The sequence below is a fragment of the Phalacrocorax carbo genome, chromosome 20 (assembly GCF_963921805.1).
Source record: "Phalacrocorax carbo chromosome 20, bPhaCar2.1, whole genome shotgun sequence".
Lineage (NCBI taxonomy): Eukaryota > Metazoa > Chordata > Aves > Suliformes > Phalacrocoracidae > Phalacrocorax > Phalacrocorax carbo.
The window spans coordinates 3,062,313-3,126,348 of record NC_087532.1 but is presented as its reverse complement, the minus strand read 5'-3'; the positions used below and the strand labels follow the sequence as shown (position 1 = coordinate 3,126,348).

The window sequence follows — 64,036 nt, the reverse complement described above, 5'->3', positions numbered from 1 at the left end:
AAATTGCACATTGTTTACGTCCCCAGAATGTCACAGCAGCTGCAGCGTGCCACCAAAGCCCTCCCCATGCGCAGAACACTGCAGTGTAGTGCTGAGGGTTTGTGCTGTACGATAGACGTGTGACCGCGTCTGAGTCTCAGCAACAGCACAATCAAAATACGGTAGGTTGGTTGGTGCTGGTGTTCGCTTGGGTTTTTTGTTTTTCTTTTTACAATTATTAATTGTTCCTGAGCTGATCTGTGACTTGGTGTGGTAAGAAGGTCATCATCCTGAGTGAATTTCAGTCAAGACGATGACAGATGGAGAACATGAGCTTAGCAGTGATAGGGAGCTAAGCCTAAACTAAGATCTGCAGCCAGATTCTGATCACATTGAACCAGGACCTAATCTGGTAGTGCTGGCTTCAGGGTGCAGGATACAACCAGGAAAGAACCAGCATGTGTGTGCACCCGTCTTACTGGAAACAGGATCTGTCAATTACAGTAAAGTTTAAAAATAAAGCGAAATTGTGTCAGATCTAATTATTTTCCAGGCTGTTTTTTCCTGCTTCCACCTATCTCAGCAGGACTTGCATGGAGATAAAGGCTGAAATCTCTCCAGGCTGTAGGGTGTGAGACTGAATGGCATTTACATTGATAAACTGACAAAAAAGGGAATAATTCTAAGATGACCAACACTTCCGTGGAAAGATTTTCTTGGGAAATGAGTAATGGAAGGAAATCATCCCCATATACAGAATCCCAGCCTGGTGGGGGCTGGAAGGGCCCTCTGGAGCTCACCCCGTCCCACCCCTGCTGGAGCAGGCACCCCCAGAGCAGGGGCACAGGGCCGCGTCCAGGCGGGGGGTGAATGTCTCCAGGGAAGGGACCCCACAGCCTCTCTGGGCAGCCTGTGCCCCTGCTCTGGCACCCGCACAGGGAAGGGGTTTGTCCTCATGTTCAGGGGGAACTTCCCGTGTTCCAGCTTGTGCCCGTGGCCCCTTGGCCTGGCGTTGGGCACCACTGAAAAGAGCCCAGTCCCATCCTCCTGACACCCACCCTTTAGATATTGATAAGCATTGATGAGATCCCCCTCAGCCTTCTCTTCTCCAGGCTGAAGAAACCCAGGTCCCTCAGCCTTTCCTCATAAGGGAGATGCTCCAGCCCCTGAGCATCATGGTGGCTCTCTGCTGGACTCTTTCCAGTAGTTCACCATCTTTCTTGAACTGGGGAGCCCAGAACTGGACATGGTTCTCCACCCCACTGTACCCACCAGCCCTAGCCAAGGGGCTCTGAACATGTGTCCGGGAGCCCTGGGAACCAGACCCATAGTGTTTCTAGCCCACTGTCTTTGCAGTCATTTTTTTCTGAACAGGTCAGGGGGCAGGAGGAGCATAGAACAGGAGCAGAGGGATGTCTCGGTTAGTCGATGAGAAGCAGATGGTTTGCAATGGGGTAACACTTGCTTCGTCTAGCACATCCCAGGTTCAGAATATAACCAGTGTGAGAATAGCAAGGAAGACGTACTTACCAGCAGAGAACAAGGATGCAGCTGAAGAAGTACTTCACCCAACAGTGGTTTGGAAAGCCTTCTGCCTTCTTGGCTGCCATCATGGTCAATACATCAGCAACTGAACTCAGTGTGACTCTGTGCAATGAGAATCAATGAGTTTGCTCAGATTGGTGAATTAGGCCATGGTATCATTTGCTTTGCTGTGTGATTATGGGTTTTTTTCCTTCCCCCCTCTGGAAGCTTGCTTGCCAAATGAGACTGCAGACTGACAGCTTCACGGCTGGAATACCTGTACTTCCTACTGACTTCACCCTGAGTGTTGTTAAATAAGCACAGCTCTGACAGGGGCAGGCCCAAACCGTGCTGAGTCAGAGGAAAAAGTCTGCTCTTGATTTCAAGAGGCAGTGATCAAGCCCACTGTGCCTGTGGTCAGATGTAACTCAGCAGCTAATATTCAGGCTTATTTTGTGGGCTGTAACATTAAGAAACTCTGCTCTGTGTGTCAGGGAAACCAGCTAGCAACAGTGTGCGGTCACTGTAGCTATTGCACCAGGATCCAAATGCCATCTTTGAGGGGATCTCACGGGTTCCCCCAGTTCTCATACCAAACGCATGTATCTCACTCTCATGTATCTCACTACGTGGGATCATGCTTATTGCAGCCTGCGTGAATCAGAGGGCGAGGCTGTCGCTCACGTAGGGTTGTGCTACACGGCACTGAGGTATCGTACACCCTGACACTGCAAAGCTCCTTCATGATGTGGCTGGGCACCAAACTGGGAGGGGAAACAAGCAAGTGCCCAGGAAGTTTAACTAGCTGACTGAATCCACAGTTTCTCAATTGGATCTGATTTCTTGGGCCTGTTCTGACTTTCCATTTGGTTGATGATGTAGGATACAACTTTTTTTCCCACCCTGCACAGCTCCTTGTTTCCTAACTTCTGTTTACTTTTTTGCAGTTCCAAGGAGAGAGAAGCCCAAATTGGAAGAAATATTGCTCACCAGTTTCAGAAATCCCACAGGATTCTAAACATTCCTCCTTTGCTACTTTTTAGCCTGTCTAATCGGTCCCACCCCACATTAAGGAAGATGATGATTGATTGATTGGTTTCCTCATGATTGGGTGTAACTTTCCAGCTTTTCTCTGCCAGTAACATCTTGGATCTGTCCAGAAGAAGCACATGTTAAAACCTAAAGTGAAAAAAGGGGAAAGGACTATTGCCACATCTACCTGATGAGTAGCAGCCAGAAGCAGATGCACGGACAGCCATGAGGAGGGAAACTAGGTTGGGTCTGGTTTTTGTTCTGGCAAAAGTCTCCTGCACAGCGGGGAAACAGAGAGGCTGTGTGCCAGTGAAGGTTGAACCAGGGGTCTTTGTATGTTCTCTGCCAAACTCTTCCACCCCTCCATCCAGTAAGATGTTCGCACAGATTTATTTTCAGGCATGTGAGTCGCCTTTGACTCAGAAATCACAGACTTGAGAACGTATTTAACACCTCACTGAAGGGAGATAATCAGTAGGCATGTAGCAGGCTGTTGCATGTACCAGCTGCACCGGAGACTATTGCTTCGTGCCCTTTCCTACAGGGCTGATGCTCCCCGCCTTGGCAGCGGCTGCTTCCCGCAGGCTCTGCATTTCTTTGACTTCTGCACCAGGTCTTGTCCAGGGTGAAGCAGCGGGGCATGGCGTGTGTTCGTACCTCTCGTGGGTGGCCCCGGGGCAGCAGAGGGGAAGGGGCATCCGCTGCTTAGCGCTAGGACCTGGGGGAACGCTCAGCCTGCCTCCTCCCAGAAGATTAGCCAATATTCCCAGGGCAGGGCATGCTCTCCAGCCTTTCTACTTTTTCTTTCCTCTACATCCGTGTTTTTCCTTCTAGTTCATTCCAGAGCAGAGCAGTTTTGGATTTTTTTTTATGAGCTTTCTTTTTTTTCCTCTCCCTCCTCCTGGTAGCTGGACCGCTGCCAGGGCCAAAGTTTTATCTATAGGGATCTATTTTTCAAACCAGCCCAGCTGCACGCAGACAGCCTGCGATTGAATCCACACTCCTGGGGCAAGTTTAACTCGGGAGAGGAAGAGCAGCAGGAGTGCTGTTTGTGCCTCTCCTTCAGCTATTCCTGTCAAGATGGATTTATGACTTTAAAAGGCGGGGGGGGGGGGGAAGGAAAATTGCCTACAGGAGCCAAAGCTTACACCACAGCCCAGCAAAACACACATAAAGAAGCAGTCGGATCTCAAGGCATGAGCAGCATAAAAGTGGCACCCTGAGATCTGGCGGATCCTTGCACATAATATGACTGATCTTAAGCCTTTCATCTGCCTTCACAGAGCCGAGCTTTTGGATTTAAGGTAGTTTGCCCAGGACCAGACTTTGCTATGTTGGCCAAGACAGTGCTTTCTCTTGGTCTGTGGCTGCAGTTTGCTGTGGGACAGAACACACCTGAGAGAGGTGAGTGTCTGAAAAGGCAAGGCGTTCCCTTACTGCTTTCCCCTATTTAGTACCTCCTGGTCCTTAGAGCTTCTCATAAAACCGTTTCAGAATAAAAGCTGAAGTTATATTGCTGCTTTAGGTGTATAGTTATACTTGTATGTTACTTTGCTGGCACAAGGACAAAACAGACAAAAAACCTTTCTAATATAGCAATTTTAGAAAGAAATTTTATCTTGCTTGTTTGCAGTAGTGGAAAAGAAGCTGTTTTAGAAACTTGCAGAGTTTAGTGTAATAATATGGAAAAAGTCCTGACTCCTCACTATTACTTATGTACCGAGGCACATCGCTTAAGAGAAGTAAAAAGTGTTTTACACTATACCTGTCCTGTTATTCTCGTGCTAATCTCTGTAATTCAGTTGTTATATTTCCTCTTTAAATGCTTTCTCTTGTATATCGTTGAGGGAAGATGATTACGGGTCAGTCTTGCAGAACTGACAGCAGACGAAGGGACTCGGAGGAGATGAATATCTCGTTTCTGGTTCCTGCACTGTAGTGCTGGGCAGCAGGCTTAGCCCACGTCGTGATGGCTAAGCTGATGCGATTACTTTTGTTCTGCCTTGTGTTCATAAGTAGAAAAAGGTTCTGTTCTTTGACTGGAGGGCTACTGCTGGCTGCCTCTGGTTTTCACTGCACCTGGGAAACGTAATCCAGTGTGAAAGAAGTGAACCTCTTGTTTACCTGGTCAGGAGGTCCTTAGGCTCAGACAGCAGCCCAGACTGCTGGGGTCTGATTCTGCTTCTGGTACGCAGAGCGGACTAGTGCTCGGATCCCCTTACAGGTCCTGGATTCTGTCCCGCAGTGACACAGGCTGCTGCAGGAATGGTACTGCTGCCCCTGGCATTGTCACAATGTCCACACAGGCAGCAGTTATTCCTGTCATCATGTACGGGAGTGTATGTGGTGGTTCTCCAGCCCAGACAAAACACAACGCTCAGACCTTCAGAGTATGTGAAAAAGCAAGGCATGGCTTTCCAGGAGGATTGTGCCTCGCTCCAGAGGCGAAGCTGTGCATGTTGTGCTATTGATGTGCTGACTTTATCTCGCACGCTGCCAAGTACCCTTAGAAGAGATGAACCTACTGGTCAGCAAGGTGCTCGTTCCCCAACAGCTTTGGTGCGGGGGCCTCCTAGGCTCCTCCCAGGTGCTCCCTAAAGCCACCTTGAGCAAACAGCCGGGCTGGCAGGGCTGCTGGGCATGGGCTAGCTCTTGTCTGGAGGTGCGATGGTGGTGTGCCATGATCGCACAATGAGAGGAACTGTTGGAGAGGTGGGGATGCATGTTTGTAACTGTTTCCTAGGGACTTGACTGAATGTGAATGGTTGTGGCTTTATTCTCCACTGCAGTGGACAAGGTGGGGAAGCTACCGGGTGGCCAGTGGTGCTTCTACGTGCTCAGGAAGGATCAGCTTTTTCAGGGCAGTGGCTATTGCCTTAGTGCACCGAGGCACAAAGTCAAGGCAGAGCATCCCATGACCAGTTCCACCGCTTCCCTCTTTGGGTCCAGATCCAGATCTCTGTTGCATCGGTGTAAAGTGCGACCATTTCATAGTTTGGCCTTTGATAAATGAAAACTAGGTTGTCGTTACCTGGTTACTCTGGACTAGCGTAAGCAGAAAAGGATGGGGATGCTGCCGTCCCTGTGGGTGCAGCAAGTGAAAAATAAAGACACGGTCCTTCCATATGCCCTTTGTAGGGGTCCTTTTCTTCCTGAAGCACAGCTCAGTACCTGGCATAATTCTATGATTTCAGGACTCTTGAAGCTCTAAATAAAATATCAGAGACAATGAAACTCCTGAAAAGATCATAAGAGATGGCAACCCAGCTTCTTTCCTGCCAGAGGAATTTGTCTCAAGGGCCATTTCTCAGCCTACAGCCTGTAATCTGTGGCATGGACGAGCTGGAACCTGCATAGGCAGTTTGGGCTTTTAGTCACACAAGTATATTTTGCTTGGTGGGGCTCAGCTCCTTAAATAGGCAGGCAATCTAGCTGCCTCCCATGGCACAGGTCTTTCTCTGACGTGGTTTTAAGTGTGAAACACCTTCTGGCTGGCTTGGCGGGACACCTCTTTCTGGGAGAGGCGGCGCCTTTCTCCTCCTGCCTCTCACTGTGATCCCAAGGGGCCACAGGGAAGCACAGATTGCTTTCTTCAGCCTCCAAACCTGGCTCCACTCATAGTAGAACTTTTTTTCTTTCCATGGCCAAGCAGTGAGAAGGCAAGATAAACATGGAATTTCAAACATAGTTGACCAAGACAGGACATGATCTTTTTTGGCCATTAAATCCTTTATGCTCTACAAGTTCCAAGTTCCATGTAAATCAGGCCCATGGCATGTGTTCAGGTCCCAGCTGAGAGTGCAGGGAACTCTTGAAGCGGATGTCTCCTGTCAGCATCTCAGTGTAAGACAGGGAAGTCCGACCAGCTGTTTTTCTCCTGGAAAAGCCAAGTGTTTAAATAGGCAGCACTATGACTCCACGGTGACATTTCGCTCCCGTATTGATCCCTTCAAAACACTTCTTTGCATGATTGATCTGTGTCTAGTGACCACGTATCAGCTAGAGGGTGACAGCAGGACACTGCTGCGTGTTCTCTGTTGTTCCCTAGACTTCAGCAGAGCACAGGAGCAGCGATGATATGAGGTCTGCGGAGTTATTCCTCAGCTCTTCAGAAGCAAAGGCCTGACAGCTCCGGAGGCGGGGAGGTGCTAATGGATGCCTCTTCTCGCAGGATCCCACAGAAAGTGAGAAATCGTCACTTGGCATCTTGCCAAACAGCCGATCTCCTTTTGCTGTAAAGCAAGGAAACGGCCTGAAAGCAGCAGCGGCGGCTTGCGTAATGCAGGGATTTGCTGGTAACAAATGTCCACAGCCCCACCTCTGGCAGGGATGGCATGTTTATGTTGGATGAAGGACAAAGGACAGGAAGAAAGATGAGGGAACTGAAAACCTAAACCTGAATGGGTCGACGGGGTGTCCAGTCACTTCATAACCTTTGCCATGCTCCAGATGTAGTGAGATCCTTTGTCTAGATTTATTTTTTAAGGAATCCTTTCTGCTGACGAAATCTAAATGGGGGGATTTTGTTTCCATCTTATGCAGGGCTGAGGCTTAAGTAGAGGTAACTGCGATGGTATTTGCCTGTATGAAGGATTAGTCTTCGGCTCCACCCAGAGACAGTCTCTTTAGCTCCAAAATATATACCTGCTCACCAGTGTAACTGTTGCTCTTGTTAACCAATTGTTGTCAAACAATGCTTTCTACCCTCCAGGCAGAACACTGCGGTGTCAAGCTGTAGCTCTTCCTGCAGAGCCTTCTAATTAGCGCAGCTATTTCCAGCGATGTATGATGGGCCAAACCAGTGTGTAAAGGATGCTGACATTATGCCCAGCTCTCTTGGTGCCCCAGAGCTGCAGGGTACAGTCAAGAGAGCTATTTGACGAGGGCATGGCCCTTGAGTCGCCTTTGGTGTTCTCTTTCGAGCAGGTGTTCCACGCTGGTTTTCACCCGTGTGTTCCCCCATGCAGGTAGTTCTGGCAGTCGCGGGACTTTGCTTGCATCTGCTCCCCCGTGGTGAATTCCGAATTCCTCCCCGCGAGTGTTAGTGCATGTGACCTTGTTTACCACTTGTGAGCAACGTCCTTTGGCCACTGATACTTGCCCTGCTTGGGACAGAAGCTTTCAGAGCTCTTTGTTGCAGTATTAGGGAAGCGAGTGACCCTCAGACTGGTGAGGAGCAGGGGGGACAAACAAGGTTTCCTCCTGGGAGGCAGCAGTTATGCTGCCAAGATCTCTCTCTATGGCTTGCCAGCCAAGGAAGTGCCTTGTACTTCTTCCAGCGGAGGGTAAAACACAGAGCCATGGCTACATGTGTTTGATGTGCTTCGTGCAGCCAGAAGCTCTAAACAAAGCCCTTGTTGCTCTGCCCTGCTGGAATGCCATTAGGAGGAAGGGAGCTCCAGGGACCTGTAGGTCACAGGATCGGCTCTACTGGGTGATGTGGTGATGAAATTGCATGTTGCTGTGGGCAAGCAGGAAAGCTTACTGAACTTCGCTTTTATTTTCTGCTCAGCTCCGAACGCCAAGTTTCTGTGTGTGTGTGTGTCTGCAGCACAGGGCTGAATTGTGCTGGGTCACGCAGAATTGGCTGTAATCCACATAGACTGCAGGTCCTACTCCTGCCTCCTCTTAGAGTCTCTTGCTTAGTCACCTCCAAATAACTTTACTGTTCTCCGTTTCTGAAGGCTCCATCTGATTTCTCCTGTCTCAGGAGATCTGGTATGCCTCTGCCACCTCAGCCAGCACCTACGACAGAAGAGTGGTTCCTGTGCTGCCTTGGTCTCTGTAGCAGCACAGTGACTTGCAGGCAGCATGTTTATTTGCACATTTATAGACCACGTGTGCAAGCACTCCGGCTTTTTTCCAGTTCACGCCTATAGAATAGCACGTGCAATAAGTACGGTCCTCCTGACTCATACATGTCACTTCTGTCCCCCATCCTGTGGGCATTCCCAGCGCACCTGGCCCTTTCTCCAGTGTACTTCCCCCTGGCATTCCTGAGCACCCAGACACGGACGCTCCTGCCCTGGGACAGACCCAGGCACTCGTGCCCTAGCTGCACAGGCAGGCATCTGAACGGTACCCAGTGAGGGAAATAAATAGCAGAGTAAAGTCTGTCCAAATAAAGACTGGGCAAAGAGGATCAAGTCCTCTACGGCTCAAGCCTGAACCACTTCCCCACCTTCTGTTTTTCCCTTTGAGCCCCTTGCGCTGTACCCTGAATGGCTGTTCTTTTGCTGGTTCATGATCTTCTCTGTGCTCAGGTCATTAGGTTTCACTGTCAGGACATGTAATAGACCCCTTGTGCCCACTCACTGTCCCCCTGCCCCAGTCCTTTCCCCCCTCTTGATTTTGCCATCTCATATCTGCTTCTTGGAGTAGTGCCCCAGTGAGGGCTTAGCAACCCCCTGCTCATCTCTGCCAGGCTCGTTGCGGTCTCTGGGCCTGCCTTGACATGGCTTTCTGCAGGGGGAGAATTGTTTGCATGAGCTGTCTCCGTGGAGCAATTAATTTTACAGGAGCCTTTCCATTCAACTGTCTACTGCCTTGTGGGTTTTGGCTCTCATACATGGCTCCAGCACTCAACTGTGTGCTGCACCAAGTACTTCTGTGCTCCAGAGCCCAGACTTCTTGGCCACCCCACGTTCCTGATCCCTTCGCTGACAGAGGAGCCCAAATGAGCAGGAAGGAATCCCTGGTCCAAGGCTTTTTCTCCCTTCTTGCACCTCAACAGCTGTCAGAAAGCAGGGTGGTGGTTAAAAGAATTCCAAATTCATTACTGATATTCCAGCTAGCGTAAATCTCCCAAGCTTTAAGAGTGGTAGAAGGAGGAGTCCCCTATGTGTTTGTGCTTCCCACACAGCAGTTTAATTGAAATGGTAAGAAAATGGGTCAAACTGAGTGGGACTCCAGGCCACACCCTCAGAAGCATGTTCTTCCTGACATATTGCATTCCTGGGCAGAAATGGGTCTGTGCAGCCCTTCTGCCAGACGTCGTGTCCAGAGACCCTTTGAGGTGCTGCTCTTAAGACTATCTGGGAATGGAGGTCAATATGTGTTCAGAAGAGCAAGAAAAGCTCAAATTATCCCAGCTTTTTAAAAGTGATCTAGGGAGGAGTCCCTCCACTCCAGACTTTCCTGCCAACAGTGGTATAAATCAGAGAGCTTTCTGCCAGCCTGATGTGGACTGTAGCCGTTGAACCGAGAGGCAGCCTGTCTGAAGCAGCCACCTCTCCTGGGAGAGAAGAGCCAGCAGTTTTTCTCATCTCTCATTCTTTATCATTTCATTCTTTTCCAGATACAGCTCATTTTTTCTTCCAGGCACTGCCGTTGTCATAAGATGGGATAAACCTTTAAGTTGTTTTAGGCCCAAAGGTTGCTTCTGACCTTGACGATGCTTTCGGTCTGGCAATCAGAAGTTTGCTTCTTTCTCTGGGATGGCAGTGTGTTAGCCCAGAGCGGCAGCTCTGAACGGCAGAGGCTACTCCCTGGCACGGGGCACGACTGACCTGCTGGCTCAGGCTTGGTGAGGATTGTTCCCAGCTCCTGGAACCACGTCCATCTCCGGCCGGGAGCAGAAAGTGCTCAGGATCAGCCTGGTGTGGTGTAACAAGAGGTGCCAGTGCAAGCTGAGGTAGCTCAGAGGCATTATTCCTGCAGCAGTGAGAGCAGGATCCAGGACTTGCAGGCTGTACGTTTAGCTCTACCCCGATCGCTGTGCCTGAGCTCCTGCCTCTTTCCACTGTCCTGACCTTTCAGTTTATCTGTAATGGGTTAATAACATGTGCCTGGAAAGACTGTCATGAGGTTTTGTAAGGCTGTGGAGTGCTTGCAGATCCCGCATGGGTGTAGTGTGGAGGGTGCTGGGTGTGCTCAGGAGCCTGAGCTCCCACTGCCCCTGCAGGGTCAGGTCTGGGGCATCTCTTCCACCCTGGCTCCCTGCTCTCTTCCAGCCCTTGTCCTTGCGCAGGACCTAAGAATGAGGAGGTGAGATTAGTGTCCCAGGAAGTTATTTCCCTTCACTGCTGCTATGGCATTTTCTGCTCCCACCTGGTGTGCATCTTGACCGAATTTGGACCAGAGGAATATCAGGTGTTCATCCTGCCCTCATTCGATAAGAGGCTGCATTTTCTCAGGAGTCAGGCACTAGGCTAAATTCAGGTATATTTCATCCCAGTTTTTCACTCTTATGGTCTGCCTCTCCTCTCCCGTGACTGGCCTTTTTCCTCTGAGACACACGGGGCCTGTTCTGGCCATCCAAGCAGCTCCTTGAGCAGTAGGGATCATGCATGTGAATGGAAAGGAGGAGGAAAAAGTAACTATTGCTCCTCCTCACTGACTTTATCTTTGCAAATGTGTAAAACGTGACTTAAAAACAAGCTTAGCAACAAAGCCTGGAGAGCAAGGAGCCGATGCAGGCAGAGGGAGCTCCTCCCCCTGCTCCTGGAGAGCTCACCACAGCAGCTAGGTGGGATGCATCTTCAGCCTTACCTCTGTTGAACGGTGGTTGATCTAGGTGAGGTGCAGAACATGTAAAAGGAGTGAGCTCCAAAAGGCCAAACTTCCCTGCAGCGCTGGCCTTTGCCAAGAGCCGGAGGGCAAGCTGCACGCAGCAGGGCTGAGACGTGCCCGTTCTGTTGACTGTGGGTCTCTGTCTCAGCCGACCGAAGTACCTGCAGTGTGGCAGCTGCTACACTTGTGTGCTTGGATGTTGTGCCATTGCTCACAGCGACAGACCAAGCACACCACCAGTGCTCAGGGCTGCTGCTGTATTGCTGAGATGCTCCAACGGTTCCTTTGCGTGTCTCTCACCCTCTTGGCCAACGTGAAACCCTGTGGGGGGTGTTTTTGAAGTGTGCTGCTGAGAGGGTCCCATGGCTGGGCAGATCAGCACGGGGCTGCTGTCCTGCAGCATCTCCAAGAGCTCCTTCCAGCTTCACTGCAGTGCTTTGGCTTCTCCCCTTGCAGTGACCCTCTTGGGCAGGGCTTAAATCAGGCTGAGCAGCTGTGGTGTCCCAAAGTGAGGCTGAACCCAAAGAAAGCAGTGGGAGATAAATAGTCCAAAGCAGGTCTCAATGCTGCTGTTCAGTGGGGTGGTGGGGGTCTCATGGACTTTTTTTCTCTTGCTCTTTGTGATCCTGTAACTAATTCAGGTTTTTGGACCTCAGAGGACTGAGGAACCAGTTTTCTGTTCACAATAGAGACTGCTTTTTTGGCAATGTACTTTAAAACAAAGGCGCTAAAAAAAACTTAGTTTGTGAACAATGACAGGAAGACCTCTGGCTAATACTTCAGTGTTAGCATCTCAAAGTGTTAGCAAAGAACAGTTGTGATCAAACAGATGAGTCTAAGCAAAGCTGTCCAATGAGGGAAGATGGGGCGAGAAGTTCCTGGACAGTTGACAGCAGGACTGAGAAAAAGCCAGGAGCCCTCACACTAGATGTAAATAATAATAATAAAAAGGTGCAAATCCTGAGGTCTCTACCTGGATAAATTCTCACTGAATTCTGAGATTTGGCACAAGATAACCAAACTTTCCGAGCAGATGGTGGTGCAGGTGTGGGTTCACATCATTCCACTAACGCACTTCTCTCTCTCCTCCCCTGCTAGGTCCCCAGCTGCCTATTTCCAATTCAGAGGGGGACCTCCTCTTCTTGCTGGACAGCTCTGGCAGCGTCTCCTACTATGAGTTTTCCAGGGTTAAGGAGTTCATGTGGGACCTTGTGCAGCCTTTCACCTTTGGCCCCAGAGATGTCCAGACCAGCATCATCCACATCAGCACTACGCCCACCATGGAGTTCCCTTTCAACCGGTACCTGTCTAGCGGGACTCTGCAACAAGCCATCCGGAACACTCGACAGCTCATGGGTGACACTAACACAGGCAAAGCGCTCTCCTATGCCAAGGAGTTGTTCTTCAGTGATGAAGCTGGAGCCCGGCCAGATGTGCCCAAAGTGCTGGTTTGGGTGACAGATGGTTTCTCCACTGATGATATCTCTGAACCCATGCAGCTCCTGAAGGACATGGGAGTAACAGTCTTCATTGTCAGCACGGGACGGGGGAGTTACCTGGAACTCTCTGCTGCCGCCAGCCAGCCTCCTGAGAAGCACCTGCACTTTGTGGATGTTGATGACCTACCCATCATCACAAAGGAGCTTCGAGATGCTATCCTAGGTACGGTGGGGTTGGCTTGTGGTCACTGGGAGTTTGCAACAGGGCTGAACACGAGTCGTGCCTGGCTCTGCAGGGGACACAGTGTGAGAATCCACGAAAATCAATGGTCCTCCTGACCCACGCTGCCGCCCTTGAGCGCTGAGGTGCTTTGTCCGCAGTGCTATGGGTCCAAGTATAAACCATGGCTTTTAGGAGGCCTGGGACAAATACTTCTATTCCCCTTGGAAGGCCCCATGACTGGCTGGGACAAATTCCCTTCTGCGGACCTGTAGTGAGATGAACTTGTGTTTGTAATGAGTTGTTCAGTTAATAAAGGAAGGAGGCTCAGGTAGAATATTATCTGGATTCCTTAAAAACCCACAAGACTCTGAAATGAATCATGCAGGTCACAGTCATCTGTACAATTCAAGTGTAGCATGAAAACGCCCCCACCTGCACAGGTTAATTTTTAACCAAAGGCTTCACAAACAGGCAACGATTTAATAACAGTAAGAGGCTGCTGACTGTGGGAACAAGGTGCCAAAGCCTCTAGAACTCGATGTGAAAATGCAGGGTGATTTTTTTTTCTCTAAAATGCTGTCTGGCTCTGTGCCATCTGATGGAGGCGGAGGACACAAATGTATTGAACACACTGTGTACACAAAATGGGATGTATTGTCCCTGTGAAGGATTTGGTCCTGTCAGCACCCTCAAACTCTTGTCTAGGGTAGATCTGACTTCCTATATATACCATCATGTGCGGGCGCAGTGGCTGGCACACACTGAGATATCTAACTCCTGCCTACGAGCGGCTGGCAGTTGCTGTTCTCTTGCAAAGAGCAATCGAGGATGGTGCTTGCTATCAGCATTAAAACTGTAGGAGAGGAATGTTTTTTTTCCATAAATCCCCTGTTGTACCGTGTTCCACATCCGCCAGATCTATAGCCCGACTTGGCTAGCAGAGCCCTTGGAAGAAAATCTCAGCCCGAACTTGTTAGGCTTAGCAGGCCAACTGCTACCTCTCTGTTGCTGGCGTGGTTGTGGCGGTTGCCGTGCAGAGCACAGGAACAGGCAGCAGATTTGATTTTTCAGCAGTCCTGTTTTTTAAAGCATCCAGGAAACGGTCTGAAGAGACCCAAAGCCATAATCTGGGCCAGAAGACAGGCATTTGGAAGCCAAGAGGAATATCTCATGCTAATCTGCAGGCTGCGCTGCACGATGCATGTTCTTTTTGCAGCTCTTGAGTGCCATCAGCGTGGGAGTGCCTGTGATTGCAAAGCAGGGGTTTTGCCTCAGCCTCCCAGACGTCTCTGGATTTGTTTGGAAAGCTGATTAGTTACTACAACTTTGCAGACTTTCCATTCATTTTCTGGAGGTTCTCTCTCCATTGGAAATCCTGTTTTAATTCCTTACTTGGCTTCTGCTATGCGAGTTGGTTAGAACTGGCTTTGGAGTGTCCAAGTAACCCTTTCCACAGAATCCTCTGTATGTAACAATTTCTATTTCCAACCGTGATCATTTAACGAATCACACACAGGGACGATGTTCTCCAGTCGTCCACCTCTCTCCTGTGTGAGCATGGGGCAGTACCAGCAGTCCTTCTACTGTACCAGATGCCACGCAGAACCCGCAGATGTTTTGTTTCAAGTGGCTGTTTCAGCTTCTAGTGCATCCTGAATCCAGGTGGTATAAAATAGCATCCCAAAGTGAGAAATCACCTGCATATCCTCGCAGCACAAGATTGTCTTGGAGATCGTAAGATCTGCAAAGGTAATCAATGCTCTGTTGTGCCTGAGGGCAGTATTCTGTGCATCCACCAGGTCTAAAAGTCACTAGTCTGTGATTTTAATGGAAGGTGAGATTCCCACATGAATCCAGGGGCTGGTGCTTTAAGTGAAATACCAGATGTTGGTAACATCAACTGAATTAGCTTTAATAAAGCCCTCTATGTCCACTCTTCCCTGCCTGGAGGAGGCAGTCCTCATCATCACCCTTCCTGCTCCTGGCCCCTGGGACAGCAGGGACAGACAGAATCCTTGGCAGGCAGAAATTAGGCCTTTCCAACTCTGGAACGGCCCAGACTGGTTTTACTATCACAGCTATCTTACATTCATCTCTGGCTACTCTTTTTTTAAAAGCCTTTTGTAGATGCACAAACAAGCTTTGTCAAGAGTTGCTCTCCTCCCTCTGCCCCCCATCCAGGAACAGGGTGGTTCATGCCTGCTCCACAGATACTCCAACACAATGGTCCTTGGCTCCACATTGCTATTGTCTCAGGTAGGCTGGCAGCCCTCCATGGAACAGTTCAATCTCCGCAGCTGTACCTTGCTGTACAAAGGTAGGCACCTTTACGTAGGGGTTGCTCAGTTCAGAAACATTTTCTTTGCCTTCAGAAATTTGATCAGAGATCTGAGCAGACAAATAATATAAGGAATTGTCTGGGCTGAGTCTGAAGTTCACAGCAAGGGTTTTCAGTCTTAGACAGCAAGACAGCCACTACTTGGACAGGGAGATAAAAGGAAGGTGCCTTTCCCTTCCAAAGTATGTTTCTGTCCCGCTACAGGCTCTGCGGAGGCCAAGGGATGTGACGTCTCTGCCTCAGTTCCCTTTCTGAAAAACCTGTGTCACAGAAGAGAGAAGGGCTGCTTCTTAGACACGGTGGACCTGAAATAGTTCCAGTAATGCTACTACGCAGAAGGGAGCAAGACAGGGACCGTGGATGGATGTGTGTGTTCACTCCCACTCTTTTTCCTTGGCACATAGTCCTGATACAACGAGTCTGCAGAATGCAGCAGACTACGGTTCCCAGCCAGCCTGGCTACGGCCACAGCCGGCTCCTGGCAAATACCTCTGCCTTTCCTAGTGTGAAGGAAAGGAGACTCTAGCTCAGGCTTCTTCCATTGCGTCTTATATATTATGTACCCAATATATGGCATTTGGTGCTCTCCTCCTGGGGAAGGGCCTTCAAATATTGTGAAACCAAGGCTTCCTTTGAGATGACATCAGGTTCTGTGCTGGCATCCACTTGAACTGACAACTGCTGACTTGTTTCACCCTTTGGCACCACCTTCTGAGCCAAGCTCTGCAGGAGCCCACCTGCCCAGCAGTCACAAAACATCAGCCACTTCCCATGGACATTCAGGGCAACACATTTCTGGTCTGAAACAAGGTCCTGGATAACTTCTTCTGCAGTGAAGACTTTGAGCCTAGAGTCCTCTGACATTCTCATTTAGCACTGAATATAAGCAGGTGACCAGAGGGAGTGATCTCTGACCTTGAGTGTCCACCATGGGAATGGAGAAGTGTTTTCCCCTCCTCCCAGAATCAGAACCCTCCCCCTGACCCATATCAAAGTAGGGAAATAGAGCTATGAAGCAGATGTGACTTGTCCCAAGCCCTAGCTGAAGCTTCTGCAGAGAGGGGAATTATGTACCCAGGGCTAGAACAGGTTCTGCTGCTGCCTGGATGCATTTCTTATGCACATCATGAAAGTAGCAGCATTTCTGCAAGTCTAATCTTGACCTTGCCAGCATTCACGAGATGTCAGCAAGCTTGTGGCTGCAAAATGGTATTTCAAGTCACCAAGAGGCAGGAGGTGGAAGGCAAGTGTGTCACAAGCTGTCTCCGAGTGTTGCTAGGAAGGCACTGCCGGGGTCTAATACAAGAGATTAACTTGCTGCTTCCCTCTGGCAACAAGGAGGTGCTGTGAAGCATATCATGGGCATCTGTTTTCTGGGGTTTATTGTCCTCTTTATACACTCAAGGCACCTGTAATCTAGCAACAAGGGGCAGAGCTATTTGTTGTGGGCTTCCTGCAGCACATCCTTCAGGTGTTGCACCCTGTCACTTTAATCTGCCCCACTTACTTACAGTGCCCCTGGCTCCAAGCTCACTTATTTCCATTCCCTGAGCTTTTGGCAGGACTTCTGGTGCTGAGGCCCTGTTCCTTTGTGGCTTGGCCACTGGTAGTCGTGGGGCTCCCAGAAGGGTGCAGTGCCCCAGCTCCCGTGGTGCTGCCCCCCGCCCTCTGCCCCCTCCAAGCTCCGACGGGGTGGAGTGCCGCTGGCTGGCAGCGTGTGTGGATGGGAGCGGGCAGGGCACGGAGAAGCGAAATGTTCCTGCCTGGGAGAGCCAAAGAACAGCTCAGAGGAAAAACTGAGGCTGCTTTATTTGGTATGGGGAAGTTGGCAGGGGCTCGGAGCAGCTCAGAGGAGGAAAGCTGATCTTCTCCCAGCTAAAGGACAAGTCTGAGAGCGCAAGGCTACCCCATATCGTCGTGCAGGTCTGTGCAGGGTTTTGTGCCTCCCTTTACCTCCATGTAATGGGAAGCCAATGAGAGCTCCTTACAGCACTCTGAAGTGTTCAAGCTTGAGCTGGAGGGAGCTGTCATAAGGTTTCAGTAGTGTCACTGTGCAGAGCAAATGAACTTTTTGAATGCTCAGAGTGCTTTTAAAAATCCTTTAGAATAAAAAAAAGAGGCATCCTTATGTCGTCATGTGCCGCTTCCCTGGAGCTAACAAAATCCTCTGTGTTTCTGCCCCTCTGGGAGACCAGAGAACAGCGGAATTTCGCCCAAGATGGTCTCAGGCGGCCACGCGTGTCAGAAGGGTCAAGTAGCAGAGGAAGCTGGGGGAACTGCAGAGCGCCAGGAGAGGTATTTGTGCCTGGCGTTTGGGGTCTAGAACTCAAAGGTAGCATGAGCCTTGAAGAGAAGCCTCTGTGCAGGAGGAGCGAGGCGAGATAGCACAAGAGTGGCTCCGACTGTTGAATGTCACAAAACAATGGGGCTCTGTGAAACACTGCAGGGAGTGACTTCAGCTGGGATGAATGCAGCCGGCTCAGCAGTTGCTGCCCCTTCTTGGCCGCTGGGTACAGGCAGAGAACAGGGAGAAATGTATTTCTTCACACTCTGGGCTGCTTCACATACAGAACAAAATTGAGTGGTTTGGTTTCACTAGTAAGTGATTTCTACAGGGAGCTCAGGATGAACTGACCGCAAGAGTTTCAGAGCCTGGATGCCCAGATTCTGTCTCCAGCTTTGTCACAGGCAGTGGCAGTGCCGCTTGCCATGGTGGGTACGTGGTAATGCCTTGCTGACTGTGGGAAGCTGCCTGTTTGGCCGGGCACAGTAACTGCCGCACATCTGTTGGGCAGCAATGCCTGCCCAGAACTTGCTGGACTGCTCCAGATTTGTTCTTGGTGGTGGAAGACAGGCTTGGATGGGTAGGGGCATGGCTCCTGCTGTGTCAGACCTCTCTGTCACAGCAGATCACCGCACCATTTGGCCTTAGCACAGAGGATAAGGCAGAGAGGATGGAGAGGGAAAGCTGGGGCTTTACAGAGCAACTTGAAGGCTTGTGGCAAACTGGTTTGAGGCTGGAGACGCCTAGGAGGCAAGATGCAGCAGTATTCTTGAGCTGAAGCCTTTTGTGCAGACACTCCTGAGCAATTGTTTTAGCCAAAACACCGCCTCATGGCAGCAGGGACACATGCATCTCCTTCACAAGCTCTGTTCAGTAAAAGGGTCTTGTCCAAGAGATAGGAGTGATGTGAAAACCCAAATATCGCTGCCTCAATTGACATGTGGGGTGTTTTTGGTTTTGATTTGGTTTTTTTAAAACTTTATGCTTAGCTTTAAGGATTTAGTCCTTTCAAATAAGGTCTGGTTCACTGAATTGCTATGAAGGGGCTTGACCACACCTAGGCAACTTCAGCCGTCATCCAGTGTCGCTGTAGGCTACATCTCCCATCCAGAAGGGCCTGCATTTTGGATGTGCCATGTTCCGTGTATTAATGTCAATATTGATTCTTGCTACCGTTTCTCTTCCAGATGTTACCCGAGCAAATCGGCTCCATGCAGGAGATATCACCTCAAGCAGCTTCCGTCTGATGTGGCCCAAACTTCTCTCCCAGGAAACTGGCTACTACACCCTAGAGTATGCCCCAATAGATGATCTAGCAAAGAAGAGGACAAAGCAAGTGTCTGGGGCTCACACGAGCCTCACGCTAAGCAACCTTGCACCGGAAACTACTTACGAGGTGGTGCTCATTCCTGAATCCAACGTCCACTACTTCTCTCCTCAGACAACAAGGGTTACTACACTGGCAGGTAAAATGCACACAGTTGTGACCAAGGGGGAATTCACAGCTCCACTGCGCTGAGCCTCACATATATAAAGGAAACAGGACAGCCCTTGGTCTGCATCCCACAGCCTCATGGTCTGACTGGAGGAGGCAGATGGTCAGGACAGAACACAATGAGCTGCTTTATGCTGGCACTCAGCTGACAGCTCTTTAGAGAGATGTTCTGGACCGTCCAGCACAGGGGATCAGGTCTGATGGCTATAAGATGCCCTTCCAACCTTAAAATTACTATGAATTGGGAGGAAAGCAGAGCCCACTGCCTGGGAGAAGGCGGCAGGAGCCGCAGCTTGCAAATATTTAACAGGGCTGAGGTGTAGAGCCCATTGGGGATAAAGCACAGGCTGCTGCACATACTTACTCAGTATCCCAGTATGATGGTCGGGCAGAAGCAGTGCTGCCTTTTGTGGGTTACTGCCAAAGGGGAATGTTGACTTCCATAGCTTGAGCAGCTGCTATGGGAACAAGGAGATCCCGGTCTCCTACTTGAAGCTGTAGGTGCAGCTTGGGGAGACTAAAGCTCTAGAAGCAGGTGCATGCTGCTTCTCCAGGCAGGTGTATCCACTGATGGGGAATCCCTGTGTAAGAGGAAAGGAGAGGGGGAGCACTCAGAGCAGAAGCCAGCCTCTCTGTGCAGACTAGTTATTTGGGCCAGAAGAATAACTCAGACTTATGCTGGATAGCAACATGCAAAAAAGTGGCATGCTAAAAATCTCAGCAGGGTTGACCAAGTCAGGATGAACTTGCATCCAATATTCATTTTCTGCATGCACGAACCATTTTGGCTGGGTAGCCTTGCCCACTCTGTGCTGCACAGGTAGAGAAACCATTTTGTTAGGGCTGAGCTGGGTGTGCTGAGTTGGATGACTATCAACATCCACTTGCTGGGTGGATTTTCTTCCAAGTATGGTGCAGGTCAATTCTGCTCCTCCGACAGCATTCTCATGCCTTGAATTACATACTCATTCACATCTTTTTACACTGCTTTCAGAGGAAATAAGCCCAGCTCAGGTTCTCATCTCAGAGTCTGGACCACACAGCTTCCACGTTAGTTGGGCTCCTATGCTGGACAGTGTGATCGGCTATCAGATCCTGTATGGACCACTCCCTGGGAACTCAGTGAAGCTGCTGGAGGTGGATGGCGAGCACAACAGCACTGTGGTGGAGAACCTGGCACCCAATACTACCTATCTAGTGACAGTGACTTCAATCTACAAATCTGGAAAGGAGAAATCCCTGTCAGCTAAAGCATGCACTCAGGAAGGTGAGTGAGCAGCACTCTGCTGATGGGAAACCACATGGGCATAAGAAGTCACTGAAGTGTGCCTGCGTCTTTGCACAGATCATCTGCCTCTAGGTAAAGCCAGAGAACTCATTTAGCCCAGTTACTGGGGAGGGATGAGAGAAGGGGAAAGCTGCAGCTTCTGATGAACAGCACATGATATGCCATTAGGGTGCAGCAGATGTATAAGGCATAGGACTGAAAGGAAATCAGACACGCGCAGTATGACTGCTATTACAGGGTGCATGCTGCCAAGCTGCTGGTGCAGTCACAAGCAGAACGGACCTGGGGATCCCTAAATCTCCTGAAATAAGAAAGAAAACTGTCTTTCCCTCCTACGTCCTCAATGTCTGTTGTTTGATGTGATTTAGCATCAGAGGGTTGGAAAATTCATCAGCAGAAGCTTCTGCTATGAAGAGATACCTGTAAAGATATTGCAGGAGGCAAAATCTAGCTCTTATCAGGACTCAAGAGTGAGGAGCTCACAGAATGACATCAGATGAGGGTGTGGGAGGTATCCGGCCGGTGCCTAACAGTGCCAACAAAAGTATTTTGTGCTGGTACCAGGACAAAGTTAAGGACTAATTAGGCTGAGCTCCTCCAGGGCGGAGATGTAGAGTGATGGCTTATTGCATCTCTACAACAAAGACCAGGCTGGCTGGCAACCCCTCTGCGCAATGCCCTCAGGACGAGCAAGGAGCTAGGCAGTAAGGAGCACTCCGTACAAATGGCCCACACTAACATGAATCTTTTCCCTGTCTTCTTTCTCCAGAGGGCTCCAAAGTGAGGCACCTTCGCTTTGAAGACATGGGCCCCAATGCCCTGAAAGCCTCCTGGGACTCTGCCGATGGGCAAGTCCTTGGTTACAGAGTCAGATGCCGGCGGCAAACTGGCCCTTCATCTGTCATCAGCGTTTCACCGCAGATCCACAGTGTGCTTCTCACAGACCTGGCTTCAGGCACCACTAACAAAGTGTGTGTGAAGCCCATGTACAAGAACCAGCCAGGCAAAGGGCTGTGCCGCATGGTGTATATGCAGCCAGGTGAGCTGGGGTGCAAGGCAGAATCCTGGGGCGCGTTAGCCAAGCGAAAGTGTCCTGAAGGGCACTGAGGTGCTGGAGATCCAACGCAGAGGAGCCTTCGTGGCTGAAATACTCTGTGCTCATCAGCTAGCTTGCTAATAGGGCTTCATCACAGCTACCAGCCCAAAAGGTAGTCCAAAGATGGGCTCTTCCCCCCCATTTTTAAGAGCAATACTCCTCCTAGTGGCGTTATGTTTGCAGGCAGGAGAGAAAGTGGACAGCGGGGACAGTCCTGCAATTATTTTGGGATAACAAGTGTGGGAAGACTGCTAAAGGTGGCATAGGCATTGGATGCACTGTTTAGAAGTCATCTGAACTCTTGGCTACCCTTCACTTTTCAACGTGCAGAGACAAGCTAACTATTAAACACAGCTACTGAGGCACAATACATCTGCTTTCCTCCTTCCTCTGCCCAGTAGCACTTACTCTCATGAGACATAAAGGGATTCCTGATAGCCTGAAGTGAAGTAAGAGCTAAAAAGCAGCTGTGAGACAGCACAGAAGCACAGCCTTTTTCCCAGCAAGAGGCTGGAGTGATAGTGAAGATGACCACAGGGATGAGATCTCTGACTCAGTCAAATATGGAGAATGGGTGGATAAAGCTGACATCATACTTTTTTTCTTGTGTTCTTCCCAGCTACAGAGGCCCAAGGATATAAGCACAGACAGACAGCATGACAGACTCTGGAGTGAAGCGATTCCTGGCAGAGCAAGGAATCTTGCTTGGACAAAGACTTGGACAAAAAGAAGGGGTCAGGGGAGGAAACCGGGAAGCTTGCAGATCATCTCCCAGCCTGCACTGCCCATTGAGGTGTTCTGGTTATCAAGTCCAAAGGCTGTCCCTCAGCCAAGTTCTCCCAAAGCTTAAAGGTTTGGCTTGGCTGGATGGAACAACCAATCTGACTAATAGATCCCAAATCTGTACCCTCTTTTGTATAAATATGCCTGACAGATAACATCCCAAATGCGAAGTGATGACTCTTCACTACTGCTTGCTTACTGCCTGTTCTCTATTTATTAAATGTTGATACAGTTTTATTTTTGCAGCTCATGAGCATGTTCAAGACTCACCTGTTTACTGCCCTGGCCTTTCATTCTGGGTACCTGTACTCAGAGAAAGTTTACCTGTGGCCAAATCCATTCCTGCTGACAACAGCATTGAAACGACACACTTGACAAAGAGCAGCTTTCCTCTAACTCATCCAGCGTATTCAACTGGTGGCTCAAATTAGGCATCCCAAAATTACAGGATCTCAGGGATGGAAGGGAAAAGCATTAGGAGAAAGGAGAATAACATAATACAAAATGTACAGTATGCAGAGGAGGTTGGGTCAAAGACACCAGGATTTCTGAGAAGAGGAAGAAAAGAAGTTGTTAATCCACTTGACCTTTGGCCAGGACATGAAGACACTTTATAAAAGACGTCCTGCCTCTTATAAAGTGCAAGGACAGTTTAGTGTTCCCAGATGGTCTTTGGTTTGTGGCAGAGCTTGGTCAGTGAACTCTGAGAAACAGAACGATAGGGCCATGCCACGCCAGGGCTGATGAGCGCTGTCAGAGTGCTCGAGCACAAAAGTGTGCTTGCTGTCTGCCTGCTGAATTCTTGAGTCCCATCAACACTGTTCCACTCTCCCTCTGGCACTGGTATTAAATTCATCTGCTACATACAGATCCCAGATGAACTTTGAAGGGTTCAGTTCACCAAAGACATTTGCCTTGGGATTTGGCATCAGTCTGAGAGAGCAGAAAACTCAAGAAAACTTGGGAATTTGCTTCCCCAGCAGCTTACTCAACTCAGGAGCTCTCAGCCCTCAGCTGAGCTCAAGGAGCAGCAGTGAGTCAAGAAAAGCCAGACTGCAAGACCAGATAAAGCAGTTATTTTTGTTTCTCATTCAAATACACACCTCTAAACAACAGTGCCTGGACCATGACCACTGAATTACTGTGGCATGCCTGCAGTACCTGCAAACACCTAGTGCATCTTCAGTGTCTTTGTCCTGGGCTTCCACCCAGTGCTAAGCTTGAGCTACACTTAAAAATCAGGTTTTTAAGGGAGAAGAGTAAATCTGATTCTTTCCCTTTGGCCCCAGGCTTGAACTTGCTGTCACTAAGAGCTACTCTTTGGAAATGGGAGCTGGAAATGAAAACCAAACAAACCAAAAGACAATTTTAACACCTAGTGACAAAGCCATTGGAGCAGCATGGTTCCAAAGTTCGGGGCTTAGGGCTGTAAAGAAATGTATATACTTTTCTGGTAACCAAACCCAGCATCAGTGGGAACATCTTCCCTCAGTAACCATTGCTCTATTTTAAATTTATTGCTTATTTGTCCTACACGTGGAACTTTTTTGTTAAATCTGCGTGGTATGTTGAAGAGCCCCCATGTAGCGTCACTCCATCCCGCAAACCCTCCGTTAGCTCTGCTTATGGACATCTTACAACACCTCCTTTCGGAGCTGAGAGGAAGTTTGTCACTGACCTTGTCTCCTGAGTGCTGAATTCATCATGTCTAGGTTTATGGAGCATTTGCCTTGGTCTGTCTTCTTGTTCAGGAGGAAGGAATAGGAGGGAGGTGAGTCATTCATTAACCCAAAATAAGATTTTATATGATCTGTGTTCTCATTTGGAATGTGCATTTGTGACTGATCAAACTTAATGGGGACTCCGTGCTGAGGGGAAGATAAAGCCTCTGGAATTTCTCATGCAATAAGATAGTCTTGTTTGTTCTTGCTGTAGGACAGAAATTAATTTTGCACAACTCCCTGCATAGTTTACTAATACATTAATGTGTCATTCCACCCCAACTGTAATGCATCCTTTTGAAGACAATTAAATATACAATACAAGAGCTATTGAATGATTACTTCATTCTTGAGGGCACTAAGGGTAAATCTAAGTGTAGCTTTTGTTCTAACGAGAGGTAGGGGTTGAAAAGCTGGTATCTATCTCAGTTTTAAATGACTGAAAAGTAAGCATTCCACCCATGACTTCATAGTCTGATTTACATGGAACTTTACCCCCACCCCCCCAAAAAAAGTGTCAGAAATAGAAATAATCAGACTCAGTAATGTCTCAGCTTCAGTAAGAATTGTTTTACAAGGAGCCAAAAATTAAATGTCCCTTAAATCTTGGCAGAACGTGTAGTACTCCTGAACATGAAAATTCCAAGCTGGGCAGGTAAGTTAAACTAATTTTTTTTTAATCCAAACCGTAATGATTTCTAGGGTTATTTAAGCATCTCATCTGTACCAATATAATCGGTATGACACCCAACCCCATGTAGGATAAGAGCACAGATCATCAAGGCTCCCAGTAGGAGCCAAGTTCTCTGTGTGGGGACTAGAAAGAACTTCATTTGTAGATGAGCTGTTCCCAGGTTCTCTTTAGGCTCCTCGATTGTTGCTAACGTGAGAGTTCCCATGTTCATCGGGAATACAAAGGCGCCTACTATCCTGTATCAGGACACCGTGGGTGTTCTGAATGCAACCTTCCATGCAACGGGAGTGGTTATCCCACTTGACTGATCTGTTACCTAGATCGACACGTGATGGTTTTCTGAAGGAAAACAGCATACTTCCCCAATTCCAGAATTTTGCTAGAGTGTTTGTGTTCACTTGGAAGAAACTTGCTCTTGAGTGTGTACGACTTGCAGCCTTCCTCTGTATAATCCCCGGCTCAGTGAGATGTCGAACAACTACTATAATTAGGATGCACTAGCTAATTTCTGAAAGCAATGTGGAGGTTGTATCTGCACTTGGCTACTGTCAACCAGAAGGGCATTTAATTTACTGTAGTAGATGACTGCCTGGTACGCTAGGCTTAACTTGGCAGCTTCACTAAGAAATATGAGCCAGCACACACACTTCAAAGGTATAAAGGCTGAGGGACTGTTTTTACCACTGCCAAGATGAAGGAAAAGATTCAACCCAGTACAAAACTGGTGCTGACTATACAAGCTGAGTGGGGGCAGTGAAATGTGTCCAGAAAATAGCCTACAAGTGCAATTATAGGTTTGTTTAGTGCTCATCTTTTCCTTTTGTACTAAGCAGTACTGCAATCAAATCTTTCTTAAACATTTATTATACATTCTTTGGCCCAAGATGGAAAATTAGATGGAAATTAGAAAACAGCAGATAAAATTTGATTATTTTGAGCAATAAGGCTGGAGTGCTTGGGCTGTTACCCTGTAACAGATGTTAACTACTTTGCCACTGTATTGGTTTTCCAAAAGGTATACGTGGCACCATGGAATCGCGCTGCAGAGCCAACACTGATGTTTAGAACAAGCAATGAATTGGCTAGGTCACCAACGGGTGGGGTGGTTTGGTTTCTGTTAGCTTTTTTTAAAAAGTGAGTCTGATAGAAAAATCCAGCAGCCTGCAGGAAGTTTTTGAGAACCCTACTCAAGTGTGTATTTAGTAAGAAACATAAATATTTAGAGGGGGGAAAAAAAGACACCTGAATGACTGGTTGTCGTGGTTTAGCCCCAGTCAGCAACTAAGCCACTTGCTCACTGCCCCCACCCCTGCGGCATGGGGAGAGAATCAGAAGAGCAAAAGCAAGAAAACTTGTGGGTTGAGATAAAACAGTTTAATAATTAAAATAAAACAGTAATAGTAATAATGGTGATACTTATCATAATAATAATAAAGAAAATAATGAGAGAGAGGGAAATGAATCCTGGAAAACAAGGGAAAAAACCCAACCAAAATCCACACGCGATGCAACCGCCGACCAACGCTGCTCGTGCCCGAGCTGCGATCGCTGCATCCCCAGCCAGCTCCCCCCAGGTCACACACTGGGCATGACGTACCATGATATGGAATAGCCCTTTGGCCAGTTTGGATCCACTCTCTTGGCTGTGCCCCCTCCCCGCCCGGCTTCTTGTGCTCCCAGCAGAGCATGGGAAGCTGGAAAAGCCCTTGACTAGTGCAAGTGCTGCCCAGCAACAACTAAAACATTGGTGTGTTATCAACATTGTTTTCATACTAAGTCCAAAACACAGCACTGGGCCAGCTACGGTGAAGGAAAATTACCTCTATCCCAGCTAAAACCATGACACTGCAGCCTGCTTCTGAATGCTGAAGATGAGCTGGGCTGTATTCTACATTTTACACGGTTTCAGGCTGCAGGATTTTACACGGGAGCCTTAGAGATGTTCCTGGCTTTCACAGCTCCTTCCCTTTCCCCTCTGCTCCCCTTCCTCGCCGCCCTCACGCTGCAGTTGGCGTTACAGGCCCTGCAAGTGCAGCGCGCCCCTGGATCAGGCATAAGCCCATTTCTCCCGGCCCTCCCCTTAGCAACGCCCCCGCACGCCCGTTGCTAGGGAGGCGCACCCCGCCCTAGTTTGGCCTTCTCCGCTCCCCGTCCCCAGCCCAGCGCTCCCGCCCACTCGCCCACCTCGCAGCCAATACCATTCCGCTCCCTGGCCGAGCCCCGTCGCGTCATCCCGTCAATCAAAAGACGCAGCCTGCTCCGCATGACGTCCCGCGGCTGACGCAATTCGTGCGACCGCGCCCGACCCAATGGGAAGCCGCTCCCCCCGCCCCTCCGTTCCTCCCCGCCGCCGTCGCGCATGCGCGCGGGGAGCGGCGCGTGCTCCGCGTGGGCGCGTGCTGCCGGCGGTGTCATGTCTTGGCTCTTCGGGCTGAACCGCGGGGCGGCCCCGGCGGGCGGCGGCGACGCGGCCCCGGGCGCGGCCGGCCTCTCCCTCCCGCCGGCACCGGGCGGCGGCGGCGGCGGCGGGGCGGCGGGAGGCGGCGCCGGGGACCGCCAGGCGCCCAAGGACAAATGGAGCAACTTTGACCCAACGGGCCTGGAGCGGGCAGCGAAGGCGGCGCGGGAGCTGGACGCATCCCGTGCGTGAGAGGCCGGGCCGGGGGTGGCGGCCCTTAGTCGGTACCTCGCGTCCTGTCAGCTCCCGCCTTCGCGCAGCGTGTGCGCCCGCCAGCCCGGGCGGGCTCCCGCACCGCTTCCCCGGGGCTGCGGCCCCTTGCCCCGGGGGAGCCCCTTGCCTCAGGGGGGTGGGCCCGGAGGCCGGGGAAGGCCCCTTGCCGGGGGAGGGGGGCAGCCCATTGCCCCGAGGCCCGGCCCGCAGGATCGCTGGCTTCCCCTGAGCACGTCCCCCGGGGCCTGTGAAGGGAGAGGGCCGTACCGGGAGCACCTTCTCGGCAGGATAAACCCGTTGGCCTCAGATAACGGGTGTGCTGAGAAGGTTCCTGGCCGTCTGTCAGCAGGGAGGGATGGACGTGCCTCAGAGCCATGCGCTGGGCGGTCTCAGCTACTGCCGAGTTGGATTGAACAGGTCGAGCATTGCCTTACCTGTAAAAGACTTTTGTGCTATTGCTAACCTCATCCTCGTTATTAATTTCAGGCCATGCAAAAGATGCTCTTAGTCTTGCCCAGATGCAAGAGCAGACCTTGCAGCTGGAACAGCAAACGAAACTTAAGGTATGTCAGAACTCATTACTTGTTGCACAGCCACCATGTTTGTGGGGGGAATGAGTCAAAGTCTCATTTTCTAGTAATCTGTCGAGGGTGCTAAGTTTTTCTTGTCACTCTTCAGCTTCAGCAACTAATAGTTATTTGCCTTTTTAAAAAAAATAATTCTGGAAGGTGAAGTGCAAGCTGATTTGGCCTATATTCAGACATATTTTTAGCTTTGTTTACAGTTTGTGTGTCCTGGGTTGTAACTCCTAGAATGTCACCAGCGTTTTTAGGGAATGACAAGGTTTTCTGCAGGGAGCTGTAAAGTAGTTGGGTGGAGGACAGACTACTCTTTATAAAGGCATTTGGGGGTTGTTTGAATGTTGGTTTATTTGGGTGTTTTGGGTTTTTTTTTAATAAATTGTATTTAATCGTGAAATGGCTGATTATGGTATTTCTTGCAATCATATTTTTATGATCGTGTTTTAGCTTTCTTGTGTCATTGGTCAGCTTTGCAGGGTACTACTCTGATCACAGAGGGATTTCTTGGAATATAGATGTCACTAGCATTTTTCTGTAGGACGACCTGTTGAGCTCACGTGTGGTGATTATCCTCTTTATTTTACTAGGAGTATGAAGCTGCCATAGAACAACTGAAGAATGAGCAGATACGGGTACAAGCAGAAGAGAGACGAAAAACACTCAGTGAAGAAACCAAACAGCATCAAGCAGTAAGGGAATGAGGGGGAAGCCAAGTGATGGGAGACCTTGTTTGTGTCCTCCTTTATGGAAAAGGCAACAATGCATTAATTGCCCTTTTTGGGGGGTGGGGGAAAGGGGCTCATGGGCAGGCGTAGATGTGAGGCAATTCACAGACTGAGCCCATCTTCTACCCTGGCTTTGTAATGCTGAACTGGGTTTGTAATTGCATGCAGCTTTGTTGTCTTGAGCTTTTGTTACCAAATTTGTGAACATCCAAAGGGACTGGCAGGAGCAGTTACTCTCACTGTGTACTCTTTGAAATTTTCCAAAAGGAGCTTTCAGGGAAGTGCTGTTGAACATGCTGAGATACGCTTACTTGTGCCTAACAGCTGGTGGTGTTAAAAGGTGGAAGACTACTGGCTTATCAAGTATATGTGTAAGCCTGGACAATGAAACATCTCTTAAGTTATTTGGATTTCAGTCTTAAGTAGCCTGCAACCCTAATTCTTCCAAGTTTGATCTCTTAGACAGCAGAAAATACCTTAAGAGAAGTGATGCAAATTTGAGACTTACCAGAGGCTGTGTTGTGAGCAATGCTTGTGCTTTCTGGTGTGTTTTAGTGTGAGTTACTGAAGTGACAATAATACTGAAATCAGGGAAATGCCAGCTAGTTTTTATGCTAGAGCTCAGATCTGGCAACGTTTTACTTTGAGAGCACAGGAAATTAGGGGTTTGATTAATTTTAATTTATTAGCTTTGGAAGATGGCTAAAACTGCTTATTTGGCACGTGTTGCTTTTTATCCCATCAGAGATTGGACTTTGAACGGGGCAGGCTCAGGAAGCAAGCCTCACAGTCATCTGCTTTGTTCATGGGTTAGCTCCTGAACTCTTGCAGTGCATGGGGCATCATCTGAAGTCAAAGCAAACTCGATCATGATTTACTTTTGTAGTGCCATGCTTTACAGTTGTTGAGGAGGTAACTTGCAAGCCGTTCTGCTGTCTGTGTATTGGGAATAGAGAGTAGTATCACCCCTCGTACAGAGTCCTCCTCGCTGATGGATATGGGCCCTCGGACCACTTTCAGTTCAGTGGAGATGACGTGGGTTTATTTGCCGGTTGCAGTGGAAAGTCAATGAGAGAAATTAATGAGGAACAAGAAAATCAGTCAGAAACGGAGCCTGTCTGATAGGCAGTGTATCTTGACAGTTCTATTGCTTGCAATTGCCAGTTCAGGTAACCTGTTTAAAAATGTGGTTTTCCCAGTAAAGTAAGTCTCCTTTTCTGGGCCAAGGAACGCTTGTTCCTTGTTTTTATGTCTGTGCTACCTTAAAATGAAGTCAGACTGTATAGATAGCATAGAGAAGTTCTTGGCACTGGCTAAGGATGTTTTGCCCCAAGTTTTGCCCTGTTCATATTCAAACCTGGGATTACTTTTTGTTTTGGGGTGGGTGTGTTTGTTCTGGTTTTTCCCCCTGCATGTTCCAAACCTCATTGCCTTTAGGACTAGGTTCTCTCTTAAATGCTAATCTTTACATTCTGAATATTGCCTTTTTTTTTTAAGCGAGCCCAATACCAGGACAAATTGGCAAGGCAGCGCTATGATGAACAGATGCGACAACAGGTATGATAGCTTCCTTCTCTAACCCATCTGGGAGCTGTATAGTAGCTTTCTTAGGTCAAAGTGGTGATCTGGAGCTGTGCCCAGTTGTGCTGGCCAGATGGCTGATGCCAGGCACAGTTGCTTTCATCTGTACTATTTGCTTGGCATCAACAGTGCTGGCCAGGCAAACCAAAGGTCAGGAATTAGGACAAAGCAACTAGGAGCATGGGATAAGGAGTATGAATCTGGGAGATGGGCAGAGGAAGAATGCACTTCAACCTGAGAACTAGCTTCTTGAAAACATTTGTATTACTTAAGCTTACACAAATACCTACTTGACCGAGTTCTTACAACTTTGATGCATCTTCCGCTGTCGTCTTTGCCTGTAGCAACTTACTAATGAAGAGAATCTGAGGAAGCAGGAAGAATCTGTGCAGAAGCAGGAAGCCATGAGGCGTGGTAAGCTCGTAATTTATCTTTAGCTAGTGACGGAGCGGGTGGGCAGATGAATCCTCTGTACTGGTCTTTGACTCCATGTCCATATCGGTTGATGCTCCATTAGAGCCATGTGTTAACGTCATATTGGCAAGTAACAGGTAAATCCCAGTAGTACTAGAACTGAAAATTGCTTCCAAGACTAGTTTTTAGAGGGCTGCACTCCTAAATGTCTGCTCTGTTGTACTTGGATTGCCCAGTGAACTGTCAGCATCTCCTGATCTGCAGCTGAAATTCTGCTGTTATACTGATACAATCTAAAATAGAATCAGTTTTGAGGCAGGAAGAGAAATAAGATAGCTTCTGGGAGGAACGGTTGAATCTGTGTCACCTAGTCTCCATTCACTGTTTCGTGTAGAAAATGAAAGCTGAGAAATTAAGTTTTCATCTAAAACTTGCTTTGTTTCTTTTCGTTGTTGCGGAATCACCAGAATCACTGGGTTTGCAGAACTCCAGTGGGACTCCACTGGGGCACACGGCTTAGAAGTGTGGGGCAATTTGTGTATGACCAGATGGGATCAGAAGGCTGGTTTGTGCCATACACAGATGTGAACTGCTATGTTGTCCACTCCTTGCTGCCATCTAGTGTACTGTCAGTGTTTGTCGGTGTCTTTGGGGGGAGTGTGGTAGCATACGACATAGCAACCATATAACAGCTCAATGGTGAAACCCTGTAGGAGAGGGTGGTCTTACTCTTGTAGTACCCACCTACTCGTAGGCACTAAGATGTGAATGTCAAGGGAGCCCATCCAGCGTTCAGGTATCAAGATGGGTATCGGGTATCAAGTGGCTGGGTGGTCCAGTCAGGATTTCTTGCAGTGTCACGGGAGATAGTGGGTGCTGGCTATGCGGTCCTCCTCTCATCTCCTGGGTTGTTCTTAGGTTTCTCATTCATTCTCCGTTCACATGAATCTTGTCTTTCGCGATTCTGTGTGTCTAAAGTAACAGAGCTTCCAAAATCCTATTTGGGACAGCATTTTACAGGCAACTCCGTGTTGCTTCTCTCCCTTACAGGCAGTGTGCGTTACTCTGTGTGTAGTTACTTGCCCAGTGTTGTCCTTCATTGTCAGTAGCGTGTCACCCTTCCTACCTGAAATCACATTGATGAACAGCAGCAGTGCCTGGCACTGTGGTTTTTCCCTCTCTGTTGCTTTATCCCTCATTGTCTAGCCTGTGTCTGGCTAGAGTTTGCCCTGAACAATATTTGTGGTGATGAACTTCCAGAACTGAAGCATGATTACTGTCTTGCAGCGTGCCATCTGGAGAAGCCCACCTATTTGGTGTGTGAACCCCCTGAGCACAGAAGGAAAATTCCTTGTCTGTCTTCTGTAATATTCTACTGGTTGGCTGCCTTTTGGGGGAGGGTGGGAGGAAATTCAGGTCTTGAGGTCTGCTGCTATGGGACCACACAGCTGCTAGGAAGCAATGCATCTCTTTCACCTGCCTGCTGCCTGGGATTAAGCCAGCCCAAAAGATTGTCCTTTTCTCTTTTTTTTTTAGCAACTATAGAGCGAGAGATGGAGCTGCGGCATAAGAATGAAATGCTGCGTGTCGAGGCAGAGGCGAGAGCCCGTGCTAAGGCTGAGCGGGAGAATGCAGACATCATTCGGGAACAGATCCGCTTAAAAGCTGCTGAACATCGCCAAACAGTATTAGAGTCCCTCAAGTATGTGCAAGCCAGGAGAAGGGCCCGGGTTGATTGCTGCTTTTGCAGATTGCTCCCATCGTGTAGGAAGCCTTGCTGTTTATTCCTCTAAGCTGTGAGGAATATCAGAAGTTAGTTTGTACACTCTTGTACTCTGAACATTGTCATCGAATGTGAACCAAAGAGACTATTTATAGAATTGTAAATTTTAGGCAATTTTTCTAACAGATTACTTCAAGCCTTATTCGCTAAGATTTGAGACTCAGTTACTCTGAAAACTCTCTAAGTTCTCTCAGTTTCTGAACATATTCCATAAAAGTTCAAAGCGGTCTATCTCCAAAGGGACAGGCATTTAGATTTGTAATTTGTTAATTTTAGGTCCTTTGAGATTCTGAATTGAAAATGCTTTAGAATTAAATACTTTCTATTCCAGTTCAGCACCAATAATGTATTAAAGAAAGAAATTGATATCATCTTAATGCCAAATGCTTTTTCTGGATTTAATCCCAGATCAGGTATAGATATCAGATGATTATAAATGTGTTTGCTATGTTTGTTCATGTTGCAGTTCCCAGGTGACCCCTCAATTAGCTTTGCCTGGTTCTGAAGATAGTTATAAAGTTGTCTTGTAAATTGTTTCAATCCAGTTTTTTAAATCCCTTTCTCTTCTCCTGCTTGCCTTGCTGTTTGCTTACCACAGGACAGCTGGGATGATCTTTGGGGAAGGATTCCGTGCTTTTGTAACAGACTGGGATAAAGTTACGGCCACGGTAAGATTGTGACATGTATTGATAACTTCCAGAGAAGTCTGTAAATGTGTTAAACTCCTTGCTCTGATATATTGATAAACTAAACCATGGCGGGAATTTGCTCACTTGGTGCTCTCTGCAGTCCTTGGCTAAGGTGATGGTGTGCTTCAGATTTTTATTCAAATTAATTCTTGTCTTCTCTGTAAAGATAATTCGTTTCTCATTGGTCAAAAAGTTCTGGTTTTGATTGAAAGGCAGGTAACTGTCGTGTCCTTGGAGGCACCATCACCTTTACAAACATGTTTCCTGAAGTTTCCCAGCTATTGCAAGTAATAGATGCAGATTCTGTGGCAAAAAAAGATGAGTCTTTCACAGACTGGGTTTTTTTTCACAGATCGTTCTAGAATTTGCTGTCTCTTGTGTATGTAGGGGAGTAGGGCTTTTATCAAAGAGCCAATTAGAGATAACTGCAGGTTTTTTTCTTTGAGATCTTGAATAAGATTTTTGCGTTTGACTAGGCTCTGAGCTGACAAGTTCTCATTCAGCTTTTTAGTGATTGATGTTCATTGTACTTTCATGACGCATGAGTATCTATAAGTGTTTATAGGTGAACAGAGCATTATGAAATGTTTAACACTGCTGTTACAGGACTTCTTTGCCAGTGGTGGTTTTTTGGGAACGGACCTAATCCCCGTTTCCCCTCAGCCCCGATGTCTTTTGTTTGTTTGCAGTTAAACTACAAACTGGACAAGTCTTTTTAGGAATATTAGCAAAGTATATTGGAAATGTGGAATAGTTGATCTGGTGGACACAAAAGGGGTTTGTTCCCTCTAAACCAGTGGTCTCAATTTTTTTGATCGTGTACCCCTTACAGTAAAGAATTCTGAGAACAGTCTCCCAGGAAATAGTAGGAAATGCATCATGAAAGTTTCTGGTTTCAAATTCTATTACGTTTTTAATGGCCCTAAAAATGACCATTAAAAATTTAATAACGCTTTAATTAAGGGTTTGAAATTTTAAGTCCCCAGAGACAAGTTCTTCGGTATTCCCCATTCACATGCATCCTGTCTCTGAGCTGCAATTTCTTCCTACCAAGTTAGCTGCCAAGAACTTGCCTGCGACCCTCATACCAGGCGGGTAGCAGACTGTTAGCTCTCTGTGATCACAGAGTCTGAGGGTACCATTTTCACCTCAAAGCAGTACTCCTCGCCTCTGGAACTTCAAACCTTGCATAACATGATCTAAAACTGGCTTTGCTGCTTATCTCACAACTTTATATCTAATTTTCATGTAGCTTAGGGAGTGTTTGGAGAACTGTTATGTGTGCTAAATAAGTTGTTTAAAAGCTGGACCAATGTCTTTTCACAGGACAAAAGAGTGTGGCAGTGGCTTCTTAGGGACATAGAGTTGTTTCCCAGTGTGCTACTTAAAACTTTACAGTGAAAATATATTTTTAGTAGCGTGGCTTGTTAAAGTGGACACTTTGCTTTAAGTCAGTTACCACCATCTGCTCCACCCTCCAGTTTGATACACAGAGGCTGATACAAAAGGCACTTTGCCTGAGCACACTGGGGAGCACAAGACATGCTTTTAGTGGATCCTTTTGTACCTGGGACACCTGCAAGTATGCTGAGCCCTTTGCAGATGAGTGCTTGATGCTTTTAGCTGCATATTCTCTTGGCCCAGATAAGTTTCCTGCGTTATGGTCATTTTTGCTTCTGACAAGGTGTTGTCTTGTGAATTTGGGACGTTTAGCTTAAAAAGTAGTGTATTTTTGGAAAGGAGGTAACACAGTTGGAACTCATATTTTTTGTTGCTTTGAAAAATGGCTGTAAGGTAAGAATTAGCCACTTATTTTAGGGTTCCTCTGAACTAGCCCTGGATTTTCACCTCTTCCTGCCTGCTCTAAGGGCAGTTCTTTTCCTACCTCTTCCCATCCAAGCAGAACCCCAAAGGTTCTGCTCAAAGTTCTTTGGATTTGTTGGGTTTTTTAGTGGAATTCACTTTACTTATCAGTCAGAGATTCATCCCTTTGCTAGATACCTCATGATAAACAGGCACTGTAATCAGCCTGATTTGTGGAGTTGGCATAGTAATTGGGTGGTTCTGTGAAGGTGACAGTTGAGTAATTTTCCTATTTTGATGCATAGCTGTTAGTCTTAAAGCTGTGTTTCTCTGTGTCTTGTAACATGAACATCAGTGAAGTCCAGAAGTCTGAAATACTTACCTCTGCCTGGATGGATCTGATGTATCAACCTGTAACTTCGCTTAGTCCTGGAAGTTGCTAAAGCAGGTGGTGTAAGAGTGCATGAGATCGTTTGTAATGGTACCTTGCTTTGAAAGGGAGGCTGCTAAAAAAGCAGAGTCTCTTTTGTGTCCTAACGTCCCTGTAAACTGAGATGGATCAGGTGTGGAGATCGTCTTAGTGTTTGCATCCTGGAACTTACAGTTCTGAACTGTTCATGTTTCCATCCAAAGCAAAGGTGATGTCATACGCTTAAGCAGAGTGAAACTGAACAGATGGTGTCTCATGGTTTATTAAACAATGCCATCCTTGTTGTCGTTGAGGCTTTTGACCTTGTTCTGTACTTGTAATAAAAGTCTGCTTCCTTTAAAAGCTTGCTCTGTTGTCTATCTGGGCTTGCTCTGATACGAATTACTGGCATCTAGCTGTAAGCTGAACACAGCTGATTACTTGCACTCAGAACTGCGCGGAACAGTTGGCTTCTTCCCAAACACCTCTCAGGTTAAAAGTAATGCCCCTCGTTCCCTTGTATTTTCAGGTGAATAGGACTTCTGGTAAATCAACTGACTTGCTTGCATATGCACAAACAGATGGAACCGGAGGCTTATGTTTGTGCACCTTAAGTAAAGTTTTAAAATAACTTTTTAATAAAACTTTTATCAGTGCTATCCATCTCTGAGAATTAAGGAAACAATCCTATATATGCTAAAGATTTCTGTAAAGTCTTGCTTTCAAATCCTGTCCTGAAACGTTATTCTTAGCAAACTCCTGGAGAGTCTTTAGCATTGTCAGCACAGCTCCTTGTCTAGTCTGACAGCTAGCTATGGTGGAAAAAGCTGCCTGCAGGGCTCTTGGTTTAACATGAGCCAACGTAGTGCTGAACTGAGCGGCAACCGTAAACCACAGTGAAGTCTGGAGTCTTTCTGTTTCGCTGGCAAATTGATGGGAATGTCTCATGTTCTGGGGTTGCTGAAAGAACAGCCTCTAATGTGGTGATGGTAATTCTCACGGTGGTTTTGGCTTTGAAGCTCCTCTTGAGTACCTGTTTTCCTGACGTGTTGGGTTCTGGCTAGTCCTTTTTGTTCCCTACTGTGTACCGCCTTGGTAGCAGCGACGGTTCAGATGTTTGTCTTGGCATCTTTAATTTGACATACATGGTGAGTGGTAGTCTGGCAGACAGCACCTGGCTGATGGCTTATTCTTAACTGCCTGCACAGAATACCTGGGAAAAAACCCAAACCGTACCACTTTTCCAGTGTGCTTTTGTTCATAACACTGGAAGCTAAAGCTTCAGCATTGTGGGAGATACTGTTTTCTCATAGCAGGCTTATACCAGCGGTTTGTAGCAAACCCTGATGGCTTTGTCTTAATACATACTCTACTTAGTTAGAAGTCTGAAAAGCCGCACATGTTTTGAGCAGGGAGTACACGCTTCTGGATGCACGACTATATGCATTACTTGTGCTTCCTCTGCCTTTCACACCGCAAGATGCAAGAGCACTAAATACCCTCTGAACAGGGAGCGAGACCTTGACTGTCTGAACAGGGATAAAACACTGTACAAAGAAAAACCCCATATTTGCCAGCATTTGTCCTGAATCTTAATTCCCCACCCCAGGGCATGCTGCACACAATAGCATTGCCTTACCAGGTGTTTTTCCTAACCCTTCCCCCCCCTTTTTTTTTTTTTCGCAGGTGGCAGGCCTAACCCTGCTGGCGGTGGGTGTTTACTCTGCCAAGAATGCCACGGCAGTAGCAGGGCGATATATAGAAGCACGTTTGGGTAAACCTTCCCTGGTGAGAGAAACTTCACGCATTACTGTGCTGGAGGCACTGAAGCATCCTATCAAGGTAAAGTTTAGCTTTGTTTTTGTGTTGCACTCAGCCATGAGGATGCAAAACTCCTTTTGCAGCTCTGTGTTAGGCAGGGAGCTGTCAATGGGTCTGTGAATAAACATACTACTAGAGATAGCATAGGTGGGCTGAGCTTATTGTCATTTCATGTGACCTTCTTGTCCAGGTACATTGTCAAAACTTTTGTTGATTTCTATGTGTCAGTAACTGAATTTGTCCTCTCTAGGTTGGTAAGCGTCTTACCAGCAAGGCTCAGGATGCCCTTGAAGGAGTTGTTCTCAGTGTGAGTACTATATTTTGCTATCCTGGTCTGTGAAGGATGACTTTAGACTCTAAATAAGAATGGCTGTTGCTTTACACTCACTTCAAAAGCTGTAATTCCAGTAACTCTGGAGACATTGCACCCTTGGGGCACTGAGACCATAAATAAGCTCCTGTGTTCAGTGTGATATGCATTAAGCACTCTGTTAACCTTTTTTCCTCTGTGCAGAGTAGTAGGAAGTCTTCATTCAGTCCTTGCCCTGCTGCAGTTTTTCTCTGTAGCCACTGTGTTAATATACAGAGTTCCACTTGTTATTGAGCCTGGATCTGCTCGTAGGCCAAAAAGGTGAAGCAGCATGTGCATTTGACTGTCTTGTGAATGGTTCTTCACTTGCTAATTAGAGCTGCTTCTGTATATTTGCTTCTGAATTTGATTCCTGGATATCAGGCAAATTTAAGTGCTTCTTGAAGCTGCTGAGAGAAAATGGTCCTGCAGGAATAGCTTTCTCCCAGTATCTCTACAAATGCAGTAATAAGTATGAATATGAATGTTTATGACTTACATGAAAGAATTAGTACTGCAAAGCGTCACTTACGTTTTGACGTATCCCTCCCAGCATATCCAACAGGAGGTGAATATTTAGGTGTTATCAGTTCTTACAGTAGTCACTGCACTGCTCCCTGCACTGCTGCTTTTTCTTGTAAAAAAATTGTAGCCAAGTGGACAGAACTTGACGTTGAGTAAGTCCTGTCACAGAAGGGGAAATGACCCTGGTGTGATGTAATAAGCAGCTAAAGTTAAGGCTTAAAAGCTTGACACTGTATGAGTGCTGCCTACTTCTTGCTGGTACTGATCTGTGAAGCTGGTGGATGCAGGTCTCTTGGTACTTTCTGTTCCTTAAGTTTAACCCTTTTCTTGCAGCCACAGTTAGAAGCACGTGTGAGAGATATTGCCATAGCAACAAGAAATACAAAAAAGAACAAAAGCCTGTACAGGAATATCCTTATGTACGGTCCCCCTGGCACTGGAAAGACGCTCTTTGCCAAGGTAAAACCCTGCCAAGATTCTGACAACCTTCGTGTTGCTGGGTGCTCTGAAAACCTCAGGGTCTAAGCACCCTCCCTAGCCTGAAATCTATTGCTGAGGTATTGCATAACATTGTGTTCTTGTGTCTCTGCTGGGAAGGGAGGAAAGGGCAACCACCCTGCTTCAACTCTAAATTAGTACAGTCACTTGGATTCTAGTGCTAAGCGTAGGCAGAAGAGCCCTTCCATCTGGAAAAGGCACTTGGCAACTGTGACTTGTGAAATCGCAACACCAGCCTGGCAGCTCGTTTCCACCGCTGTTAATTTTATGCACTTGTCTAAATAGGGTCTTTCCTGCTGTCACTTACTAATCCCAGAGCAGAGATAGGTATGGCTTCACTGTATATATGTGCTACCAGGATGGTTTTTGCATGGATGTGAGTCAGGATTTGATTTTTGACTTGCTCGTCAGTGCTTGTCCACTAGATCTGAGGTTTCATATCCTTGTTTAACAGTGTTAACAGATAACAAGTTAACAGATTTGACATGCTGATGCAAGCTGAATTATTCTTCTCTATCAATACATTAACCCCATATCCCACCAGTTTTTTGCTGCCTGCTCTGACACTATGCCACCTAGTTCAGATTTCTAAAGCCAGCAGAGAGGGACAGGTCTTGGAAATGGCAACAGCAGCATAAGGAGAAGAAGGGAGAAGTGTAAGAGTTGAGAGAAGCAATTGGCAGTGGAGGTAGAAGTTTAATAAACAGTCTAGAAGTTGCCTTTTAACACTCTTCCCCAATAGCAGAGGATCTCCAAGGGGATGTGGTGGTAGCACTAAAAGATTGGAGTGCGTCAGAAGGAAGATAGGCATAAGGGTGAGGAAAGGCCTGAGCACATTGGACCTGTATGCTCTAGAGAGGAGAGAATACTGTGCTGGGAAGCTGACTGTCTTCTGAGCTGTGACTTTTGCACTTGGGTTAATGTCAGTGACAATACAGATTGCTATTACTGCTGTTCCAAAAAGGCAGCATGTCACAGTGTGGTGGCCTTCTCTGACTCTTGCAGGGCAAAGACTTACATGGGTCTGTGGTGGTAAGTAGTAATGCTGTGTGACAGGGTTCTTAAGACAGATGCAAATACATTTGGATGCAACTGTCAAAGCTTCTAGCTTTGTTGAACTGATAAAAACCACTAAACATTAGTAGCAGGAACTAAGTGGTTTTAATGGGCAGAGCAAAGATTTTTTTCCAGCCTCCTGCTGCCCAGGAGACAATTGGTTGGATTCAGCTAAGCATGATTTGCTGGGGTTGCTGATCTAATTGGGTTGACTTGTTCATTTGTAACCTTCAGATGACTTTCCTTTACTCAGCAGAACTGGATCGCCAGGTCTGGGTCAGCTAATGGTACGTTAGCCCAGCCTGCTGCCTGTCACCACGGCAGGGCTCAGGTGGCGGCCGCTTTGTGAACTGCTTCCTAAAATGGAGAGGGGAGAGAGATCTTCCCATTTATTGGCTTAAAATCCTAGCAAAGCCTGTTCTTTCACATACAGGCATTTGTGGGCTAATTCACCACTGAGATGTTGCAGTGAGATGGAGAGCAGTTTTAAGCTGGGAGCTAAATTATTATGCTACCTAGTTCTTGGTAGACCTATTTGGGCTGAAGTAGAGGGAGGCTTTGCCAAGGCTGTAATTCTGCCCTGCAGTGACGTGACAGCCTAAGCAAACTTCGGTCAGTGCAAGCCATGGGCTCTTCTGATGCGCTTGGTTAGTGTTGGCTGCATCCTGTCAAACTTGCTTGGGATAGACTTGCATTTTCTGTCCTAGTGAAAAATCAGAGGATTTTTTTTAATATTACCTGCAGGCTTAAGGGAGGTCTTTGCAGCATGTCCCAGGAATTAAATCAAAACCCTTCACTTAGTAGCCACTAGACCAATGAGTTGTGGCAGGCTTTAAAACACAAAGGGAAAATTCTGTTATTTTGACTGAATACTCATTGGGTTCACTGACCATTTAATTCCAGGCTTTTATATTTTTTTAAAATTAATAAAATTTCATTTGAGTTGTATTAGTGAAGCATCTAGTAGAGACTATAATCCTGTTCTGCCGCACAGAGGAAGGAAGTTATAAACCAGACCGTGAAGAAAACAGTGGAAGAAATAAACAATGCACAAGTTAAAGATGAAGGTCTAAGAGCCCTCAGCAATGTCTTCTAGCATTAAAATTTTGTGCATTGCCATAAGACTAATCTTCTCTCTTCTGTTTCCATTCAGAGCAGTGCTAAAAGCTGCCCCTAAGTGACTAAAGAAGTACTCTCCTCTCTAAGAGCATACTTACCCTCTGCAAATAAGCATGCTGATAGGACTAAACTACTCATCTTCCGTGGACTTGCAGAGGAAGAGTGCTTATCTCACTGTTTTGTTTCCTTCCAGAAATTAGCTGTGCACTCCGGCATGGATTATGCCATCATGACGGGTGGCGATGTTGCCCCCATGGGGCGGGAAGGAGTTACTGCCATGCATAAACTCTTTGACTGGGCAAATACCAGCAGGAGAGGGTAAGTAGAGGTTCCTCTGAATCCTGAATTTGCTTTCTTGCTTGGAGAAACTCACTGCAACGATGTAGTTCAGACCCCTGATCTCTCTGTTACTGAATGATACTCTTGCACAGATGAGGTAACACTGACCAGGCGTAACATCTCCTAAAGTCTTCCTAGAATGGGTAAATTCTTGCTGTTTAGTAATATTTAAAAGGCTGAAAGCTTTTGCTCTTCTGCTCGCTCAAACCCTTCTTGCTTACTTCAGATTTTTCAGATCAGCTGTAGCTTGTCTCTCTGCTGATCCCACCAGGCAGGTGGAGAGAGATTGCCCAACTGAACACTGGGACACATGTCTTCCAGTGTGATTAGTTTTCTGTCCGTGGTTAGAAGGCTTAGCACAAATGGAGATGTAACCAGGTGTATACACTCTCTGGATATATGTTCCCTGTTGCAATTTCTCAGATTTTAGTCTCAGATAGTGTTTGGATCCAGCTTCTTGTTTACTTTTGAGTCTCAAGCAGAAATAGAAGAGGGTAAGGGGGAGACAGATGCTAAAGGCATTGATGTTAGGTGTAAAAGTCACAAGCTGCTGTGCTTTTTCAGTCACCTTTAAAAGCAAACTTTTATCCGCAGAAAAGCGTTCATGCTGAGGCTAAATCTTGACTCCCTGATTTTGTAAAAGTATGTAGTTAATATTTTCATACTAGTGTAAATGGATTTTTGCAGTCCAGAGGTAGCTAAGAAGTTGTTTGTCCAGCCAGGTTATTAAAATTCAATAGGGAACTTCCAGTGGGTGTCAGTTTGGGTTTGTTTGTGCTGTTTTGATTGCAGGTCTTTTGTAAATGTGGCTAACTGGTGATTTATGTGTTCTCTGATTGCTTTAGATGGACATTATCTTGCAGCGTCTGTTTTAATCCTTGCTGTATTCATCATCTAAATGTTTCTATATTTGCCCTTTAAAAAAAACCCAAAACTTGCAGAACAAATGTCCTAAGGATTTAAACTCTTGAAGCTTCTCCTACCCTGAGGACCTATAGAAGGAAAGGTATAAGAATTTAAGTGAGCGTAGGAAAAGAAGTTGGAAGAGGTGCAAGGATACTCAGCTAGATGAAGACTACTGGATGCTTCCACTAAAGAATTCTCTTTCACAGACCTGCCTAGGTCTGAGCTTATTCTCTCCTCTTATAAAAACTTCTGTGCATTTAGACTTTATACACTTGATCATGACTTTCATAAGAGGGCTATCTGAAAGGTTATGTGTGTCCATATACATCAGTATTCTAAGCTCCAGTGACCTTCGAGTATTTAAGCAGATGTATTGGGTTTGCTTGGCAAGGTTTTGGTAGCGGGGGGGCTAGAGGGGTGACTTCTGGAAGAAGCTGCTAGAAGCTTCCCCCGTGTCCAGTAGAGCCAATGCCAGCCGGCTCTGAGATGGACCCGCCGCTGGCCCAGGCCGAGCCCATCAGCGACGCTGGTAGCGCCTCTGGGATAACGTATTCAGGAAGGGAGGGGTGAAACCTGTGCAGCTACAGCCAGAGGGAGGAGTGAGAATATGTGAGAGGAGCAGCCCTGCAGACACCGAGGTCAGTGAAGGAGGGAAGGAGGTGCTCCAGGTGCCCGAGCAGAGATTCCTGTGAAGACCGCGCTGAGGCAGGCTGTGCCCCTGCAGCCCAGGGGGGCTAGCGGTGGAGCAGATATCCCCCTGCAGCCCGTGGGGACCCCACACCAGAGCAGGAGGATGCCCAGAGGAGGCTGTGACCCCGTGGGCAGCCCACGCTGGAGCAGGCTCCTGGCAGGACCCGTGAATCCATGGGGAGAGGAGCCCAGGCTGGGGCAGGTTTGCTGGCAGGACCTGTGACCCCGTGGGGGACCTGCGCTGCAGCAGCCTGTTCCTGAAGGGCTGCACCCCAAGTTGAGTCTGTTTTGCCCATGATGGTAGTTGGTGACTGATCTCTCCCTGTCCTTATCTCGACCCACGAGCTTTTCGTTATATTTTCTCTCCGCTGTCCAGCTGGGGCGGGTGCTTTGATGGGCACCAGATTTTATTCTGGATATCCAACAATGTTAGCTGTTAGTACTGTGTTGCCTTTATTAGCTGAAAGCCATTGTGATAGAAGACACTTCTCTGCAGAGACTGTAGCTGAGAATATTTGCAGAAAAAATTGAGTAAAAGATGTTAATAGGCTGTGAAATCCCTTGAAAGAAAGCTGGTTTTGAAGCTAGGCAAGAAGGTAATACAAGCTGTGACAGCTTTATGAGCAACTTGTTTCTGTTATTGATAAACATCTTTATACGCTTTGTCTCTTGGGAAGAGCGCTACCCTTGGGTTATAAGTGAATTTATTTTTGTGAATTATTAATTGAATTTATTAATTCACTTCTCCACAGGTAGTAAAACCATTAGTTATTGCTAGTGTGGGTTGGAAAGGAAAAAGCCAACAAAATTGTAGAATCATTAAGGTTGGAAAAGACCTCTAAGATCATCAATAGCAACAATAAAGCAAGTTGCAGGGGAGGAATCTGGTTTCAAGTTTTCAGCATGGTATAAGGAAGAAAAATGGCAGGATGATGCCATTGTCACCGAAATTTCTTGTATGATTGTGTACCTGTCCTGTACCCTTGCATGCGTTCCTCTAAATAGGAGGGAATGCTAAAATAAGCATTCTTACAAATACTTGGGGAGCCAGGTCTAAGTTCCAAAGATCATCTCCAACTTGGCAGTAACATACCAGCACTGCTAGATACAAGCCTGTTGCCAAACTATGCCCATGAAAACACCCACCTATGTTTCAAAATCTGGAGGAGGTTAAAGTCATGTGCCCGAGAATTGCTCTGTTCAGTCTGCTTCTGGACAGCAGGAAACAAAACTCCAGAGGCCTGGAGTCAGGTTTATGGCCTAAGGTGTCTTAAGCTAATGCCTCTTTCTTAACTGTTGAGATGGGCCAAGTGTATGCAATGGAAACGTTGCTGTAGCTTAGCTGAGAAATGAATTTGCTTGTGTAATCCTTTGGCTTTACAGCTGGTCTCAGTTATGGGTGCCTAGTAGAGGGACAGGAGAATCCTTGAGCCATTTGAGCCTCACTTACCTGTCTCCTATTACTGTGTAGCGCTTTCCTTTTACAGCCTCTTGCTATTTGTGGATGAAGCGGATGCATTTCTGCGGAAGAGGGCAACAGTAAGTACTTCCTCTGTCTAATCTGTATATGCTGCAGAGTTAGTCAGCCAACAACCTGATTAGCTAGCTTGAACAGGCAAAAGATTAAAACTGGCGAATGCTTTACTACTCACCTAATAAAGTGATGGAGAGACTAGAAATTAGTGTCTTACAGCTGAATGGAATGAGCAGCTCAAGATGGACTTGAGAATTCCTCCCTGCAAAAGATGGGTGGCATTATCTCTCTGGAGGTGACTGGGCAGTGGGAAAGAAAGAGGTGTATCTTGAGAACAAGAGAAGATTGTTCACACTGCAGAGTTGGTACCCTGCAGGGTTTGGTTTTTGTCCCAACAGATGTTTATCTTGGGAGGTTTTCATAACAGAACTGCTTTTCACTGCATTAACAAAGCTACACTAGTATCTTCCCCTGTACAAATGATTTATGTTTCCAAAGTAAGTCACTGTATTGTATGTACTGAATCTGAACCTGCTACTTGAACCCCAATGGTCTGTTTAAAGAGCCATCCCTAGAAGATTACTTTGAATGTGTAAGTGAATTCTTTGTTGTAGCTTATTTTCTTGTAAGTATCTTATTGGACTTCCCAGTTAAAAGTGTGTTCAGCAGGGAAAGCCACCTGGGCCAGTGCTTAGTGTTGGGTTTGAAATCAACAGAATCACTGAATGACAGTGGGTAAACATTTAATCTCTGCTGGAAGCTTTAACTCCTAACCTTTTTCCTGGGTATACAAACTGATCTCTGTTTTTCAAGGTATTACAGTGCTTTAGATTCTACTGTAATGCAAATGCTTGACAATAACAGAGCTCACTTTGTCAGTAATGCCATGTAAAGCTGTGACCTGTCTTAGGTCCCCAAGCAGTTGATGTTTCTTTGGGTTTCATATTTGCAGGAGAAAATCAGTGAAGATCTCAGAGCAACTTTAAATGCATTCCTGCACAGAACAGGACAGCACAGCAACAAGTAAGTATCCAGGTTCAGCCCTTACGTCAGCTGAGATTTCCCCAAATTGAGGAAAGTCTGTAAAGAGTATGTGGTGTGCAAGTAAAAGTTGGAAATGTATGATCTGTGCTACTAAGAACTTCAAAAAAATCTGCATAGAATATCCCCTCTGCAGCTTATAGATTGAATGTAGCTTCTTGTCCTTCATATTGCCTGGGAGCTGGAAATTAGAACTCAGAAGGGCTGGACACGGGGTGGAGATCAGAGCTTGTAGAAAGGGTGTGTGTTTGGCCCACGTTATGTGCAAAAGGGATCTTGAACTGCCTTTCAGGACAACGCTTCCCCTGCATATGGTATGTAGTGGTGAGCAGTTCCCTCATGTGTCATCCATACTGTGTGTGGCTCCCTTCCAGCACTGTAGGGAAATTCTTTCCTGAAATAGGGGCAGTATTTCAACATCTTGACTGCCTTAATGAGTACATACTCTCTTGATCAGTTACTGTTGTTTAAACAAGGACAGTATTGGGCCCATGAATATCAATATCACAAAAGGGAATGCAGGGCTGATACTGGCTGCGTGTTCCATAATATCTTAAAAAACGCTTCAGCTTATGCTTATTTGAGCTGCTGTGCCTCTCCAGTGCTTTGGTGGCCTCTTTCCGTGCTGTGCATGTACGTGCGGTGGGGGTGGGTTTGAAACGTTGAGGCAAATGAGTTTAAATCTGACCCCAGTTCTTTTGCATGAGCTGTCTGATCGGTATGTCTGTGTGCAACGTTGCACGTAAATGTAGGAATCCCAGAGCTAATTCCTCATGGCTGCTAGCAGATTTGCTGAACTTAGATGATTGCAGGGCTGGCTTGACAGATGTATGCATTTGTGTGAAATTCATTGCCAATCCATCCATGCTCACTTGGTCACATTAATGTTAACTTCCTGCAGAGCACTGCTTAGTCTAACAAAAGCCATTTCCAGGGCATCCTAATAAAGAGAGAGAAAGATTCCTTGACCTTTTTCAAATATTCTTTGATTTGATTTTTGTCTGTGTGTGAACTTTACTTAGTTGTTAAACTTCTTTTACAAAAACACTTGAGCCAACAAGAAAAGCTGCTTCTCTGTGGGAAGGTGAGTTTCTCAGTGATGAACTGCTCCCTGAGTAAGGTTGTAGTGAAACACTTCTTACAGTAACCTCATGACATTGAAATAAATATTCTAGACGGTTATTGTTTCGCGACAACAGCAGGGTGTTTTCTGTCCTTGGGGTCTCTCTTGAACCTTGTTAAAACCAACGCAGCTCTGACCGATGGTTGCTTGCGTGTAGCTTCTCCATTCCTTCCTCTGTCACAGTGAGGTGCCTTGGATGGTGTGTCTTCCCAAAACTAGTAGGTTGCTAGAAAACAAGGCGTTGAGCCTGCAAGAACCTTGCAAGATCCTTGGTTTTCTCTTTGGGAGGATAGTGAGTCTTTTCTGAAATGGTATCTAGAATTGCTCTATAAATGCTGAGTTGAGTGTAATTATTATTAAGCAATGTTGTACTTGCTGTTTGCAAGAATAAATATAATAAATACATATTGGCAAAGTGCAAGTGTTCTACATCAACCAGAGCAAATGGTGCTTAAGATACAAATACAGTTTTCCAAGGGGAAGACTGTAGATATCCTGAGCTCCTAGGCAGTCTTTTGCCTTGTAATTGCAAAGATGATAAAGATGTTTAGATGGAACTGCAGACCTTTTAGGAATAATAGCATGTATGTTTTAACTTTCAATAGTTCCCCCTTTTTCTAGGAAATAGTCCTTTTCAGACTTGTAATGTCTAGTTGCTGTGGATCCAGCAAAGTTATCTTTTTGACCAGATTTATAATTGCGCTATAAGCCAGTGACTGGCAAGGGGTGGGAAGGGGATGATTCTTTCTCCTGATGTTAAATGCCTTAGCAGAGCTCTGGGCATGCTTGTTTGGAGCTGGTGGGTGCCATGCCTCCACTCAAAACAGTTGGGCCGTCATTTTGTCAGATGTTGAATTCAACCCTAATTTAAACTGAGCCATTCTAGGAGAATGAACATGTCCTTGTGATTCATGCACTGCTTTTTACTTCTGAACAGCCTTATTGCTGCTTTGGGCAATAAGGAGTCCTGTATCCATTAATGGGTGTTCACTTCAATAAGTCTAATAGCGCGTGAAAATTGAGCTGTTTTGGTGAGACCCTGAGGAGTACTGTTGCTTTACCAGTGAATTGTCACCAGCGTAACGAAGTACTAAGTGTTGTGAATCGCTGGCTTAAACTTCCCGAAGAACTTTCTGTGTTTTCTTGCAGGGTAGTTGACGGTGCCTGCATCTCTTGCTCCTTTGGATCATTTTCACAGTAGAAATGAGCAAGGCCTGACTATCAGGTTGCATGTCAATCCCTTATCTAAGCTGTGTTTCCGAGGGGGAGTCCTTGTTGGTAGAAAAGGAAGAGTTTCATGCCTGTGTGGCTCCTGGGTTGGTGAAGTCATCTTCAGAAATGACAGCAAAGAACACAGCCCCCTGTAGACTAGGATTTAAATAGAATGCAAGAGCATCAATATTCCAATAGCTGTGGTTAAAAGCCCATTTCAAATTAAAATGCACTATTAAGCTGGTAACATCAATTAAAGCATTAAAGTAGAATTGGCATGGGGAAGAAGCATCATTACAAAGCAAAAGAAAGGGCTGCTGGCTTCAAAATGCAGCAGGAGAGAGCAGGATCTGGAAGCTGGCCCATCTGTGCTGTGAATAAAGGCTTGGTAAAACAAACTACCTTTGTTTTATGGTACCCATTGTGGATGCCTCTCTTTCTGCACATGTTAGACTTGGTAGCAGGAATGTGTTGTCAGACTTGCTTGAAGGAAACAAGTCACCGTTTACCAGCTGCTGAAGGATGACCTTCCCATGCACGGACCCAGCAGTGGTATGCTCCCCATATTCATGGGACAGGATGAGTCCGTTCAATGCTTGGCAGCTCTTTGAGAGGTCTGAGGTTTCAGTAATGCTGTTGGCTTTCAGTTCAGCAGCCATTCGTACCTTCAGAGCAGGACTAAGACAGCCCGTCGTGATTCTAGGGTGCTGTGCAGTTTGAATGAAGTTCTCCAGACTGGGATTTAAACTGGAGATATGTATGTGCCAGAGAATATCTCTCCATGTTGTCCAGCCTTGTTCCAAGGTTTCAGTCTTAGAGGTCTCTGGGAGGTTGTACTGTTGCTAAAGGTTTGTGATATTCCTGAATCGAAGGAGGTTGTGGGTAAAGTGATAAATAAGGCCTCTATGGCAAGGACGGACTGGGGAAGGCTGATACTGGAGGGCTAAATACTAAGTTAAACACATTTCAGTTTTAAATGGCTTAAACTGCACTGCATTTTAGTATGTCGCCTGAGATGCTGTTACAAAGCAGTTTCTAAGGAATCTTCAGATGTTTCAGGTGATGAAATATCTTTGATACTGGCCATGGAAGTTCCCAGTGTTTGGACTGCTTTGTTGATTTTTATTTTTATGGGGTTTTGCAGTCTTTCCTCTCTTGTTTCATACTCCCAGGTTTATGCTTGTTTTAGCAAGCAACCAGCCTGAGCAATTTGACTGGGCTATCAATGACCGAATAGACGAAATGGTGAACTTTGATCTGCCCCAGCTAGAAGAACGGGAGCGGCTTGTGAGAATGTATTTTGATAGGCATGTCTTGAAGCCAGCCACAGAGGGTAAACAGTGAGTATTCCTGCAGAGCTCTCCCACTCTATAGGATTCTCATTCTCTTATTGTTTTTCCTGGTCTCCTTTTCTGTGTATTCTGTCTCACTCTCTATAAACCCACTTTAAACAAGTAGTACAGATAAGAGTTGGAGAGGTGCCTCTTGCTTTCCTGTTATGGGATGAGATGCCATCCTAGGATTTCATGCCATGGTTTGTTGTACCCTTAAAATTTAGGAGACCAGTTACTGCACTGGAGGCAATAATGCAAGTAGGAACAAGTTGGAACTCCTCATCCAAGCACTTGTCCTTGGCTTGGCTTAACAGAGGCAAATCAGACCAAGTGACTCATTTCTTTGTGTGCTGTGCAGTCGTGCACTTTTTTGGTCTTAATCCAGATAGGCATGTTTCTTTGTGCCACAAAATTGGCCTTTCTGGGCCCAGGAGAACAACTTCTGTGCTCAGGCTGGGTCTTTCTACAGAGATTGATCCGATCTGATCTTTGATTTCATTGTAAGTGTTGCTTTTTGCAAAGCCTACCTCTGACTCCCTCCCCCTCCTGTCCTGTCCTGTGGCTACATGTAAACTAATCCCTGTTCTTCTGCTTTTTAGACGTTTGAAGCTGGCCCAGTTTGACTATGGGAAAAAGTGCTCGGAGATTGCCAGGTTGACAGAAGGCATGTCTGGCCGAGAGATCTCTCAGCTTGCAGTGGCATGGCAGGTAAGTAGGGCTTTTATCACCGGGCTTCTTGGTTCGTTTTCCCTGTCTCGAAGGTTTGAGCGTTTGATGTTGGAGTCTCAGATCTTGTCTCACTTCAGGGGTTGCGTTACGTTCATACCGTAGTACTAGAATGCTGCGAGCTCTGGGGTGGGTGTCAGAGTATGAGCATAATTCCTCATCTTATAAATAGGAACAGTTTTTATAATCACTAATGGGAAATCTCTTACTGAATTTAAGTAAAGCAAGTGAGGTAGGAATGGGTTTGGGCAAATTATGCTGGCCATGAGCTTGAGAAGCTCAGTAGAAGATGTGCCATAATGTTGTTGCCCATAGATATGACAGCATTAGGACACTAAAACATCCTCTGCCCTACTTCGTTCTAAGCTCACCTTTGGTGCAACTTGAGCAATTGAAGGAACAAAACTAAGTGGAAAATGGAGCTGAAAAGCCTAGGTACTTCTGCATGCATGGTACCTATACAGGAATTAGAAATGCAATCACCTTGAGTGCAGTTGTTCACATGCTTAACAACCTTAAGCACTTTTTTGATCAGGCTTTCACCTTGTTTTGTCACAGCTGTCAGTTTCTTACTGCATTGTGTATTTTTATAAACTAACCTAGTAATATCAATTTAAGGAATATGCTCCAAATTGTATGTCATGTAACTTACTAATGTCACCTCCCTTTCAGGTACTGTAAAAACAAAGTTGTTTTTTCTCTTTTATTTAGTTTAGCAGTTCATAAACATACAGAGTTTGTGTGTTTCATTCCTACTACTATTTTCCCACCTTTTAAGGTACAGAAAGTATCCTTTCTAATCCATGTAACTGCAGTAGTCCTGAGCTGAGGTCCAAAGCAGCCATTTGCATGCTGTTAGTCTTTATTTTATTCTTTGTATGTCAGAGCACAGCAGGTTAATTTTACTCTGTGACTTTTGTACTATTGAAACGTATTTCAAAATGTGTGCTGTCATCTGAAAATGTGTACAAAGCTTTATTTTTTGTTTGTTTCTGTCCTCTAACTGCCTGAAAACATACCACATTAGTATTGTTACCAGTTCAGTCAAGAAGCTTAGCAAGATGCTTGACAGGTCTTTGAGATTCAGAGGGAGGTAGTGCATATTGGAGGGCGTTAGGTGGCCTGCCATGGTCTCTGGTTAGCGTGTGTTCAGACACCATTCTGGAGGGCTGACAGGTTGAAGGAAAGACCAGAATCTTGGACCCTTCTGACCTTCACAGAGCCAGTAGATCTTGGGTTCATTTCTTCCAAGTACAGCTGTGGGTTTTTGTGGACTTCTGGTTTTGAAACCCAGAGCAAAGACTTAGGGTGTTTGTCTTAAACTGAGTGACAAATGATGTGGGAGAGAAAGCAGAATACACTAATTGTTGTGGAATCTCGTTATTTGTCTTCTTTTAGAGGAGAACCCCCTTACCCATATATATGAAAAGCTTTGCTGCCAGGCACTTCCTGGAGTAAAAAGTTGTGATAAATGATCCTTTGCTTTTTATCACCCCTTATCTCCCAATTTGTCATTGCTCCCTGGGAATGACCTCAGCTTTTATCATTTATCCTTTAAGTGATCTTGAAGGAAGGGAAAGGTGGGGGTGTTTAGCTCCTTAGTGTTGTTGCCCTCCTCACTTTTTAAAATGTAGTGCCAGAACTATTAATGAGGTTCTGTGTGAAATTGCAGCAGGAGGTTGTGTTCCTCTCCGCTGTCGTAGAACAGTCAAAGGGCTCTTTTTTAAAAAAAAAAAAAAAAAGAGAGGGTGAGCAAAAAGTTGTTTTGATGTAGAAGCTGCAAGAAGCTTCATCTGTGTCAAAATTAAAGTTGTTGGTGGTCTGTAACGAGGGACTTCCTATCTTGATCAACAAGGGGTAAGATATGAATTGTGATGTGTCACGGGTCAGTATTAAAATAGCACAGGCTTTTTGCAGCTAGTGGCTAGGCACATGGACTTCTTTCCTCAGGAGATGACTGGGTGGATTCAGTCCACCAGTGGGTTTGAGAGGGCATGGGGAAAGGGGTAAGGTTTCTGTACTGAACGCTGTCCTGGGAGCTGCCAGCCAGAGCTGTTGATCCTAAGTGCTACCGTAGGGTTCTTTTCCAGCCATTGGGCCAAGGAATTTGGAGCTGTAAGTGACTGGAGCTTGACTAGAGCTTTACAGAAGGATGCGTTTATGCCACGTTTGGCCCACTGACTTTTGACTGTGGCAAGACTTGTTAACACCTGCCTTTGGTTTTGCCTATATAAAATATTAAGGGTATGGCACTTCAGTGGCTGTGGTCAAAAGCCTCTCTGTAAGCAGGTGTTTTAAGTACTCTTAACCCAAGCTGATCTCTTGAGTGTTATTGGTATTTTGGGGCCTGGGTCAGTGCTGACAGATAGCTTGTTATAGGTAGCTTTGTAGCTGATACAATGGTCTCTCCTATCAGGGAAGGATTAAGGCTGCAGTTTGACAAACATTTCTGGCAGTGTTAGTCCTGCCTCATATTCCTGCCTTTCTGCTGTCCTTTCCATTGTGCTGGTACGCGTCTTTGTACGGCTGTACTATGAACTGGGTCAGGGAGCTGATCGGAATTAAAAATAGCTTGGCAAGACAAGTTAACTGCCTAGCTATGCTGTTGCCCTGGCACGTCTGAGGGCGTGGATCAGAGTGGGTAGGGGCTGTGCGAACCACCATAACTGGCTCAAAATGCTTATTGGACTTTCCTCAGCTGGATGCAACAGCTGTAAGGTGGTTCTATACTACAGATAGGACTTAACTCTTCAAGTGTTGGTCTTTTAAACTCCTGTATGACTGAACTTCTGATTCTAGATGGCTGATGTGGGAAATAACCTGATGTGAACAGCATGAATGAACGCTTGAATTTTAATCAGTTTGCAAGATACAATTTTGTCCACCTTGGATGTGCAGTTACAAGGAAGCTACAAAAGTGCTTAATCTGAGGATTTAGGGAGCTTCTTCTGTGACTCTAAGGTGAATTCTGGACTTCCTACTCAGTTCCCTGCTTGCAGTTGCTTTTCCCCCCCTCTCTCCACCCAAAGCATTACGTCAAGTTAACAAAACAGGCAGGAAGAGTTTGAGATGACGTACAAGTTGAGAAGATGAAGGGCAGGAGGAGCCAAGAAAAGGGAAAAAACAAGATATCTATCTTAACAGATCTGTTTCTGATCGTAGTAACACCTTAAAGAGCTGGTAAACACCAGATGTGGTAAGCCTAGTCCTCTTTCTAAAGTCCTTAAGCAGACTTGAAACAACTACGTCTTGAGACATTTAAGCTTCCAACACTCTTCTAGATAGGCCTATCACAACAGCTGCTGAAATGCAATGTGCCTAAGGTCTCTGTTTAATAAATAAATTCAGTTGACCCATTGTGGGGAAGATTACAGCACAAAGCCGTAATGAAGACTGCTGATTGTGAATGCTGGAGCACAGAGCTGGATGGGAGCAGTTTTGTTTGCCTTTTGTTTTCTGCTACTTTGCATAGTGCCCTGATGTGACTTGGAGATAATCCTCAAAGAGTAGGTTTAATTGCAACATGCCTGTCACTTAATTCACCTCAGCTTTGTATATACATTTTCTTAATTAGTTTATTCCTCCAACAGTAATTTGCGGTGTTGCTGCCCGTATGCATTATACCTCTGTCTTGGAACAAAACTTCAGGCAGTGTCTGCACAACAGAGGCAAATGCAGAGGGAGCAGAATGGCAGGCTTAACCTATGGTGAAGCGTTGTTCTGTTCCGCAGGGTCTGTCCTACTGCCTCAAGCCGACTGAAGCCTAGTTGCTTACAATTCTAGTCCTTACCTCTATGTGCTGAAACCTAATCAATTCACCCGTGAAGCCCAGGTAGTCCTAGGAAAGGCAGTGAGGAATCTGCACTGCTACTCCTGCTTCCATTCCTGAGTCTGCAGAAGTGCTGGGGGAAGTGGACAGGGAGCACAGGAAAGTATTTATCGTGGACTTGGTGGAGTTTTGAGATGCTAGGATCTGCAGCAGCTCTGCTTAGCTTTCCTGGGGTCACCTCTCATGGCCAGAACTGAACCTTGGAGATAGTTTGGGGAAAAGTGAAGTTCTGAAGCAGTAGGAGGAGAAACCATCGTAGCTGTTGGCTCTTACCTAGCAGCGTATGGCCACTCTGCTGTTCTGTGGCCTCACAGTCATTTCTCACGAAGATGTTTTTGGAGCATTCTGCCAATATTGCTTTTTAACAAAAACATCTCCGTTAAACTAGAAGCCTGAGCAATAGCTGCAGCTTTCATAGGCTTAATTCCACTATAAGCTGGGCTTGAAATTGATTGGCTGTCATTTACATGAAGTTTTAGTTCACGATTGTTTCAGTCTGGCTCAGTTTGTCCTGAATTTACCAAACAGAAAAAAATAAGATGCAGAAAAGCAGAGGGTGTAACCTCTAGCGCTGGGAAAAATATTGCTGTCTGGCACAGCGAATGGGCTGCATGCTAGAAATCCATTTTAATCTCTTCTGCAGAAGACCGAGCATTCCCTTTTGTCCTTGTGCTTTTCCATTCCCCATGTCTAATGCTTTATGAATATAGCATGGATTAGATGCATTTACACACTTAAAAATTCCCTTCAGATCTGTTTATAGTAATGTGCAGACTTCCTAGTTCTGCGCCCTGTACTCAAACCGCTGATGTGCTTTAGATAAAATGTCAAAAAAAGCAATCTTTCACTATTCCAAGCTGTTATCTCTGGAGAAGTGTTTTGGCAACACTTCAAGAGAATTCCCAGGATAGAGGTGAGCTTTCTGTCGTTTCCTTGCCTTTTGTGCCACTGACATAAATGCCTTTTTGCTCCCTGACCTTGTTTATATTTAAAAAGAGAAAAAAATCATCTGCCTGACCAAGTTCTGAGAAGAATTTAATGTTTCCATAGTGGTCTGAGCTGAAGGACGTTATAAGGAAGCGGGGGGCGGGGGTGCTTGTGTTTCGGGTTTTTCTTTTTTGGGCAGGCCATTTTCATTATAAATGTGATTCAGAGGATACAGATTAGTTTGGCCAAGTTAAAATAATCCATGGTTCTTGGCTGAAATGAAGCATTAGGTCACCTAGGCTGGACTTGTCGTCTGTGCTCCATCCCTCTACTTCCCCCCCCAAATACTTTGTTTTCAGATTATTTCATAATTGGATTTGAATTATAAAACACGAGTAGATGCACTGGAGAAATGGTTTAAAATTGGTCCATGCAGAAGGCAGAGGTATGAATATAAATGAAGCTTAGTACCATTTTTGTGTGTGTGCAAGCTACTCCCAGAAGGGACAGCTGCTTCTCCCATTTGCTTTCTTGACAGCTAGGGCCTGAGGCTTTCTATAAATAGAAAGTCATTGAGAAAATCAACAGAGCGTGAACTGCACAGCTTTGCAGGAGTTTCCATAGTTGAATTTATGGTCTATGCAGTGGCAGGGAGGCAGGGAAGACAACCTCTCTAGGCTGTGGAGGCACACAACACACATCCCAGGAAAGCGCTTACTCCCTTTTAAAACGCCGAATCCTACTGGCTGGAGGGCTGCATCGGCAAAAGGGTGCTGGCTACTCTTAGCTGTAGGTCCCTAGTCATGTCCTGCAAAAAAATACAGGGGGTGAGGTGGGGGGGTGGGTTATGGGGGTGAGCCAGAGAGGATGCTTCAGCTGAGCAGAACCTTTCCAGCATGCCCCTTTTACAGTGGTGAGAGAGGACATGTCTCAGTGAGACATGCCGTATAAGTATTTGTGGCAGCAGGCAGGTTATGGCAATGGTGCTCTTCTGGTGTCTGTGGGAAGTAACTGCCTCATTGTGTTCAGGATGCCTCCTGCTCTGCTGGTGAATACAGAGGGCAAGTGCCTTTATGCAAAGCAAATTCTCTGTTTGCTGACCTTCTATTTCTCACTCCTTGCCTGCAGCCAGTGTTTACTGCTAACTTGAAGTACGAACATTAGCCTAACTTGTCACTTCTGCCTTAAGGACGGATGACAAAGCTTTTGCACAGAGAACGATCTGTTTTGATGCTTCTTGCAGTAAAAAACAGCACCTGCCAACTCTATGGTTGCATGTGGTTTGTGCAGCGAGGCCTCTTGTGATCTAACCAGTTCCCCAAAAAGGACTACCAAGCAGGGGCTGGAAGGTAGGCTAGAGGAGGCTGCAAACCAGCTCAGGTAACCTTTTGCTCATTTCTTGAAATAATTATTCCTCCTGCACTGAGGTAGCAGTTATCTAACAGGCAGGTGTAATCTACCGTACTGGGCTGGTCAGTGCTGTGAGGATACTGAGCAGTGCAACAGCTCACTCTGGGGTTCTTCTTCTCCCATCTACATCATTGGACTGGACAGTGGGTGCCTAAAACGGTCACACCAACTTCTTTCTGTGGTGCTTTTGCAGCAAATGTCATTGCTTGGTGTAATTGATGCTTTGCACTGTTAATGATTTACGGAGCGTATATCTAACACCGTAGAAGCACACCTCAGCCTGCCGTGAAAGCCAAAGTCTATATTCCTAACTGACATCCTGAGGAACAGCCTGCAGACAGAAGGGTTGGCGTGTGAGCATCCATGATGTGATAGCTCTCTGGAAGGAGAGAGGTGTGGGCAGAAGTTTGGGGCTGCTTGGGGCAGGCAGCATGGATGCGAGAAGCTGGGGGAGGTCTCACCCTGACGCGTGTCAGGCTCCCTCGCTAGCGTAGCTGCACGAGGAACCACGGTACTGAGGCGCTTGCATAGGGAGTAACCAGATTTAGAAACCTGTAGCTTGGAGTTGCGTTGTTACCTTGGAGATGGGTACAGCTACCAGTATAGGCATCCTTCCCTTCCTTGGAGAGTATGGCTGCTTGTGTTGTCATCTGCAAAATGTCCATCGGACATCGGGGTCCTAGCTGTCCTGCAGGTTTGGACAAAAGTGACAATCCTTTTGCTGCAGCTGAAGAGAAGTGGCACGCAGTCCTGTTTCCCTAAGCTGCCGCTGGAAATACTGTGGGCTGCTTGGCAAGGATGTTCATAGTTTTCAGCCCTTTCTGCAAGGAACTATGATCAAATTTGTATTGCCTATCGAAGCAGCAACAGGACCAAGTGTGACTGTTACCAGGCAGAATTGGAGAGAGATTTGGGGTATGAATGGAGGTGGGGGAAAAGGGAAGGTCCCATGGGCAGGTGAGTGTGGAGTGGGAGCTGACACAGCACAGAAGTGATGCAGGGGAGATTCGTAGCAGAACACATGAGGAAAGTAAGATCCGTGCACATTAGACTCATTTTACAGGTGCCACGTTGCCCGTATTCACTCTAGCACTGATGTTAGTTCTCCTGTGCACGCGTTTAAAACATTTTCTGTTGTCCTGCATGGAGTTATTAGATCACCATATGCACCTATTACTCTTTACCTATTGGCTTCACACGTGCAGCGCTTTTAAAGCAGGAGAGGAAATTTAAACAAGCCAAGTGTGACTGCAGCCCAGCCACACTGGCTGCGTTCAGCATTGTGAACCTGTGGCCTTGTCTCTTCCGAATGCAAAGATTTTGCCTCCCAGGAAATCCAGAGGTAGGTAGGCAAAGGTGCTTGTTAGCAGCTCAGAGACAAAGACTTTATTGTAGCTGTGAGTGTTTCTCTGTGCTCGGACAGTTGATATATTTCAGTCCCTGGTACAGCTCCATCAAGGAAAACCTCTCTGATGGCGATGTGCCAGATTGCTGTGGGTACCACCACTGACTTAGAACAAGACAGGAGGTAGTGCTGGGTAGTGTGGGGGCAAACATGCATGGAGAAGAAAACAAAAGACAGGGACCAGTGTCAGATCTTTGCTGATCCTAAGAATTGCCATCACTAACTTATGTCTCTTCTGCTTTTGCCCCTCCAGGCTGCAGCTTATGCATCAGAGGACGGTGTTCTTACAGAGGCCATGATCGATGCCCGGGTAGCTGATGCTGTGCAGCAACACAAGCAGAAGATGGAGTGGCTGAAAACAGAGGGTGCTGATGCAAGCAAAGGGACTGGCAGAGACCTGCTCCTGCCCCTCCCCAAAGGAACACCGATGTGAGAAGTCTGCAGGCTTCAGACCAGCATGTGTGGGGAAGTGGGCATGGGAGGAAGCTGGGAGGGTCTTCTGGGCAAATGTTTGGTGGAATCATGTTGAGAGAAATGTGTTGATTGGTGCAAGGGAGGGGGTGCTGCCTTAGTCTGCCTTTGATTTCAATCTTCTAAAGTGCACCAGAAGAGAAAATGGTTTAAATAAGGCATAAGCAATTGTATTAAAGGACCCCCTTGCTAAAATACCATTGACTGTGTTAGTCTGTCTGGCCTGGCCTGCTAGAGGGGGCCCAAACTCCAAATCCTTTTCAGCCATTTGACACTATTCTGGAGTGTCCCAGTGACCACAGGCCTGTGGGAGCCCAGGGCCCGTCCAAGCCTGCTACTCCCATATATTTAACTGTGTCGTGTTTATGCTCCAGCAGAGGTAGTTCTCATCTTTTTTTCCACAGATCCTGCCCAGAACATACCTCCTTGCTCACACCTCTGTATGGCATCACTCCTTGTTCTATCTTTATCACCTGTTCACCGATCAGGGTTGACTGTGTTAGAGGTGTTTGGTGCGGTTCACAGTTGCACCCGGTTAACTTGGAGTCAACACTTAACAGAAACTACAGCTGTGCAGGGGGTTGGCTGATAAGTGTTGGGACTTCCCTTGTGATGTGGCTACACCAGCTGGTGCCTGGTTGCTTCCTTTTTTCTTCTGTGTGCTTGGGTCCCCTGGAAGATGACTGCTGAGCCAGCCTGCAGTGGTGAACTGCAAGGGACCAAAAGCTCTGGAGCGTGACTCCTCGGCGCCAAAGTGCTAAGTGTTCCAAGCCTGAGAGCTCTTATGCCCTTCCAGCGTCGCACTGTAGAATAACCGCACATACTCCTTGGATCACAAAAGGTTGTTTGAACTGCAGTGGAGCAACTGGCACTTCCTATAGCACAGTCTTGAAAGCACTGCTCAGGGTGCTAAACCTGCAGAGCTACCTATTTCCCAGGTTCCAGTGTGTCTGTTCTGACTCTACAGCCCACAATGCATTGTTTGCTTTCTCCAGCCAGGTACTTGCTGCTACAGCTAGTCTGAGAACAGCCCTAGGTACATTTTTTTTCCCCCCACAAGTAAATCATCTTGCTCTTCAAGGAGGTGAGTAGTCAAGGCTTAGTGAGTGTCTGGCATACAGGTGTCCGGCATGGTCTGAAGAGAGAGATGAGTGGGGCTTGTTTGCTACTGGCTGCTGCCGTTAAGCTGCTGTTGCTACACAAGTCTTCAGCTGCATTTCTGGAACAACTGAGAAATGTGCCGCTGTCAAGTCATGAACACGAGCCTGTTTTGATCAGATGAGATTTGCTCTGTCTGTGTGCATATAAGAGACGGGTCAGAAAATATCTTGATTTTTTTTTCTGAGTTTGAACTGGATTTGAACTCTGCGCTCTGCTCTGAGTCCCCTTCTGTAACTACAGTGTGCAAGCACATTTGCCTGACCTAAATCAGTGCCCTTGAGTACCTTGCTGAGATGTTTTCCTCTGACAGGAACTGACAGCAGCCTCTGATTTGTCCATTTCACTGGTGGTTGTTGCTGAACTTTGAGAGATGCACCCTGACAAGAGCTTGTGAGCATGGGAGTGGAACAGGGCTGGTCACCAGGGTCCTCAGAACAGGCAGCCTTGTGGGACACCAGGAAAGAAATAGTTCTTGGGGCTGCAAACCTTCACGGTCTTGGGCTGCCATCTTCTCTCAGAATAGGTCTCTGATATTTTCCCCTGGACGCCAAGGGGGGAATTTGGAGATGTGTTTTTAGACGCTGCCCCTTTGTTAGGGACTGGTGTCCCACAGCAGCAGTGCCCAGACCTGCATGCCCCACTAGCACTTGTTACGAGGTACTTTGCTGTGGGAAGGGAGGAATCACTGTATAAACTGAAACTGCAGACTTTGCTCTGAATGACTGAAACTTAAATGCTGTTTTTTTCTTCTTCCCTTCCAGCCTAGGTGTAGTTGTCCTTTAGTCCACTGATATACTAGAGGATTACCTATTCTAGGCTTTCCCCTTCCTCTTTAGATTTGACTAGAATTATTTCTGCTAAGCTGCAAGAGATGGAAGGGAGCTAAGCAGAGCCACTCTCTGCTAAAAAACCCTTGCTAATGAATTATGTGAGGGAGCAGTCTGATATTGTGTGATTAAAATCTCTAATTGTGACACACACCTTCAATACTTTTCCCTTCTCTTCCATAATCATTTCCATGAAGCGCAAAAGGAGCTGGGGGAGAGGAAGGGTACTCTCTTGTCCTTATGCTGCCTGACTGCGCTTATGCTGATACCGATAGCTGGGAAGAGGATCCTGCTGTAAAGCTGTGTGAAAGGCACAGCAGCTGCTGGCTCAGCTCTTTCACGCGATTCCTCCTTCGGATTGCATCAGGTCCCTACACGGAGGCAGAGGGAGCGCAGAGCTTGTGATGCAGCTACGATCCGTGCCCCTGTGCTGTGCAACAGTGATTAATTGCGGGTTCGGGAGAACAGTGAGCTGGAAGTAGCCTCTTGCTGTGGCGGGGAAGGCAGCAGGAAGCACAGGCTGACCTGAGGGTTCTCAGGTTTGCCTAAGTACAGAAGCACTTTTCAGTGAATTTTTAAGGGCTTTCAGTGACCACTCTTAATGATGGATGCCACGAGTCCTTAGCTGAGCTTTGCTGCATGGGCTTCGTATGGATGGAAAGGACTGTCTCTTGAAGACAGAGGCATGGGTGCTTTTGAGAACAGGCGGATGCCGTAGCGTTTCTGGTGTGTATTGAGACATTGCTCTGGTGTGACTCACTGCCTGGTGCTGCTTCTATCCCAAGGGGCAAAGTTCTTTCCCCTTCTTGGGCAGCCTGGAAGATGATGCTCTCTCCACTCAATGAAGTCTGTTTCCTTAATTTTCCTCTAAAAGGTGGGGGATGGGTAAGTAGAGACATTTCTATGCTTCATTCTAGGAGCCTACTCCTAGGAACAGGGCTCTTTAATATACAGAACATGTCCTGTGTGTCTCAACCTCCCTTCTCCCTCAGAAACCCTCACGCAATCAGCTGGTCAGAGCTCTGCACATCTGTGCCCGTCATACTCAGCCATGTGGTGCAGGCTCTCGTGCAGCCCTGGTGCTAGTTGATAGCCCAGGAGCGGAGCGCTTCAGCGCTTGTTTTTCTTCTCTCTGTTCACCGTCTGCCTCCGCAGCCTCTACCTGGTACGTTGTGACAGCATCCACGTGTCTGAAACTCACAGTGAGTTCTCATCCTCCTTTGCAGAGAAGCCTGCGGCTCTGGGCAGAGCAGGCACATCCCCCAGCCCCCTTCTGAGAGATCCCTATTAATACAAGGCCTGAAAGTCCACAATCGCTTCTACCCTTGGCGGCAGGACTGTTTGCACCCAGCCCTGTAGTATGGATACATCATTTATTAAACTTGAGAATGATGGTTGTGTTACCTCCCACCTGTGAAGAAGAGAGAGGTGTCGCCTAGGCTGGGGAAAACTGAGGAGGTGGAGCAGAAAACCCAGAGATGGGCCTGACTGAAGAGGGTTGAGGTGGTTTAGGGTGCTACATCTGCCAGGTAAGGCGGCTGAGGAGTGGCAGAGATGGTGTGGACAACTTGTTTTGGTCCAATCTTCCAACCTGGTTGTTTTCATCTCCTCCCGCTGCCTTGAAAGAGTGCCGTGGGCTTCCACTTGTACAAACTGATGCTGTTTGTTCTCCCCTGACAGCATTTTGGGAGCTGGCGGGGTAGGTTCCAGCCAAATAATCCCATTGTTTGAGCACGACGTCCTTGTATTCTGGTTAGTGGCGTGGGGAATGCTGGGAACAGGTAGCTGATACACTGCAGTTCTGCACCTGGTCAGTCTTTGTACAACCCGGAACACCTGTTAGCTGTCAGGCCTGAAAGTGCTGCTTTTCTCAGTGATGACACTTCATTTTTCTTTATTTCCTGTGGAAATTAGTTCTCTATCCGTTCTCTCACACTTGCACACTACTCTTCCTTCCTTCACATCACGTGCCATGGGCTGTTGGACGGGTGAAGCCAGCTCTCCCAGTGCATCGCAGGCACTATTGCTACTGGCTCTCTATATCCTGCCTTTGAAAAGAGGCTCTGTGTCCATTTTCCTATGCACGTTGCTCCCAGCCCCCAGCTAGGTGATTTCATGCCCTGCTGCCCGCTGACTAGCTGTGCCAGTTGCTGTCACTGCTGCTGCTCACGGGGAGTGCAACGGGGAAGGAGGAAAAAGGCCACCTGTCGCTGCTCAACTTCTGCCTCATCAAAGATTTAAATGCAGGGCCTCTGTCGCCTCTGCCAGCCTCATCAATAGGTTTGGTTTGCCGTCAGCTCGCAGGATGAATGATGGCCCTGCGGAGGTGGCACCCAGCAAGCTATTTGTTAACACTCCGTGCAGGGATAGAGGATGGCAACCCCAAGCTGAGGTTATCTCCTCTCCGTGACACTGAGTGAGTTATGAGCTAATAGCACTTTATTAAAACAGCATTTTGTATTGGAGAGCAAATCTAAGAGCAGATGGATTAGCAAGCAATCCATCACTCCCCATCTTTGCCACTGCTGGCTGAAACGCCTTCTCCGCTTCAGCATTGCAGCTGGGAGACAGATTTATAACGTGGTCATCTATCTATTCTCTGCTGCCATCCATTAAGGTATTTACTTTTGAATCCGGCGCACTGGGAGGACAGTTCCGCTGTGCGCGTTGGAGGACGCGAGCGCCGCACGCTTTCTCACCAGTGCATGTCCCGTGCTGTAGGGCTTAATGGGAGGCAGGAGTATTGCTCTGCCAACCGGTGGTGTTTTGAACGGAGAAGAAACTGGTTCTTTTATAATCCGTTGCCTGTGGCTGTTTCCGTTTTATTGCAACATTATTATCCTGCCTATATTTTTCTTAAAAAAGGAGGCAAACCTGATTATTTTGTCCAGCCTGTGATGCAAGTCACTGGCCTGCCCTGGGAAGCCTTGCGGCTCCAGGAGGTCCTTTGCTTATGGAAGGCAGCTGATCTCCTGCAGCCAGTGACCGAGTCCTGTTGGCACGTGGATGTAACGGGGATCTCTTGGAGGGATCCTGACAAAAACAAGCCAGGGTTTGCTGCCTCCCGTGGGTGGCTTGTCTCTGTATTCACCTGGTGTGCAACCTCCCAGGTCGTGCAGACCTGGGACCTGTCTTACAGTCGTGCACAGCCCTGTGCTGCCAGTGCAGCTCTAAGGCATGGACACACAAAAGCACCACAGAAGAAACCAAAGCAAACACAGGACATAGTAAACCCATCTGCAGGTGAAGAGCTGGAAGATAGTGTGGCTGCAACAAGAGTAGGGGTTATTAGTCACCCCTAGTGACCAGTAGAAAAGCCTTTCTCCATGGTTACCTCCACCCAGCTTCTCTTGCAACCTCCAGGCCATTCCTGATGAGCATCCCTGAGTCACTGCTGGATACGGTAATTCAGCCAGCGTCTCTCCCACAGACATCAGCCGCCCAGGCATTGGGATAAGGCAAAAGTTGGCCAATCTGAGCTGCAGTAGATGAGGAACCAAGGACTTCAATCAACTGGATACTCAGTAAGTGCCACCAGGCTGCTTCACTCGTCATCTCTTCCTACCAAGCACTGACAGCAGAGGCTGGGTGCCTGGTGAAGGACAGGTATGGGTCAGCTCTTGCTTTGAATGACTTGGTACAGCGATTCCTTGCTGGCTGGTTTTCCTTCTCTTTCCCCTGGTTCCTTGAGGCAGCACAGCCTTAACAAATCTTGGTGATATCTTCTGATACGTGGCATCTCCTGGAAAGAAGCTCTAGCTTAGCAGCATTACCAGGCTCCATGACATATTATTTTTACAACCTGTGCAAAGGGCAACAGTGCATGGGTAGTGCAGAGAAGTCCCCAGGCAGTCGTCTAGCTCTTGCCCTATCTCTAATTGTTCTCACCTCAACAGAAGTCTCATCCTTGGTCTCTGTTGCTTGCCAGTTTTTACCCCCAGACATAATTTGAGATGCCAGTGCCTGCAGCTTTCAATCAGTTCCATGACAACAGCTCCCTGCCTTAATTCCCGGGTGGTTTTTTTCCCTCTCTCTGCTGCTGCTGTGGGTTTTATTCTTGTTGTGGGGGTTTCTTTGCTTAGGTGTTGGGTTTTTTCTGTTGCTGCTCTGCTTTCCCGTAGTGTCCCCACCAAGCCTGAGTAAGATGTTCCCAGATTTGCCCAGACTTGTAGAACAACTCGTGCATCAGCATCTTTGCACATAAGGACTGAAGTCCCACTCAGTGTCAGAATCGCTCTGTTTGTGTATGTGTGGTCCTGTTCCAGGAGAGAAAAGAGCAGAATGGAGAATGTTAAAGGGCTGGTTCATAGTGGCAGGTTTCGGTACTGCTAGAATGGGATGAGCACACCTCTCCTTGTCCGTGCCAAAGCCCTAGGGTTCCTGCACCCTGCCTGCCTCGCTCGCCCTTGCAGGCAACAGGCAAGAAAGGCCCACACGCCCCTCTGGAGGTAGCTTGCACCCAGAATTTGGTTTTAACAGTAAAATATTTAGCTTTTTTTTAAATCAGTTTTGGACCTTAGAGCTTCCCTGTGCTCCCAGAGTGGGAGACAAGCAGACTAAAATCTGGGACAGTGTCCTGTAATTTCACATAACCAGGGGGAAATTGCACAGCCCTTCTTCATAGATCAAGGCTGGGCACAGCCTTTTCCCACACCATTCAAGCCACGTTTGTGCCTCCTCCTCTCTTAAACCTCTGCCCGTAAGCTGGCGACCTGCTACTCTGCAGTGCC

General features: G+C 47.0%; 2 protein-coding genes across 3 annotated transcripts; both read left to right on the top strand.

The window, feature by feature from the left end:
* Positions 1-3,299: 3,299 nt before the first annotated feature.
* VWA1 (von Willebrand factor A domain containing 1) lies at positions 3,300-24,043 on the top strand. Of its 2 annotated transcripts, none has more exons than XM_064470142.1 (6): positions 3,300-3,939; positions 12,145-12,708; positions 18,518-18,796; positions 19,820-20,092; positions 20,883-21,152; positions 21,835-24,043. In XM_064470142.1, the coding sequence occupies exons 1-6, from the start codon at positions 3,867-3,869 to the stop codon at positions 21,867-21,869; spliced, it is 1,494 nt and encodes a 497-aa protein (XP_064326212.1). In that variant the 5' UTR covers positions 3,300-3,866; the 3' UTR covers positions 21,870-24,043. The 2 variants fall into 2 exon arrangements, with proteins under 2 accessions (XP_064326212.1, XP_009503131.1); XM_009504836.2 differs by having other exon boundaries at positions 3,302-3,939; positions 21,829-24,043.
* A 2,730-nt stretch (positions 24,044-26,773) lies between these two features.
* Positions 26,774-57,515, top strand: ATAD3A (ATPase family AAA domain containing 3A). Its single transcript, XM_064470656.1, has 16 exons — positions 26,774-27,049; positions 27,565-27,641; positions 28,247-28,348; positions 29,882-29,941; positions 30,310-30,379; positions 31,916-32,081; positions 32,761-32,830; positions 36,750-36,905; positions 37,135-37,191; positions 38,092-38,217; positions 40,625-40,749; positions 43,854-43,905; positions 44,793-44,863; positions 48,389-48,556; positions 49,150-49,258; positions 57,101-57,515. Exons 1-16 carry the CDS (start codon positions 26,821-26,823, stop codon positions 57,278-57,280), a joined length of 1,818 nt encoding a protein of 605 aa, XP_064326726.1. The 5' UTR covers positions 26,774-26,820; the 3' UTR covers positions 57,281-57,515.
* Positions 57,516-64,036: the final 6,521 nt, after the last annotated feature.

Bases quoted from the DNA above. Each gene is read 5' to 3' on its own strand.
- VWA1 (XM_009504836.2), top strand. From the start codon at position 3,867: ATGTTGGCCAAGACAGTGCTTTCTCTTGGTCTGTGGCTGCAGTTTGCT. The intron at 18,797-19,819 runs GTAAAATGCACA...CACTGCTTTCAG, and splicing joins AAGGGTTACTACACTGGCAG to AGGAAATAAGCCCAGCTCAG. The intron at 21,153-21,828 runs GTGAGCTGGGGT...TGTTCTTCCCAG, and splicing joins CATGGTGTATATGCAGCCAG to CTACAGAGGCCCAAGGATAT.
- ATAD3A (XM_064470656.1), top strand. From the start codon at position 26,821: ATGTCTTGGCTCTTCGGGCTGAACCGCGGGGCGGCCCCGGCGGGCGGC. The intron at 28,349-29,881 runs GTAAGGGAATGA...TTTTTTTTTAAG, and splicing joins AAACCAAACAGCATCAAGCA to CGAGCCCAATACCAGGACAA. The intron at 44,864-48,388 runs GTAAGTATCCAG...TCATACTCCCAG, and splicing joins ACAGGACAGCACAGCAACAA to GTTTATGCTTGTTTTAGCAA.